The sequence below is a fragment of the Schistocerca nitens genome, chromosome 3 (genome assembly GCF_023898315.1).
Source record: "Schistocerca nitens isolate TAMUIC-IGC-003100 chromosome 3, iqSchNite1.1, whole genome shotgun sequence".
Taxonomy (NCBI): domain Eukaryota; kingdom Metazoa; phylum Arthropoda; class Insecta; order Orthoptera; family Acrididae; genus Schistocerca; species Schistocerca nitens.
The window spans coordinates 973,696,686-973,768,774 of NC_064616.1; the positions used below are offsets into that span (position 1 = coordinate 973,696,686).

A 72,089-nucleotide genomic window follows, 5' to 3' on the forward strand; every position below is an offset into this window, starting at 1 on the left:
ATCTTTTCCCTAGTCATGGGTGCTCCTTAAGTCTTGTATAGAATATTCTCTTGCCATTCCTGCTCAACCATTTTGCATTTTCTGTCAATCTCACTTTTCATACGTCTGTATTCCCTTACATGTCCATTTATTGTGGTTTTATATCACCTGCTTTCGTCAGTTGAATTGTATATCTTGTATGTTATACAGCAACTGTCTTTTTATGTAATTCATCCTCTTGTTTTCTTCGTTATTTTCTATCTAGGAGCTACCTACTCATCTGTTGTATTGCTTATCCCTGTTTCAAAAGTTGCCTGATGCTTCCTCAGAAACTCAACTACTGGTTCCTTCAATCTATCCGGGTCCCATCTCTAATTTCCTACCGTTTTCGCAATTTATTCAGTTTTAATATGCAGGTCATAAACGGTAAATTAAATGTGGGTAACTTCAATTGCATGTGACACAGCTCCAAATATTCATATTATTCAGTTACATCCAGTGAATTTATTTTGCAACGGATCGGCATGAGTCAACATTGTTACCGTGCAGCAGATAAGTGCTTACAGTTGATCTTTCAACTGTAGTCCAGAAATTATATTTCTTTTGGCTGTAGATTTTCTACTGTCAGAAAATTACGAATTTATGGCCTAGACAGTTCACTACAAGATGCGTCACTTCACTAGTTTAATTTTGTTATGCCCAAAGCCAGTCATCCAAATCTGCTACTATGTCCTGTGTACTGAACTTTTTGTGGAGGCGGGCAGTTACAAACGTATAAAATGTAATTTTTATGTGTGAGTTTACCTTCTTGGTAATACTGTTTGTAAATGGAACAGGAAAGGGAGGAAATGGACAGTGGTAGCAGAAGTAGCCTCCAACACACACACCATAATGTAGCTTGAGTAGTATAGATGTAGAAGATGCATCCTCTTCTTTTTGTCAAATTCTTAAGGCCCGTCCACACGCAACGATCTGTCTGCGCACATCACATCTGCGCAGACAGATCGTTGCGTGTGGACAGAAGATTTGCACCAACATGAGGTGTGTGCAAACCTGGTAGTTGGAGTTGGAGGTTTGAGCGAAAACTCTCAAATCTGTGGGTTCAAACCACATCTGCGCAGACAAGTTGGAGTGTGTGGACAGCAGATCGCCGCAAATCTGGCGCGAAACAGCTGTTTGCTCAGTCTAGTGCTTGTATTTGTGCGCACAGGGCATTAAAATGGCTGATACTCGTCAGTGTTCTCGAGAGTTTGCAAGTGAATTCATTGAAATATATAGAAACCACCCATGTTTGTGGAAGATTAAAAGTGAAGAATATAGTGACCGAGATAAAAAGACAGCAGCATACAAAGCTCTAATTGAAAAATTGCGGGCAGTTGACGCCTCGACAAACAGAGAAACGGTAATTAAAAAAAAAAATCGTTGCGAACTGGCGAAATTATTTGCGGATGGATGTCGAAACTTATAATTATCTCTTAAAGCTTGTAACCCTCATATTATGAGAAAAAAGTACTAGTATGAGAAGGGCAATTTCTCCTTCCACTGTCTACACCATTTTGACCACTTTCTCTGCTTCCTGCGGTTGGTCTGAATGTTTTTTGCAACACAAGTTGCGAACACAGACCACAACAGAACTTCCTCCATTTCTATATTTCAAAATAACTGAATTAAGTTTTTGACGTTCACGGGGAGCGTAGTCGCTTGCCACTGATATTTCTTTCCTACACCGACAGATGGCGGGCGAGTAGTAGATTGGGGTTTGTGTCGTGTGAACACTCCACATTTGCAGCGATCTTTTGCATGTACAGACATCTGCGCCGATGTCTGCGCAGACAGATCGTTGCGTGTGGACCGGGCTTAATCACCAAGTCATAAAACTCAGGTTCACCCAGCTGCCACAGGAGTTCTCTTTCAATTGATAACACGTCTAAGTCTGTAAGCAAGCCATTATTTCGTTTGTGGACTATGTACAGAGTTTTCATCCTTTTTTTGAGCTAATGCTGAAAAATAAGTTAACAGTTTTACAATTTCAGTGTCTATTTTAACTTCATAAACTTTCACAAATCACCAACACTTTATTTCGCATTTTCCCTGTTAAGTCATATTCTCTGAGGAGGCATATGGGTTAAAACACACTTGTCTTTAATGAGCGATCCGTGTGATTCATCACGTCCTGTGAATGCCCTCTCTTGCGCTAGCAAGAAGCGAACTAGATTGAGCATTTCATTATGTCCCTATTCCCTTTTACGACTTTATAATAAGTTTCGAACTGCATACCCAACATGCAATCAAATCTCTCGTCTTTCCCATCCTTTTCAATTGATTATGGAAAGCAAATGTCTCTGAAAATATCTGTGCTTTTTAATGACAGAACTCTAACCACGTCACAATATTCAATATTACCAATACGTCATTTACAAACGACAAGATCAACAAATAGCTTTTGCACATTACGGCATCGTGTCAATCACTCGTTGCTGTTGTAAAATGTTGCGTATTGAAGCATCTTACCCAAGATTTCATCTAAGCTTTGTGCGTAATGCAAATGTATGTCTATCCTGTTGTATTATATTCCTCTTCTCTTGGAAACGGCGGACGGGAAACCTTCGCAAAACACACTCCCATTGACGATACATCACTGAGCGTTTCGCCGCTCCGAGCTACGATACGAAACGAAATCAGCTTCCTGAGAACTCTGTATTATTATGTGATGTTTATTATGACCTGTTTAACTTGTTTATGGCTTCAAAATAACGCCAAACTGAGTACTACCTTCATGCCTTAACCAGTAGCATACTATCCCAAGCACCAGAAAAGAACACACACCTTTTACTTTTCTAACCTCACGCTGAAAGCCCGCAGTCTTACTGAGGGACCTTGTGGCCACTGGGAGCAGATAGCCACACTACCAGAAGTCCCAGGGGCCTCTAGCGCAGCCCTTTCAAAGCACATGATCCTCACAGTGAACACGAAGCTACAGAATTTGCAGAGAATCACGAGAAATCGGTAACTCTAACGCACAAATTCTGCATAATATCACATATCAACCCATGCAAAAAGAACGCTTTTAAACATTAATGTTCCCAGTAGTTTCCAGTTTATGTTTGGCAAGCAGTGTTTACCTTCGAATACACGCCAATGATACATTACAATTGACATGTGAATAATTTACTGGGCAATAAGCTTATTTATCTATTTGACCATAGCAACACTACCTACACTCAAGCAAGTCAGAGGAAATGACAATGTCAGCCAATTGCTGGTGTCGGTCTGCAAGTCCCTTTGTATATCTAAGCAGTGCAGTTGCACACTGCTTAAGACACTGGACTTGTATAATCAGGATAACTGGGGTTCAAATCCAAATGAAACTTCGTTATCTGTAGTTTCTCTAAAACTTACTTCAAATAAATGCTGGACTGTTTCCCACTCTGGATGGGTCACTGCCTTCCCAAATGACCTCAACGAGAGAAGTTCTAACCTTCATTCCCATTTCTGTCCACCTACCGACTACAAATAGTGATATCCTAGCTTTAAACACCATTAAAATAAAGTTGCTCCAATTTGTTCAGTCACATTCACCCAAGTTTCATGTGATACGGTACCCCAAATACGATTTGGCACATCCAAAGAATTTTTTACTGCCACCACCGTAGCTCAGCACTCAGAAAGGATCTCCATCTCTTGCATAAAGTTTGTGTGTGTTTTTTGATAGACACAGTCCAGAAAGTAAGCAATTTTCTGTCTTTCCTACAAACCCACCCAACGTTCAGCACCTTTTCTATTTGAGAAGCAGCATTCTATCACATATACATCTTCAATTTCCCAGCAATCTGCAGTTTTTATAATTTGTATTACACCATAATTTGTAAATGGTACTCCACAGAGTCTAATATGCACTGTTATGAAAGCCTCTCACAGACAGAAACTGTGTGCCAAACAGGTACTTGAATCCTTTCCCTCTGCCAGCAATGACCACCAAAACAGAGGGTCCAGGTACTACTTCCAGCCCTGCCCACAGTTTTGGTCTGCTGACAAGTTTCAAAACAACACACCACTGTAGAGTGAAATGTGCATTTTGGAAACAAACCCTAAGGTCTAGTTGAGTCTTTTCTTTACTACTCGTTATTCCCATGCACACTATTCAAGGATTTGAATGTAGTTTGGAACATGGTAGTGATTGTGACAGAACTGAAGACCTTAATTTGGGCCCGTACAGCTCACTCAGTAAGAACACTGCTTGGAGAAGATAAAGGAGTAACTGTAATTAAATGCAGGATACTGTTTGATGATTGTAATTTTTTTCTGGAGAAATAAAGTAATAGAGAACCAAATGCAAGAATGTCATTGGATACGGATAAAGTTGAAACTGATAATAATAATTGATGAGTGCATATAGAATACATACTGTATGCATATAGAATACATACTGTTACTCAGTTACCAAAATTATAAAAAAAAGGACAATCTAGAAACAGTCTTCTTCATTCATGACTCAATGGCACTATCTCTAAGAGATTTAGATTTCAGACTATAGATCACCTTATATGGGGTATCCCAGTGGAAACTGTCAATATTCAGGGATATGACAGAAACGGTCATTCATAGAAAAGGTGTCTAGTAACCATGGGCTCTAAAATGCCTACCTTAAGAGCTATGAGCACTTTTTCATCTTTGATACTGTGAAACAAATCTCTTCTGCTGCAAGCTCTTTGCCTTTCACATGTTGAAAGGTGTTGTTGTTGTTGTTGTGGTCTTCAGTCCTGAGACTGGTTTGATGCAGCTCTCCATGTTAATCATACAGTAAAGCTGCATGTCCTCGGGAAAAATTACGGCTGTAGTTTCCCCTTGCTTTCAGCCGTTTTGGTTAATGAAAGGTGTTAGTGTGTACAAAAAAAGAAAAAAATTCGAGTAAACATGAACTTTAAAGTGCATACCTTAAGAGCTACGAGACCCTGTTCATCTTCACTACTGCTACTTAAAAAGTGCTCGTAGCTTCTTTTTTCTAACACCCCACACAATCAGGCCCTGAAGACCATGAGAAAATCAACTGGCCCCCATTTCATCCTCAGTCATGTATCATTGGATGCAGGGATGTGATATGAGGGGGCATGGGGTCAGCAGCCGACACTCCTCACCGTTGCCGACATTCCAACATTGGAGCCACCTCCTCTCAATCAAGTAGCTCAATTGGCGTCACAAGCCTAAGTGTACCCCAGTTTAGTCTTCAACCAAGGAAAAAAATCCCTGGCAGTACCAGTAATTGAACCCAGGTCCCCCACATGAGATGTCTCATGTTGACCACTCTGCTATGGAGGCAGATGATAATAGCTCTTAAGGAATGCATTTTAGAATCCTATGTTTACTAGACTTTTTTGCTTCGAATGATCATACCTGTCATATCCCTGAATATTGATCATTCCTCCTGGGACACCCTTCATGTACTATAAGAAATGTTCAATGGATATACATTTCGAATGACTAGACAGCCAATGAAGGAAAGAATGATAAGCCTAAGACAGTAAAGGAGGTGTGCTCACTATCTGAAGAGAAAAGTTTTTAGCAATTGGACTTGATCTCATGACCTAAATCTACAAAGTATCTCTTCTTTGCAGTAGAAGACGATCCAGTTGCTGAAAGGAAAAATATGTCTAAAGCCTGACAGTTTTGTGTGTGTGTGTGTGTGTGTGTGTGTGTGAAGATTACTACATTTCACTACAATCTCAAGCAAACGAAAACTTGGCAGATGCTGAGTGATTTGAAACAGATTTTTATTGTTTATTAAATGTTTCATTATCTCTATGAGGTGGGTTGCTGTTGAAGGTGATTTCAGCTGATTGCTTGCAAGTGACAATAGGAACAAGGGCACTTTTAATTAGAAAAATAGTGTTGGAAGGGTTTTCCATACAGCTTGCCCTTTGTGAAGCCACTATTTATTTCCTCATGTACACATTTCATTGCTGCAACCGTGCCCCTGAGAATCACTTATTTTTGTACTGAATTGCCAGAAGAGGACTACTGATGTACCATTAATCAAAATGTATTATGGCCTTATTCCGCTCTCTTATAAGAAACTTCTAGATCCATATAAGAAACGATACAACTTTGCCTATTTGGATAGGCAAGTTACAAACATGATAATCAGATTTGCTGCTGAGATTGGGGTTTTGATGAGGGTACTGGAAACTGGTAAGCTGAAACAGCCTACATCTAGAATTAAATGTATTTCCAAATGTAGAGAACAAACAGCAAGGATTTTTGAAAAATAAAAAAATACAAATCTCTTCAATGGAAATATAAAATTCATTATGCCAAAAGAAAAATCTACCATTTGTTAAAATTATAATGCAAAACACAGGCAAAAACTAAAGAAAAATTTGTGTCTTGCATGTCCATTTCTGCTTGCCATCAGTAGCAATAACTCCACATCCAAAATAGCAGGGCATTTAAAGCACCATTTTACAGGATTTTCATCATACTTGATAATAAAAATTCTTCCATTGGAAATATAATATGGGTATCATGAATGTCAAAAGTATTCAAGCAAGGTAATCTCAAACAGAAAAAAATGCACATGAAATAGATCATTATATCTGTCTATCCTCATATAATATACAACAGCCATCTACAATGACCACCTTCTTCCTGCATACAACAGCCATCTACAGTGACCACCTTCTTCCTGCATACAACAGCTGTCTACATTGACCACTCTCTTCCTGCATACAACATCTGTCTACAGTGACTACCTTCTTCCTGTTGCATGCTGGCAGTATTCATTAAGGATCAAGAGACTAACAAAATGCATCCTTCAGTTGCCTGGGCTCAACAAAAAGGAGATTGCAAAAGTAGATAACAAGGTTAATTAGTGTATCATGTAAACAAATCTGACATGGAACTTATGACTAGTGTATGTGAAGTGAGATATCAAGATAAACTTGCATTTGCCCTATGTGAGTGTAGTACATTGACTGAAAACCATACACTGGGTACCACCTTATAAATGTCATGCTGAAACTGAGGCTATGCCAACAGCAGCACATTGTCACCATTACATGTAATAACAATGATTAAGGCATTCACCACATATCTGTTGTACAATCAATGAGGACTTGCTTTTGTGTCAATTTTGGTGTAAATGTTCATTGAGGACACATTTCGGAATTTTATTCATGAGTATAACAAACTTTTATACTCATAAAATGCAAATATGATTCACTAATTTCATTTATCTCTCAGCAAATCAAATTCACAGTTTTGTTTTGTTAAAAAAAATGTGTCTTAATAGGCACCAATAAATACGCAAGTATCTTAGTGGTATGGGAAAAACACTGTTACAAGTAAATTTAATTAATTCTGAGGTTGCACCAGTGTGACTGACAATATCAAGCTGACATCAAAATATATCCTGAAATACTTCTATGTGTCACACAATTTCTTTGATCCCCCCCCCCCCCCCCGAAACTTTTTTCTCCCCAGAATCACCAGACTGCAAATAAAGTGCAGCTGTCACTAGCATTAGAACTGTTTAACCGTATTGGTTATGTTACAAACATTTCTTGCATAGGAACCTTTAGATTATTTAAGTGCTTAATCACTTAATCCTAGCAACTGCCATATGACCCTACAATCAGTTTTAATTAATTAATACCAACTGTCATGTAACCCAATAATTGCTCTACACTTCAAACTATAGTCTCATCCCGTGAGAAAATTAATAATAAAATACCTTTCACACAACAAGACTTTCTCGTTCGATCTTGAATATAATTAATTCAAACTCAACAAAACCCTCTCAAAGTCTACCTAAAACTGAAATGTTCACACTGTATAATCAGTCACAGAACTACACTACAGTACTATTTTCTTTCTTTATAATCTACAGCTTATCACTGTCTGCAATTTTCTAAAGTGATATTCAATAGCATCTTCTCATCTGTTGCTTAAACAGCTCATTCATAATTTCATCATTTGCTACAAGTATCACAATATGAATTTCAAAACTATTTTGTTCCTCTAGATCTCTTAAATATAAGTAGAAATACTGCAAAATTAAAAGTTGTTCACCCCCGAGAGGGTAGCAATGAGTTTGGTACAATTTTCAAAACTGCTTTCTCTCTTCACTGGTGTATATTATTCATTTGGCACATACAGTATACCAGAAACACTATCTTCCAAATTCTGTGCCACATAGCTATGGATAAACAGATAAGATAGCACGTCAATGAAAGGCACTGGAAAATCCTGTAAACGAGGGAATGGACACTAACTATATGTTGAGAAGTGTTGGTGCATCTCTGATAATAACCCAAGAATATAGTCTGACCACTTTAAGTTCAAGATCACTGGTAAGAATAATACTAAAGCCGCATGAGCCATTAGCATTCTCATGGTAATAAACACAATCATTGTAACACAAATTAAGACTTTCACTGCCACCACCGGGTCAAAAAGAAAATCTGATTGAAGTTAATGATAGCAATATATATATATATATATATATATATATATATATATATATATATATATATATATATATATATATATATATATATATAACAGAGGGAAACATTCCACGTGGAAAAATATATCTAAAAAGAAATCGTCCTGCCAGCGCTTTTGTTTGGTAAGTCTCATCATCTTTCTTTTTAGATATATATATATATATATATATATATATATATACAAAGATGATGTGACTTACCAAATGAAAGTGCTGGCAGGTCGACATACACACAAAATTCAAGCTTTCGCAACAAACTGTTGCCTCATCAGGAAAGAGGGAAGGAGAGGGAAAGACGAAAGGATGTGGGTTTTAAGGGAGAGGGTAAGGAGTCATTCCAATCCCGGGAGCGGAAAGACTTATACCCGTCCTTTTTTCCCCCTAAGGTAAGTCTTTCCGCTCCCGGGATTGGAATGACTCCTTACCCTCTCCCTTAAAACCCACATCCTTTCGTCTTTCCCTCTCCTTCCCTCTTTCCTGATGAGGCAACAGTTTGTTGCGAAAGCTTGAATTTTGTGTGTATGTCGACCTGCCAGCACTTTCATTTGGTAAGTCACATCATCTTTGTTTTTAGATATATTTTTCCTACGTGGAATGTTTCCCTCTATATATATATATATATATATATATATATATATATATAATAGGGCTGTAAGCAATTGTACAAGCAAAATGCTAGAAAAATCATCACACTTATACCATCAACTACTTGAATCTGGCAGTAGATTACCGTCAACTTATTGCAAAATGAAGCACACAAGGGTCAAAGTGGTAAATCAAATGCAACACCACAACCATCTATTTATTCTTTCAATGAATAATTTGACTGTGTATCCTGCAGACACAGATTATTATGCATTCATACCATTTTGCCAGGAGAAAGGAGTCTCCTTTCATTTACCTTTTTTATACCATGTGAAAATGACCTGACTGGTAACAAGTTTAATGGCTGAACGAATCCTCCTCTCAGCAACATAGTTTACACTGTGTGGAACTTCCTGATACTTGACACTTGATTCCAGACCCTCGCTTTTCTTGGGCAATGCTCTTAGCAACTGATTGAGCCAGGCTTCAACTCCTACTCGGAAGATTTCCGATGTGTTTTGCTGGACTGACACCTCAGAGAAATGGTGAAGCCACAGCTATCTTACAACTCTTCTTACATTCAAATTTTAGTACGGTATTGTAATTTTAAATATTTACTCTGATGCTGGGAGAAATATGACCTAAGATAGAAACCTTACTGAAAAACTGCAATGTTTATAAGACAATTTGGTTGTTCTTAATTCTAAATGTTGGAATTTAGAAAAAAAAAAAAACCTAAATTAGAATAGCCAAAGTACAGCTCACATCCTGATCTACAAGAAAATGAAGCTACTGAGCACAGCAGATCGGTATCAGGCCTATTTCCTAGTGGAAGTGTACAAAAAAAAAAATGGTTCAAATGGTTCTGAGCACTATGGGACTCAACTGCTGTGGTCATAAGTCCCCTAGAACATAGAACTACTTAAACCTAACTAACCTAAGGACATCACACATCCACGCCCGAGGCAGGATTCGAACCTGCGACCGTAGCGGTCGTGCGGTTCCAGACTGTAGCGCCTTTAACCGCTCGGCCACTCCGGCCGGCCAGTGGAAGTGTACAGAAAATTAACAAATTATCAACTGAGTCACACATGGAGTAAAACCATAACTGCTTCAGTTCATTCTTTTTGCGTCAAATTATCCCTGAAGAACAGAAATAAAATACTATTTTACAATTGTCAATTAAAATGAAAAAGACTACAGATTAACTCAAAACAACTAAATTTAATGTGAAAGAAATGTAAATTTAGAATCTGAATAATACTGCCATGTATAATATTACAAATGAGAAACTAAACCTCTAAATACTGCTGTTAGGGTGATTTATATGTACCAGAGCAGACAAGCTTCACTTCATTTATTGATGAACAATCCACAAATATCCTGTATTGTTCAATAACAATAGCAAAACACTTAGAAAAAACTTCCAAAATCACTTTCTAGATCTTAAAAATTAACATATCTGAAGGAACACAAATCATCTGGGTGCAGAAATTACTAATACCTACAAATATGGAATGAAGAAAATATTCTGATATGATTAAAAATAAAATTTTAACCAACACAGAGTGGAGGTAAGGGAGGAGGAAACATTAGCTGAACTGTATAGCAACACTCAGTGTCTGGAGTTTGAATTCCAGAGCATTTTCACCTTGCTATGAATATCTAACAAATGCCTCTGCTGTTGCAAAAATTCTGGCAGTCTATTTTAAGGAATTACATTCTGACTTTGTACTTAAGTGGTAATGTTTGTTTTTACTTTCCCTATATCAATATTCAACCCAGCTTCTGAATATATGCTTAATACATTCATTATTATGAAAATCAAACAGTGCAGACAAGAAACTGCTAGCAAATAGAATGTACACTGTTTTTTTACAGTACAACTGTATACAACTCACAATCTAGCATTTTAACCTACATACAGCAGTGTGGCATATGAAGAAAAATGTTTTAACATAGGAAGTGCCTGAATTGTGGCAGCAGTTCTAAAGTCAAGCATACAGCAATAAGACAGACGTTATCACAGTTAAATACAAATATTCTAAAACTGATGTCATCATTTACAACCAGTTTTAAGGCACAATCTAAAAAGTGAGATGTCTCTCAGAATTTTCTGTAATATAAACATACAATGTCAGTCTTTTGTATCAGTACCTTGGAACTATTTATCACAAGATGTAGAAGTGATTTTACAAACTTATGTTCCATGAAGCAGTGACCTGCCAAACTGAATTAAGAAAGCTGCCCAGGATGAGAGAGAGAGAGAGAGAGAGAGAGAGAGGTGGGGGGGACTACTACGTGGAGGCACATGGGAAAAGTGGGGTAAAAATTAGATAGTGGCATGAGAAAAGTGGACAGAGAAGTTGTATTCTAAGGAGGGCAGATGGCGAACAGTGATGCAGAGTGGTGGGGTGAAGCAGGGGCAAAAGGTGAAGTGGTGGAGTGAAGCGGGGGCAAAAGTTGAGAAGTGGTGGAGTGAAGGGGGCAGGGGGGGGGGAGGAGGAGGAGGGCAGATGGTGAGAAGTGGTGGAGTGGAGCAGGGAAAGAAGATGGGAAATGGTGGAGTGAAGGGGGACACAGATGGTGAGAAATGGTGGAGTGAAGGGGGACAGATGGTGAGAAATGGTGGAATGACAGGGGGCAGATGGTGAGAAGTGGTGGAATGAAGAGGGGCAGATGATGAGAAGTGGTGGAATGAAGGGGGGCAGATGGTGAGAAGTGGTGGAGTGAAGGAGGGAAAGAAGATGGGAAGTGGTGGAGTGAAGGGGGACGGATTACAAGTGATAGAGTGCAGGGGGACAGATGAGAAGTGGTGGAGTGAAGCAGGGGCAAAAAGTGAGAAGTGGTGGAGTAAAAGAGTGACAGAAGGGATAAAATGGTGGAGTGAAAGGGTGGAGTAGAGGGGTGAAGTGCTGAAGTGAACAGGTATAGCTGGGGAGAAGTGGAGGGAGGTGGTAAGTAGGGGGGAGGGAGGCCACACATCTGCTGTGTTATGTAGGTCTTACATTACTAGTCACTGAGAAATTTTAAATTATTTCTTATGTAATAACTAAAATGCCGAGTCTACAGTGACACCTCAGTTGAACTGAAAGAAATTAAGCTACAATTTAAACTGATTTACTGTAAAGGAAAACATCTACCTTGCCATTAGAAAAATATTTAATCAATTCCATAACATAAACTGATAAGTTTCTATTTACTATGTACAGTTTAAATACAAATAATCTTTATCACAGTATCATGAGAACAGTAATGCTAGCTCAACAAGTACATAATTTTCAGCACAACGTTAACCGCAGGAGCTGCTTTATATTGCCCATTTTGATTATCATGGTTGAATATTAAAGCTTTGGCTAACTCACGAATGCAACAACATAATGGGCTTAAAATTATTGGCCTGCTAGAAATATTCCAACAACAAAACGTAAGCAACATATTTATACTCTTTTGTAACTGTTGGACTGTCTGCATTACAGAGTTGGAACAAGTTTTCTGAATCCCTCCTCCTAGAATTCTGTTCCATATATTGAGACTGTAAAACTGAGATTTTTTTCTTTCATACATCAAAATTTAGCACAAATTAACAGTTTATGACATTAATTTAAAACATAGACTTTTCTGCACAAAATGGAAGTATACAGCATCAATTGAAAGTTTATTTGCTAAAATGAGTCGGGGATGATGGCACTTTAACACAATGGTCACATTTAACCTAACAAGAAAGAAGAAGAAGGAAAAGAAAAAGTAACAGAAACATGCTGTAGCTATTATGGGCAGCTGATATTTAAATTATCTTTTTAAATCAATGTAGCAGAATTCATTATATGACAATGAATACACTGATAACTTGTGATACAAAATTCTGGGAAGTATCTCAGGAACTTTATATTATGAATCATTATCACCAATGATGTGGCATGACATACTAACAGTCTTCCAACAGAAAATTGCCACATAACAGAACAAAGAGTTCCAAATACTCAAGCTTGTCAGCCCACATGCGTTTATGCAAGGAAAACACTTTTCTTTCAGTTTAGAATTGAATGGCAGGCACCTTTTGACATGCAAATTACAAAAACTTGGTTTGTTGGTGTTGCTTATTGATTGGAACAGGTTTTTTATTTCTCCACAACGGAGGACTGAATAAACGTTAAAAACTACATAATTAAGTATCTTTAACATCACTGGCTGGTGTTAATGGTAATAATGAAAGGTGACAAATGTAAGCATTCTTCATCTCGTTGTATGCAGTTTAAGTAGCTATATGAATTCTGGCTTGATACGTTTCAAATACTGTTACCAAAAACTTGATTCTTGCAAGTAATTCACTTGGAAGAACTGAAGCATATCATTAAATAAAAAATGAAGTATAAATATATCTAAGTACTAAATCATTCCTCCAGTGAATGACAGGCAACTAGTAAAAGGCACAGGCAACTGTACAAAACTCTGAGTTACAATCGGACTCACTAGTAAATATGTATTAAGTTGATGCTTACAACAAATCAACATTGGGCAGTGTAGCCTATACAATATTAACAGTAACCCTACATTTGGCAACGATATCCAATTAAATATAGGGTACTTGACTTCCCAGCGTACGGAAAATGTGAGGTTGCAAATACAGGACGGGGATGCCCTTTATGTCAATTATCACAAGCCATGTGCACACGGCACATACTGTACCATAACTAGGCAAATGCACAAATCCCTGATATCGCTGTTTTATTTCTATCCTTCAGACCCCAGACAGCACCATAATTACACAAGTCATGGCTGCAGTTTCACAAAATTACGGTCCATTTGCCAGTCTGCGTGACGACTAGCATACCACAGCCAATGGCGCAGTCACGGTTATCAGTCACAGGTGCGCATATTTCATATTCCGTACACGTCACTACTCAGTATCCGTGACATGCAACAATATAACAGCCAAATCAACCAAATCATCTTAGTCTATAATTGTATACGGTAGTATATGAAGCAACTCTCCAGCTGCAGTCGTCCGCGATACACACTCGTGCCATTCTCTAAACTTGCCATCGTGAGACACATTTCCAGTCACACCGTCTATCTCGCCATCCAGAAGATCTTCTGCTCGGTAATCGCAATGGACAGACGGTGAGGTCTCCTCTCGACACACTGCAGAGGCATCAATTGGAGGAAGCCTAGACATTATTTCTGCAATCTGAGCACAGATATCACCCGATCTGGTGGAATCACTGACAGCGTTCAGCAGTGACGACACTGAGCGAGTTGGTGACAGTGAAAGTGAGGGAGTGGGCGACGGTGCAGGAGGGGGAGGTTTTACAGTTTGGGCTGCGGGAACAGAGCTCGCATCGATTCGAGACTGGCGTACCCGCTTCACCGAGGACAAATGTGTACTAGCAGTTTTCACAGATGGCATACTGATGACAGCAGTACCGACATCGTCTCTGAGTGGTGGTGTCGGGGAGGGAGTTGGTACAGATGGGGCAGGTGACGTACACAGGGTACGAGATACAGGTTCATGGGGTGGAACACCTGCGGTGTTAGAATGTACTTGTAGCTGATGAGGTCGCACTACAGGTGACAGCGGTTTCCGCACTACAGGAGATACCGGCTTCCGCACTACCAGAGACACTGGGGTCACAACTGCAGGAGACAGAGGTTGCCTCAGTGCTGGAGAGACGGGCTGCCTCACTGCCGGTGACACGGGCTGCCTCACCGCCGGTGACACGGGCTGCCTCACCGCCGGTGACACGGGCTGCCTCACCGCCGGTGACACGGGCTGCCTCCCTGCTGGAGACACGGGCTGCCTCACCGCCGGAGAAACGGGCTGCCTCACCGCCGGAGAAACGGGCTGCTTCACCGCCGGAGAAACGGGCTGCCTCACCGCCGGAGAAACGGGCTGCCTCACCGCCGGAGAAACGGGCTGCCTCACCGCCGGAGAAACGGGCTGCCTCACCGCCGGAGACACGGGCTGCCTCACCGCCGGAGACACGGGCTGCCTCACCGCAGGAGACACGGGCTGCCTCACTGCAGGAGACACGGGCTGCCTCACCGCAGGAGACACGGGCTGCCTCACCGCAGGAGACAGGGGCTGCCTCAAAGCCGGAGACGAGGGCTGCCGTATTGCCGGAGACGCCCGTGCGTGCAATGCGGGAGATACCGGTTTTGGCTCCGGAATCGTACTCGAAGGCGTGTACGATCCACTGCTGGTGCAAGAACTCAGACCGGCCAGCAGTTCCTGAGTAGTCTTCACACGCAGTGCTCGAGCTGCCGAAGCCAATTTCTTTTTGACTATGTCGTCATTATGACAGTTAGTTGAACGATGAGCACGGCGACGCCTACCAGTCGTCGCCGAGCCTTTAACGGCAGGGACACTTTCTATAGGATTGTCTGTTTCGAGCCCGCCATTCACTTGTCGTGCGACTTTCGCTGGAGGCTGACCTTCTTCCGAGTCATCTTTTCGGAGCCGCTTGTTGGCGGCAATGGTCCTCGGTACAGAGTCTGCATGGTGTGGAGGTCGACCGGGAGAGCCTGCTGGTGAATGGGGTCCCGGGCTAGCTCCGTGTCCAGGTGTGGGTGCACTTTGTACTGGACTTGCTCCTGCACTGGCACACGCACTTGCACCAACACTCGCACCGTTCACTCTATGTGCAGGACTTTGTCGCTCCGGCATGATCATGTGACGCCACTGACGAACCAGACCTTTGGCACGTTTTGCAAGCATTTCGTCGGTTGTCTTCTTTCGTAGTTCATTGATGTATCGTCCCAGCCGTGTAGTCTAAAAAAAAGGAAAGAACATTCTGGAGGTGATAACAGTAGAAACTGTAAATTTCATTGATTCAGCTCATATACTGCAAGTAGACTGAAATCAGTGAATGACAGATCATTAAAGCTATGATGGTTTACACATTACTAATTCATAATCAAATAGTCTATATCCTGAAAGTACCATTAAATACAAAGTTGCTGATTGTAGAAAAGAGTAACATACGAGTGCATGATTTATCAGACTAATACCTGTTGTTGCATTATGTACAGCCAACACATGGCCAAGATTATAGAAGTAGGAGTCTCCATTGACATGTAAATGTAAGGTTCCTCTGCTGAGGCTTTATGGTAATGAAATAAATCAAAAAAAATTGTAGAAATTCGAGAAGTTAAAAAAAATTACATCTAGGGTAATGGGTTTCTCAGTACTTTGTGAAGGACATGTAAATCATTGTCGCATAATGCATAGCTCAAGTTCAACATAGTCATACAAGGAGCTCAAAATCATCCATCATCTCTCTACAAAAAACATTTTTTTTTACAATACTACATCAACATTTACACAAAATCAAAGTGCAGAGGACGCCATGCTTTTACAAAAGTTTTCTAGATATTTAACAAAAGAAATGTATCTTAGAAATTTTGTCACAAATGAAAAAGAAAACTTACTTTATTGCAAGATATCATTTTTGTACATGAGAGGTACTGCATAGTCATGTAATAATGATGTAGCTCTCAAACAAATGACAGGTAGATGAAATGACTACAAGGAAACCGTATGTCCCTTGCTGTACCAGGAATAGTCATTCTATTAGTAACTACAGATGGGGCTTCAGAATCCATTCTTGCAAATATGTCAAGAGTTACTACCTCTTCAAGTTATATGTAGCTATTTAAAAATACTTCTCACAGGTATCTGAACTTGCAGTAAAAGAAACACAGGGGACGCCAACTCCAAACTCTTTTTCATATTATTTTACTAGGGGTTGGTCATGTTTCAGAAATAAGTACATAGAAGCTTGTCTTATAGAACTCATAATGTATATAATTAATAGAATATCAAGTACTGAAATTGCAAATCTAAAAGAAGCCAAGACATATTATAAAAAAAAGTTTAATGAAGGCGAAAACAGCCTTTTTTTTATTAGTTTTTCAGTGGTCTTGTGGGTAAGGAAGTTCTGTCAGCATGAAATATTAAAACATGTATGCACCCCCTAGAACATAATCCAACATACAACTCCAAATTACATCCTATACTAATATTTGTTACATATGTTATACACAGGCTAATCCTATCTTTCGAAATAGCAAACACAAATGTCCTCCAGTAAAAGCGAGAAAAATGTGATGCACTCAAAGTAGTATGACACAAGAACTAGACAGTGTGGAGTCCTCTTCCTGGAAGAATCAGCATATATTCACCGATCAGCCAGAACATTACGACCACTGACCCACTGTCGATATAAATCTGTCTAGGTGTTAGCAGCTACACCTGGTGAGGAATGACTGCTAGTCAGCCACATGCATGGTGCATGTAGTATCAGTGAGCTTGCTGTCTGTGTGTAGAATGGGGAAGGTTCATGATCTATCTGAGGGCAGATTGTGATGGCTCAGAGGCTCAGCACAAGCTCTTCTGAAACTGCACAACTTGTTGGGTGTACGAGGAGTGCTGTGATAAGTGTTTTCAACACATGGTAAAACCAAAGTGAAACCATATCCAGACGTCATGGAGTTTGCGGCCACCTCTCATTACAGATGTCGGACGTTGTAGTCTGGGCAGACTGGTAAAACAGGACAGGTGACAAACTGTCGCGGAACTTACATCAGACTTTAATGCCGGGTAAAGTACAAGTGTGCCCGAACACAAAGTGCATCGAACATTCCTAATGGTGGGCCTCTGCAGCCGAAGACACATTCGTGTGCCAATGTTAACACCACGACATCAGCAACTGTGAACGAAATGGGTGCGCGACCATTGGCGCTGGACACTGGCGCAGTGGCAGAGTGTTGCAGGGTCTGACGAATTCCAATAACTTATTCATCATCGTGCTGATTGGAGGGTGCAAATAAGTCATCTTCCTGGGAAACAGCTCCTCGACACCTGTACTGCGGAACGGAGACAAGGTGGCAGCGGCTCCAGTATGCTCTGGGAAACATTCACACAGGCATCCGTGGGTCCAGTGCAGCTGGTGCAAAGCCAAGTAGCATCGTACACTGGTTGCAGACCACGTACACCACTTCATCTCATGTTTTCCATTGGCAGTGGCATTTTTCAACAAGATAATGCGCCACATCACAAGGCCAGGAGTGTGACAGGGTGTTTTGAGGAACACAGTGGCCTGTTCCAATTGATGTGCTGGTCTCCCCCCCCCCCCCCCCCAACTCACCAGATCTGAACCTGATTGATCACAACATCTGAGATGTCATTGAGCTTAGTGTCAGAGCTCACTGCCAATCCCCCCCCCCCTTCCCCGGCACTTATGGAATTAAATTACTTGTGTATACAGATGTGGTGCCAACTCCCTCCAGTGACCTATCAAGATCTCACGGCCATGATGCAACACAGCTGTCATCTGTGCCAAAGATGGACATATCAGCTATTTGGTAGGTTTTCATATTATTCTGGATGATCAATGTATAAATAAAACCACAGTGACAGAACATATGTACCACACCCATAGTATTGGTTACACCCACCGAAACTTCCTTCTTTTGCTATTCCAGCTACTTATTCACATATACAGGGCGATTTTTTTCCACCGTGTGCAGACTCTAGGGATTGATCGATGAGAGGATACCGAACAAAAAAGGTCTAATGATTATGGCCTAATACACACTGCACCATGCAGCCACATTTCAGTGTGCATGGTTTCCTCTTAGAGGGTGGTACTGTTCCTTATACGGCATGCCCTAGTGCCCTGTTCTGCCATAGTAATTTATAATGTTGTGTCCTATTCACTTCTCTTGGTGACTCACCTTCTGTGGATGTGAGAAAGTGTTGTACCCAATGGTTCAGTGTTCAAATCAAGACTTTGCCGACATGGTGTTTATTTACAGAAAGGCAAATGGCAATGGGTGGTGGGCAGCAAGGTTGTATCAGGAGACTTATCTCCCCCCCCCCCCCCCCCCCCCCCCAGAGACAACCACAATATTGAATGTTGGCAGCAGCACTTCAGGAAACAAGATCATGAGGGATGTACCTGAAATGTTTAGACACTAGACATGGAGGAAAATGTGATTAACACTGTGGAAGGTGACTGCCATGTCAGTATCAGGCAGTTGGCTCTCCAGTGCAGGGCAAGCCAGATGACTCTGTGGGACATTCTCCATGACAATTGTTACTACTCTTATCACTTACAGCATGTGCAGGGCTTACTAGTGACAGACTTTCCACATCGGGAGCAGTTTTGTCACTGGTTTCTTCACCAGGCAACCACGATTCTGGGATTTGTCTCATGCATCCTATTCACAAGCCACCTTTACGCAGTGTGGTAGCTTCAAATTTCATAACAGTCATATGTGGGAAGGTATGCAGAACCCCCATGGTATGGTGAGACAGAATCGTCAGCATTGGTGCAAGTGGACTGTAAGGGGCCAGGATAATTGGCGACTGTATTTTGGGACCAGTCTTCCTTCCACGTTGCCTAGCAGGCTAGGTCCAGTTGCACGGTCTGCTCATTCACTAGATCACAATCGATCAATTTCTGGTTATGGGGCCATCTCCAAAGTATCGTGTATGCTGAGCCCATTACAGATGTGGAGACACTGGAGCGGTGTATTCATGCTGCCTTTGACACTGTCCTGATGCAGCCTGGCTGATGTGAACACAGGCATGTACACACATGTGTGGAGGCACATGGAAACCATTTTCAACACATACTGTAACTATGGCTGCATGGTGCAGCACATACTAGACTGCATACTCTGCAACAATGTACGACTGAATAAATGGTCTCTAGCATAGAAACCCTGCATATACAGACATAAGATCATTAGACCTTTTTTGTTCCGTATCCTCTCATTGATCAATCCCTAGAGTTTGTTAATGGTAGAAAAAATCATCCTGTATATACAAATTGGGTGACAGCACAACATGGAGAAGGATTCCCCACACAGGCCTTACTGGCATGTGGATTGGTTAACAAGTTATGGAGTTCGGCGTAACCACATCAGTTAGCTGCTGAGAGTGGCTTTTGACCTAGAGTTTTGCAGTATATCGAGCACTGTAGCCATCTATCTGCCAAACAAAGCCAATTTATTTGCAAAATGACAACAGCTATGTACACTCATTGCTTACAACCATTCTTACACAACATACTAAAAGTAGTGAAACATAATTAAAGCACAACATAGCAATTGAAATACATTTACTCTGTGGTAAATATAGTTCCCTATTTTCCATCACACGTGAAACTAAATAATACACTTTACTAGCAATTCTCAGTTTCAGGGTCATTTGCCACCACACTCAATGAGAATTTTAATTTCCTACTTAGCTAATAACTCTAAGCTGTGTTGTCCATAAACAGTGAAAGGCCTTGCTTCTGATGAACAGTTGTAGTATAGTCATTCGAATGATTCAGCAACACTTACGAAAGCAACTGTGTAGGGACAATGCCACCGTATGTTACCACGGATGCTTGAAAGTCACTGTCCACAGAAAAGTGTCAAATTGCCAACTTTTGCACAGTGATGGACTTCGGGTTCAATTTGAAGTTGAAAACCTAAAATGGCAAATGGCTCCAAGACATTCATTTATTATCACTGCGCTAAGCTGTCCAGTATGAATTTTTAGTGGTATCAGGGTGATACAATGTGTTAGAAAATTGGAGTGAGTATGTTCTGTTCTTCATGTCTGTTAGCTATGTTACTTCAAATTAATTTAACATGTTCTGAAACTGTAGTCCTGTGTAATTATTAACAGTCAAGAATGTAGATTTCTAAACCATTTGGTCCTATGTAATTAATGACAGTCAAGAATGTAGATTTCTAACAGCATGTTAAATACCCAAAGCATTGTAGAATGTTTATGAGAAAGATATTCTACAGTTATAATAAACTTACAATTTGATCATTAAGGATCACTTACAATAAGTACAATATGATTAGAATTATCCGTTACTTGACACTTCACACCTTGGGACACAGTTCCTCCACAGCTCTCAACATGACAAGTGTACTGTCTGTCATTACCAAAGTGGCACAACAAACTGCCATTTCACTTGCAGTCTTTGAGTAATGCGATGTATAAACATAAAAATTTATCTGGCACTGCCCAGCACCCCATTCAGCTGTATACAGCCGTAGCAGGCAAAACTGCATTCAGTCCATGCTGGGCAACCTTCTCCCTACAGTTCACGATTAACTGATGTGCAGCTGATTGCCAATGTGGCAATACTGTTATAGCACATAACATATGCCAAAAAACAAGAAGTTTAAATCTCAGTGTAAGCAATTTGCTGCAGTAGTTAACACAGTACAAGTCTGTGGTCAATTTGACCATTTTACATTGGGTGCATTATCTCACTGATTTACCATCATACTTAGTCACTATGGCTGCAGCAATCAGCAGCAACATTTTGTGGTTGAGACAGTAGTTCCACTTCCTAGCAAATAGCAATGGTATGTTATTATTTGGATTAAAAATCAATCAAAAGTCATTTCCAGTAATGCCTGATGCATTGAGTGCCTTTTTTTATTTATGGGCACATATACTGTATATGTCACATAAATGTTGTCTATTCTTTTCATTTCATGAAGCTTTCTCATCAGGAATGTGTAAGTGGTGTTTCGAAATCCCAAATTGATGGATATGAAACAAATGTGCAGTCCTACAGTCAGCTCCAATTCAATAAAAAAATGTGCATGGTGGTAGTTCTACACAGAGATTCAGCTCCAATGACATCACATCATTGGTGACTACGGTGAAAATTCTGTTGCTGACAACATGCCTGCATATTCTTTGTACAGTTTTCATACACAGCATTTTTTGACATAGCAACGTATAAGGGCCATTTCAATAAATGTTGAGGAGAACCAAAATAACTCTGCACATTTATTTCTAACATACCAGTGGACCAGATGTTTAAGAAAATCTCTTCTATTTCTTTTGTTATCATTCTTAATAATGAAACTGTTCCACCTTTGTCAATGGGTCACTATTTATTTATATGTGAGTCCACAGATTTCACAAAATGCTCAGATGGCATACAAAGAGATTAATAAAAATTAATTTTTTGTTTATTGATGTAAAAAGACATGTTTTCCTGTTTCCATGCTAGAGTAAAACAAACAAACCATAATGTATGTCTTTTCGCTTTCAACAAAATAACTGCTATGCTCTATGTAGGATTCAGGTACTGGAAACTTATTCATGAGGAACATGGATTCAAATTACCTTAAAAACCATGACTTATTGAACTGACTGTCTTTTAATGTTCATATCCGTCAGCAATTGACATCTTTGGAAAGTACATCTACAAACATACTCCTTAAGCCACCGTATGGTGTATGGCAGAGGATAAAATGTATCACTACTAGTCATTTCCTTTCCTGTACCAGTCGCAAATACGGAGGGGGGGGGGTGTCCTGGTGGGGATGCCAAACACATGACCATTACTCAAGAATTGGTCGTACTAACGTTCTATACACTATCTCCTTTATGGATGAGCTACACTTTCGCAAAATGCGCCCAATAAAACTAAGTCAAGTATACACTTTCCCTACCACCAATCTGATGTGCTCATTCCATTTCATAGCACTTTGCAACATTACACATAAATATTTAATCGATGTGACTGTCAAGCAACGCCTACTAATGCTGTACACCAACTGCACATGAACTTACATTTTTGTACATTTTTGCCATTCATCACACCAACTTGAAATTTTGTCTATGTCATCTTGTAACTCCTATAGTCACTCAACAACGAAACCTTCCCTTACACGACAACAAACAGCAGTACACTGCTGCTCACCCTGCCCATCAGATCACTTACGTATATAGAGAATAAGAGCAGTTCTATCACACTTCTCTGGGACACTACTGATACCCTGGTCTCTGATGAACAAGTACTGTCAAGGATAACATATTAGGTTCTATTACTTAAAAACCCTTCGAACCACCCGCTCATTTGGAAACCTTTTTTGTTTTGTTTTTGTTGTTGTTGTCATGGTTTTAGGGCGCAAAACTGCTACGGTCATCAGCACCTGGTCTGTGGCTTACGTGGGGGGGGGGGGGGGGAAAATGTAAATCAACAGCAATGGGAGCGAAACTCAAAAAGTGGGGAAACTAAAAAGCAGAAGGAAAGCTGAGAAAACCACTATAGAAGGGGGGGTTGTTTTCCCCAAATAGAGCTTCAAATGACCGACGTCATCTCACTGACACTGATAAACTCGAGGACGCGAAGATATATCAGGTGACAGGTGTAGACGGGCGCATAGCAGAGTAAAATAGGGGCACTGAAGTATAAGATGTCTCACCGTCCACAGTTGAGAGCAGTGGGGATAAAGCGGGGGAGGATCGCACCTCAAAAGATGTCGATGGCTAAAAAGACAGTGCCCTATCTGGAGTCTAGTTAAAATTAACTCCTCCTGACGACAAGTTCGGGAGGAAGAGGTCCAAGCACAGGGAAGAACTTTCACGTCCCGCAATTTATTATTGGGAAGTGTACACCAATGTGTGTGCCATAAAAGAGCAACATGACGACATAAAACACTCTACAGATTGGCGAATGGAACCATGCAAACAGCAGGCTGAAGGAGAGAGTTTGCAGCCTATATCGGCTGCCTCGTTTCCACGGATACCAATGTGTCCTGTGATCCAGAGGAATGGCACAGAGACGCCCCCCAAGTAGAGGCAGTGCCGAATCCGGTGGACCAGAGGGTGGACAGGGTAAAGATCTTGGAGACTGAGGAGAGAGCTGAGCGAATCTGAGCATATGATATACTGCATGTGCTGATGGCGACTGATGTATTGGACAGCCTGGAGAAAAGTGTAAAGTTCCGCAGTAAAAACCAAACACTGGTCGGGAAGCCAAAATCAATTAGGGGTGTCGCCAACAATATAGCCAATCCCAACACCAAATGATGTTTTCGAGCAGTCAGTGTAAATAAATGTGGCATCCCTCATTTGTGCGCATAGAGCAGCAAATGCCCGACAATAAACGAGAGAAGGAGGTACCATCCTTGGGAAGCTGACAAAGTCACAGAGCAGGCAGGTCTGGGGCAGAGCCAAGGTGGCGCCGCACCCACAGTTGTCAAGAAAGTTTTAGGAAAGTCGAAGGAAAGAGAACATAGCAGTTCACGGAAGCGGACTCCCAGTGGTATTATAGAGGAAGGGCGGTCTTGCATACCCTAAATCCAAGGAGGCGTTGAAAAAAAAAAAAAGAGGTCACGGGCCGGATTAGCAGGCATGGAAGACGGCTATAGCATAACAACTCAGAAGGACAGCTCGCCAATTGGACAGTGGAGGTTCACCAGTCTCAGGATAATGGCTTTCCACAGGGCTGGTGTAAAAAGCTCCAGACTCTAAACGCAATCCACGGTAGTGGACAGAGTCGAGACACTGAAGAATAGATGGCTGAGCAGAGGAGTAAACTATGCTTCTATAGTCCAATTTCGAGTGCACTAAGGTGCGACAGAGGCGGAGAAGGACCACTTGGTCTGGTCCCCAGGAGGTACCATTCAGAACACAGAGGGTGTTGATGGATCGCAGACAGCGAGCCGAAAGATAGGAAATGTGGGAGGACCAGTACAGTTTTCTGTCAAAAATAAGACCTAAGAATTTAACGATGTCCGTGAACCGAAGGTCAACAGGATGTAGATGTAGGGAAGGCGGAAGAAACTCCATACGATGCCAAAAATTGACACAAACGGTCTTACTGGGAGAAAAGCGGAAGTCGGTTTCGATGCTCCAAGAGTGGAGGCGATCGAGACATCCTTGAAGATGATGTTCAAGAAGGCTGGTCCGTTGAGAGCTGTAGTAGATCACAAAATCGTCCACAAAGAGGGAGCCCAAGACATTGGGAAGGAGACAATCCATAATTGGATTTATGGCGATGGCAAACAGTACAACACTTAGCACGGAGCCCTGGGGTACCCTGTTTTCTTGGGAGAAAGTACGCAAGAGAGTAGTGTTCACCTGGACTTTAAATGTGCGCTCTGCCACAAATTCACAAATAAAAAGGGGTAGCCGACCTCGAAAGCCCCAAAAGAACAGTGTGCGGAGGATGCCAGTCCTCCAGTAGGTATCGTATGCTCTCTCCAAATCAAAAAATATTGCTACCATTTGGCGTTTCCTGAGAAAATTGTTCATGATATATGTGGAGAGAGCAACAAGATGGTCAACTGCAGAATGATGCTTTCGGAAACCGCATTGGGCAGGTGTTAAAAGGCTTCAGGACTCCAGCTACCAGGCTAAACGGCAATTCACCAGACGCTCCAAAACCTTACATACACTACACATGAGAGAAATTGGGCGATAGCTAGAGGGGAGGTGTTTGTCCTTTCCAGGTTTTGGAACAGGAATGACGATAGCTTCCCACCATCTTCTGGGAAAAGTACTGTCATTCCAAATTCGATTATAATGGTGAAGGAGATAACGGGAGACTATGGTACCATCTGGTCCTGGGGCGGAAGAGCGAGAAGAAGAGAGTGCGTGTTGGAGTTCCCGCATGTCGAAAACAGTATTATAGCTTTCGCTATTTTGAGAGGAGAAAGCAAGAGGTCGCACTTCCACTGCACGTTTCTTCGAGATAAAGGCTAGCGGGTAATTTGAAGAGCTCAAAATCTCAGCAAAGTGTTGACCCAATGAGTTAGAAATTGTGACGGGGTCCACTAAGGTATCATGTGCGACAGTGAGCCCAGAGATCAGGGAGAAACTAGGCGTGTCAGATAACCATTGAATTCGACTCCAAACTTCTGAGGAGGGAGTGAAGGTGTTAGAAGAGCTAGTAAAGTAGTCCCAGCTTGCCTTCTTGCTATCACGGATGACGTGACGGCATAGCGCACGTAACTGCTTATAGTGGATACAGTTGGCCAAAGTAGGATGGTGGCGGAAAACGCAAAGAGCATGAGGAGGAGGAGGAGGAGGAGGAGGAGGAGGAGGAGAAGAAGAATATGGTCACAAGCACTTTCTTAAATTTTCATTTATGTTATCAAGTGTTTAAAATGCCTACTGTCTACAGCAACACACATTTTCAGTACCTAATGCAAGGACTTTTCGACAGACTCAAGAGATTTCTTCTATATCATTGCACATGTTGCAACAAAGTGATACTTTAAATTGTCTTTGGTCATCAGAACTTGTGCAAGGATTTCATTTTGTTGTTGTTGTCGTCGTTGTTTTTGTTTGGTTTGTAAGGTGCTGAACTGCACGGTCATCAGTGCCTGTACACATTCCCCATCCATTCACAGTCCAATCTAGCCAATTTCATGAATGATGATGAAATGATGGGGACAACACAAACACCCAGTTGCAGAGCAGAGAAAATCCCCCAGGGTACCATGCACGCCAACTGATAATGAGTTCATGTGCCATCAAGCAACCACAGTTTGGATTTCTGAAGGGTTCCGATATCGAGAAGGCTATTTACACCTACAGTGAAAATGTACTTAATTCATTAAATAACAAGTTACAAGCAGCAGGTATTTTCTGTGATTTGTCAAAGGCATTTGATTGTGTGAACCGCTACATCCCTTTAAATAAATTTGAAATCTATGGTGTCAGATGGCTCAGATGGAAACCCAGTTCTAAGCAAAGACGGGAAAGCAGAAAGGTGGAAGGAGTATATAGAGGGTCTATACAAGGGCGATGTACTTGAGGACAATATTATGGAAATGGAAGAGGATGTAGATGAAGATGAAATGGGAGATACGATACTGCGTGAATAGTCTGACAGAGCACTGAAAGACCTGAGTCGAAACAAGGCCCCCGGAGTAGACAACATTCCATTGGAACTACTGACGGCCTTGGGAGAGCCAGTCCTGACAAAACTCTACCATCTGGTGAGCAAGACGTATTAAACAGGTGAAATACCCTCAGACTTCAAGAAGAATATAATAATTCCAATCCCAAAGAAAGCAGGTGTTGACAGATGTGAAAATTACCGGACAATCAGTTTAATAAGCCACAGCTGCAAAATACTAACACGCATTCTTTACAGACGAATGGAAAAACTAGTAGACGCCGGCCTCGGGGAAGATCAGTTTGGATTCCGTAGAAATACTGGAACACGTGAGGCAATACTGACCTTACGACTTATCTTAGAAGAAAGATTAAGGAAAGGCAAAGCTACGTTTCTAGCATTTGTAGACTTAGAGGAAGCTTTTGACAATGTTGACTGGAATACTCTCTTTCAAATTCTAAAGGTGGCAGGGGTAAAATACAGGGAGCGAAAGGCTATTTACAATTTGTACAGAAACCAGATGGCAGTTATAAGAGTCGAGGGACATGAAAGGGAAGCAGCGGTTGGTAAGGGAGTGAGGCAGGGTTGTAGCCTCTCCCCGATGTTATTCAATCTGTATATTGAGCAAGCAGTAAAGGAAACAAAAGAAAAATTCGGAGTAGGTATTAAAATCCATGGAGAAGAAATAAAAACTTTGAGGTTCGCCGACGACATTGTAATTCTGTCAGAGACAGCAAAGGACTTGGAAGAGCAGTTGAACGGAATGGATGGTGTCTTTAAGGGAGGATATAAGATGAACATCAACAAAAGCAAAACGAGGATAATGGAATGTAGTCGAATTAAGTCGGGTGATGTTGAGGATATTAGATTAGGAAATGAGACACTTAAAGTAGTAAAGGAGTTTTGCTATTTGGGGAGCAAAATAACTGATGATGGTCGAAGTAGAGGGGATATAAAATGTAGACTGGCAATGGCAAGGAAAGCGTTTCTGAAGAAGAGAAATTTGTTAACATCGAGTCTAGATTTAAGTGTCAGGAAGTCATTTCTGAAAGTATTTGTATGGAGTGTAGCCATGTATGGAAGTGAAACATGGACGGTAAATAGTTTGGACAAGAAGAGAATAGAAGCTTTCGAAATGTGGTGCTACAGGAGAATGCTGAAGATTAGATGGGTAGATCACATAACTAATGAGGAAGTATTGAATAGGATTGGGGAGAAGAGAAGTTTGTGGCACAACTTGACCAGAAGAAGGGATCGGTTGGTAGGACATGTTCTGAGGCATCAAGGGATCACCAATTTAGTATTGAAGGGCATCGTGGAGGGTAAAAATCGTAGGGGGAGACCAAGAGATGAATACACTAAGCAGATTCAGAAGGATGTAGGTTGCAGTAGGTACCGGGAGATGAAGAAGCTTGCACAGGATAGAGTAGCATGGAGAGCTGCATCAAACCAGTCTCAGGACTGAAGACCACAACAACAACAACAACAACAACAACATGGTGTCACGGGCAGTGCTGCAAAATGGTTCAAGTCATACCTTGCTAACAGAAAACAAAGAGTGTCAGTGCAAGGGACTAGCAAATTAAGTCATCATCAGAATGGGAAGAAATTACATGTGGTGTCCCACAAGGATCCATCTTAGGGCCATTGCTTTTTCTTGTGTACATTAATGATCTCTCATCAGTTACACTGCCAGAAGCAGAGTTTGTTTTGTTTGCAGATGACACAAGTATTGCAATAAATAGTACGTCGAGTGTAGTTCTAGAAAGATCTGCGAATGATATTTTCATGGATATTAATAAATGGTTTAAAGCCAACTCACTGACATTAAACTTCAAAAAGACTCACTATATGCAATTCAGAACATGTAAGAGGTTTCCACCCAGCATATGCATAAAGTATGAAGAAGAACAGATAGAAGAGGTTGACAGTCTTAAATTCCTGGGATTACAACTTGATAATAAATTCAGTTGGGAGGAGCACACCACAGAACTGCAGAAACGCCTTAACAAATCTGTATTTGCAATTCGACTGTTAGCAGACATAGGCAACATAAAAATGAAAAAGCTTGCATACTTTGCCTACTTTCATTCCATAATGTCATATGGTATAATATTTTGGGGTAACTCTTCAAGTCAAACAAAAGTTTTCGGAGTCCAAAAGCGTGTAATACGTATTATTTGTGGAGTAAATTCACGGACGTCCTGTAGAAACCTCTTCAAAGAACTGGGTATACTAACTACTGCCTCTCGGTATATTTACTCCTTAATGAAATTTGTCCTAAATAATATATCTCTTGTTCCAACAAACAGCTCAGTTCATACATACAATACCAGGAACAAAAATGATCTGCACAAGGACTTAAAAGCACTTACTTTAGTTCAAAAAGGGGTCCACTACCCAGGAACACTCATCTTCAATAATTTGCCAGCAAACATGAGAAATTTATGTTACAAATAAAGATCAGTTTAAAAGGAGCCTGAAAGACTTACTAATGGCCAACTCCTACTCAACTGACGAATTTTTTAATAGAAACAAATGATGTATTGTATATATTTATACTATTAGTATTGTTACTTCAGCTTTAAAAAAATAAAAAAAAATAAATAAATTGACATGTTCCACATCCACCAGGATCTCCTCAGCATGGATCTATGGAACGAAAAATTAACCTAATCTAAGCTGATGAAGCAAGACAGTAATTGGTTTCAGGTTCAAAATAGTTAAATCCCAAGTTCTAAGTACTGCAGTTACTTCAAAACTAGTAGTCAGATTTTGAAGAGTGAAATTGCATTGACTTCATCTGTTTTACAAGTATGATACCAGAGCATAAATTATTATAGTTCAATCTGAAAAAGTGTAGTTGAAATTGATATCTCTGTAATTAATATAGCTATGAAAACAGACTGTATGTTGTTTAGTGAGGACTTTCTCACAATTAATCTGGGTGAAAACAGAATGTGGAAATATTTGAGGTGAACAGCTTAGCAGGATCACCCTGCACATTTCTTCGTTTTCAGCCTCTCCTTCTTTGCTTAGTGGTGGCTTCCAGCCAGAGCTCTTAATATTCAAACAACTGTTTCTCTTTTACACAAAGGTCTCTTTAATTTACTTATAGGAGGTATCTATCATTTCCATACTGTGACTCTATAGCTTTGCACTTCTCCTCTAGCCATTTATACTTTGCCATTTCACACTTTCTGTGAATCTTATTTTCTAGACATGTTCCCTTTTTTGCATCTTCATTTACTGTGTTTTTGCATTTTCTCCTTTTATTGATTAAATTCATTATCTTGTGTGTTACACAATGATTTTTACTGGGCCTTGTCTCCTTGCCTTCTTGTTCCACTGCTGCCTTCATTATTTAATCTTTCAAGGCTGCTCCTGCATCTTACATTGTATCCCATTCCCTAGTTTCAGAAAACAGTTGCCTAATGCCCCCTTTGAACTCTAAACATCTGATTCTATCACCTCTTAGGGGCATAACAAAAATTTCTTACCTTTCTGCAATTTATTCCATTTTAATCTGCAGTTCACAAGCAATAAATTTTAGTCAGAGTGCATGTCTGCCACTGGAAATGTTTTGCAGTTAAAAATCTTTGTTACATGACCTGTCTGAAACCTTCTGGTATTAGAGGTGACCTGGATGAGATAAAAGCAGCAACAGCACACACTTGGGCAGTATTTCTGGAGGTTTAGCAGTGATCATGGCCAAAACCTGAATAGGTGGGGGAAGGACAGATTAGCTGAGCATCTTGCAGTATGTGTACTTACTGGGGTGGGGGGAGGTGATACAAGATTGCAAGGTAAAATTCCTGTTATTAATGGAGTCAGAAGGACACTTTTTATGTTAAAGTTACATTATAGACTATATCTAAAAAGAAAGATGATGAGACTTACCAAACAAAAGCGCTTGCAGGTCGATAGACACACAAACAAACACAAATATACACACAAAATTCAAGCTTTCGCAACAAACTGTTGCCTCATCAGGAAAGAGGGAAGGAGAGGGAAAGACGAAAGGATGTGGGTTTTAAGGGAGAGGGTAAGGGACTCCTTACCCTCTCCCTTAAAACCCACATCCTTTCGTCTTTCCCTCTCCTTCCCTCTTTTGTTTGTGTTTGTTTGTGTGTCTATCGACCTGCCAGCGCTTTTGTTTGGTAAGTCTCATCATCTTTCTTTTTAGATATATTTTTTCCACGTAGAATGTTTCCCTCTGTTATATTCATATCATTACATTATAGACTGTCAGTCTTGGCAAAAAAAAAAAAAAAAAAAAAAAAAAAAAAAATTAGAAACATAACATGAGCATAATATATGTAACATTTCCCAGATAAGTAAAATTAGTCTCGTTCATCAGAAATTAGAGGGTTGGAAAGCTTCTTGTATGTCTAGATGATGTGGAAAATTGTGAATTGATACATGCTCTGTGCCTCTCTGGATGTCATGTAACCACAGGGGTGGAGTCAGTCATTCAGTTAGTTTCATGTTTCATTCCATGGATCATTTACACGATAAGTTATAATGATGTGGATCGAGTCATTATACATTCACATAGAAAATTAATTTGTAAATAAGGCTACATACTGAACATTTATAAGTTATTTATTTTTATTTAAAATATACAGATGTGAGTTCATAATTCCTACCCACCATATTTAACACATTATAATAACAGAAATTTTTCTGTGGAATAGAAGGTGGTGTCAAGGAGAAACTTTTACAGTTTGTTTTCAAATTTTACTTAGCTTTTGTCAGAGATTTTATATCACTGTGTAGATTATCAAAAATTTTAGTTGCAGCATTGTGCACCCTTTTTTGTGCTAAAGAAAGCCTTAATGTGGAGTAATGAAGGTCCTTTTTCTTTATGGTACTGTAATTAGGTGAAGCACTGTTCCTTTTGAATTGCAGTGGATTATTTACAACGAAGTTAAATATCAGCAGTTATAGACTAGCATTATTTTAGTGCTGAGTTAACATGGAAAAAAAATAGCTGCAACATATGTAAAAGTTGGATAAAAAATATTGACACGAGCAGTTCTTGTGTATAGCAGGGTCTAGAAGCATATGGATAACTGAAAGGATTAAAGAATCATGTAAAAGGAAAAGGTAATTTTATAAAGGCCAGAACAAGTAAAGATCTGACATTACTTGCATTCTACAAAAAATATGGTACCATTTTAAAAAAAGTCATTAAAATGACCAGATATATGCATACCATTATGTACATTAATAATGCAGATAATAAGATTAAAACTATGTGGGATACTGTGAAACAGGAGAGAGGACAACCAATCTGTGCACAAGATATTATCAAAATTAAACTGAATGAAAATGTTGTGTTTAATAATGTACAAGTTGCAGGTACTCTTAACAATCATTTTCTATCTGTAGCAGCAAAAATAGGATTAAATGGTTCACTTGATGAAGCAAGAGAATATACTACAAATGTCAGTGCACAAAAATTTTAGCAACTAGAATTAGTAACAACCCCCTTTAAAGAAGTTAATAGAATTGTGAAAGTTCTAAAAAAATATAATTATTGGCCAATTTCCTTACTGATGTCCATTTTCAATGATTTGAAAAAGTTATGTTCTCACAAGTAGCTTCTCATTTAAGTAGAGACAAATTACTTAGCACTTTACTGTCTGGATTCCAGAAGGGCTGCATGAAACTTAAATGATAAAAATCACCATTTGATATGTTTTGTGACCTTTCCAAGGTGGTCAATTGCATGGGTCATATTACTCACTTTAAAAACTTAAATTTTGTGGAATTTATGGTTTTACACGCAACTGGTTTGAATCATACCTAACAAACAGAATACAAAATGTTGTGCTGAACAATTCAAACAATGTTGGAAGGAGAGAAAATTTCAGTGACTGGGGAGACATCACACAAGGAATCCCACAAGAGTTCAATTTTCATTTTCTTATATATGTTAACATTCATCACACAGAATTTGTACTTTTTGCAGATGATACTAGTGTTATAATAAATCCAATTGAGAGAAAGCATTTACGTCTGTCAACAACCATTCACAGTTTGAAAGCACGAGTAACATTCATACATAAAATAACAGAAGAAGCATGACAGACTAACAGACGCGATCAGAAAACGCAGATTAACTTTCTATGGGCACATACAGAGAATGGACAACAACCGACTTACAAAGAAAATTTTTGATGTAGTAAACAGCTCAAGCAAGGAAACAAATTGGTATCATGAAATAGACGAAGACTTAAGGCAGATAGGGATCAACAGGCAAATGATAGGAGACAGGAAATACTTCAGAAACAAAGTTAGGAGTGCAAAATTTATTGTAAAGGAGAGAAAAAAGACAGGAACATTATGGACAGAGCAAAGGAAACAGGAGCACAGCCAAAGGATGAAGAGATTTTGGGAAGAGAAGAGGAAGAGAGGAAAGAAGTGAAAATTGTGTCATCATGTGATTTTCGAGTTCAAACACTGTCCATAAGGGCAACAATGAAATGAATGAATGAATGAAACAGAAGAAGCAGCCTTAGTATGGCACAGAATGGAGTGAGGTTTTCAACCACAAAAACCTTTGAACACCTACTCAGTGATGTAAAGAAGTCAACAGATGATAAAATTAACTTCAAACACAAATTGAAATTGTATCTGCTTGACAAGGTTTTCTACACAATATAAGATTTTCTGAATGTTTAATATTAATCTCTCTCTCTCTCTCTCTCTCTCTCTCTCTCTCTCTCTGTGTGTGTGTGTGTGTGTGTGTGTGTGTGTGTAATGCTTTCACCAGTTTTCAATGGTGCAGCATTGTTGCCTATGATTAGCTGTTTTATGCCTGAACATTCCTTCAAGTTGTGCAAGAAAATTAGTTGCAGAAAAATATCAGTATCAGAATATTACATGTAGCAGGCTTCGAGTTAGATCCCTGAAATTGTTAATTAACATGTAAGAGAGCTTTAATTTAAAATGTCCCATAATTTTAATTACAACTTTAAATATTACCTGCACATATTTCTTTGGCACAAGCTGGAAGATTACACTTCCAACTTGGCAGACATCCTGAAACACCATGTTGCTTGTACGTTGTGTACAATATAACACCTATAAATGTAGAATTGTAATAATTTATTGTCTTATGTGACCTTGGCCAACTGCTACACATTTCTTCCATATTCCTACAGCCTATCATGGGGTCAACATGTGAGAAGAAACTGACCAGATGCTCTTTATAATCACCAATTTTAAGAATTGACTAAAATTATATTTAAATAAACACTGGTATTCTTCCATCAGACTAAGTGGGTCAAAACTTAACCATGAAGTACTACATTGTAATCCTGTGATTTATCACCTTCTGTACACTGTCACATTTTTCATTTCACATTTAGATCTTCCATAAGACTAAAAAAAAAAAAAAAAAACATCACTCGTTTAAAGAAAATTAATGATACCTGAATCAAATCATTCAGATCTATGTGCCAACATGTCCAAATTATGATTAGGGAGTGGAAGATTTCTGTGAACAGTTACAGAAACTCAAAGCACAGCAAGCATCACTACAAAATTTTAATTCTGGAATTCAATGATAAAGTAAGTCACAAACAGAAGAGTAATTCTTTAGTCAGAAATTTCAAGTGCAGTAGCAGAAATGAAATAGGTCATACATTAAAAGAATTTTGTGAGAACAATGTGTATGTTCTTAACATAGAGCAAAACAAACAGAAAAAGGACTTCACAAGGAACAAATAGAAACAAATCAAATTCAGTATACTAAGAAAAGAAATGAAAATACAAAGTTGAAAGAAACAGACTTGTCAAGCAGGAAGTACAAAAATTAAATTATTATTACTCATTTAACCATAGAGAGATATACATGATTAAATCAAGCAAGAACATCTGTATGTCAGAAAAAGAAGGTTATACTCACACAGGGGGGAAAAAAACAATTATTTAACCAAGAGAGTTGAAAAAGAATAATTTCAACTGAGATGAGGCACCTATTAAAGGACTAAGAGTTTTATGAAAATAGTAATAAGAGTATGATAGACTATCCAGAAATGAAACAAAAACATTCTTTAATGTCCTTGAGAGGCTGTGGGGAGATGAAATGAAATTATATGATAAGAGGAACAACTGAAAACAAAAGGGTTTGAAGAATACAAAAACAAAAACATTTGTTCAGTGAACACCATTACAGCTAGCATCATTATGTCTCTGGAGGAACTGTGCTGTGATTATTTTACTTCATGAAAAGAAACATAAAAATTATACATTTGTCAGCCTCCTCTTGATAACATGACATATTCACTCAACTTATAACCAAAAACAGAGAAAGCAGATTAAGGGGATACGGAATCGGATTTTGGGTTAAAAAATCGAATTTTTTTTTATTGGCGTATTATATTCTGCCATGTTTCCTCTTTAAAATGACGTATCATACATAGCTCTACTACAATTATAACTATTTTATTTTTATATATTTGTGAGATCGGGTATTGCGCTCTTCACAGTGGTATAATGTTCGCTATGTCAAATATCTGGGAGATGGTGACTCTAAAGCATTCAAAGAAGTTTTGGAAAGCAAACCATATGGGAACAGTGTAAATATAAGCAAACTTGAATGTATAGGACATGTGCAGAAGAGAATGGGTGCCAGGCTGAGAAGGTTAAAATCAGTTATGAAAGGGAAAAAACTAGATGATGGGAAAACCTTGGATGGCAGAGGAAGATTGACTGATTCCATAATAGACCACATTCAGAACTGCTATGGCCTTGCAATCAGGCAAAATACAGGCAATCTTGAAGAAATGAGGAGAGCTATATGGGCTTTATATTTCCACACCGCATCCACGGATGAGCATCCACAACATGGTTTGTGCCCCAAAGGTGAAAACAGCTGGTGTAAATACAATAGGGGACTAACAACAGGAGAGAAATACATTCACCACCACAGTCTACCATCAGCCATCATGGCAGAAATAAAGCCCATTTTCAGAGATCTGGCTGACAGAAGTCTTCTGATGAAATGTCTTCACGGAAAAACGCAGAACCCCAACGAGTGCTTGAATAGTGTGATATGGCATCGTCTCCCAAAAACAGTGTTTGTCGGAATTAATACACTACATTTTGGTGTGTATGATGCTGTGGCAACCTTCAATCTTGGAAATATAACTAAATGCCAGGTCCTTCAAAAGTTGGGTATGTGTGTTGGTTCCCGTACGGTACGTGCTATGTTCTTTTTAGATCAGCACAGACTAAGGCATGCTGATAATATAATCAAGACATTAGTGAAAAAAGCAAGACAGGTGCAGAGGGGTGCCAAAAGAAGACTTGAAGATGATTATGAAGACTGTGAAGGGGGTATTAGCTACGGATCAGGAATGTTTTAATCTTCTTTCTCCGTTTCCCGTAAGTTTACTTTTTACTTCATCTAGGAACATTATCTCAGGTACTGGTCAACCTAGAAGTCTGAAATTTTTATGACGTAGTGACATAGGTCCCTATTACATACTGAAACAACGATTTTTTAATTACTTGATTTACAAAAGACTTAGGGGTGATAGTCTAGTAAAAAGCGATGGAAAAAATTTACTTAAAAATAAATGTACAATATCTCTGTAAGAAAATACTTTGACAATAAACTGTTGTTTCAGTATTGTTGTAACATATGAATGCACATACAGTAAAATTTTTACCTCTCTGTCTCCAGTAGTTTGTGAGAAAATGTTCCCTATAGTAGGCATATATTAACATTGCGGGGATAGGTGATTCCGTATCCCCTTAAGGAAAAAATTGCTCTCACAAGCGGATATAGCACACCAGACCATTTACAAGTTGAGAACACAATTACAGAACAGCACAATGCATATATTAACAGATCTCGAGGAAAGATACACTTATTCAAGTACACTCAAGAACATATAAATCCATGTTACTTCTCCTGTTAGATTTAATCAGAACAGACAAATTCAGAACTGAAAGAGGAGTCAGCAACGAGACTCCATAGCACTAAAACTATTCTCAGTTCTCAGCTGTGCTACAAGAAGAAGGAATATATGTAAATGGAACGTATCAGAACCATCTTCATTTTAATGATTACATTTGAAGTAAATATGACAATCAATTATGAAATAACTAAAGTAATTTATAACCAACATACCAGTAACAAAACATAATAAATTGAAAATGAAGTAATGGAACTACTTGGCAAGTTTTCGTATTTCGGGCATTTGCAGACAACTGAGTGGACATCAAATGAAATTAACAGAAAATTAAACATGCATGGAGTATTTCTGGTAAACTAAAGAGTGTTTTTAAAACGAAGCTTCTGATATGTCTGAAACAGAAAATTTACATTCATTGTGTATTACCAATTTTTACTTATCGTAATGAGACATAAACTTCATTGGCAATAATCATTCAAAATTGTGGGTTGTTCGGAGAGCAATGATGTTGAGATTTTCTAGGAGAGACCACAAAACAAACAAGTGGATCATGAAACAGACTGGATGACTAAGACATAATTATGACTGTAATGGTAATGGATGAGCTGCATGGTTTGATTCCCTGTCAGTCCTAGGATATTTTCTGTCATATAGTGCTTCTTTCACCCCTAGCAATCATTTATTCATGCAAAAATGCCAAGTCGCACCACACTTCATAGTCTGTGTTTAGCTGAAGGTCACTTTTTAACTACCTAAGTAAGTCAATTAATAGGTAAGAGGAAGTCAAGAGCATACCACTTTCAATACGATCATGCTTAGTAATGTGGAGATCAAATAAACTTTCAGGATGGAATCAGTTTTGCTTTACCTACAATATTCATTTAATTAGTTCAGGTAGCTTATACTGATATGAACTTTATTCATGCTTAATCCATGGGATCTCTGTCTTTGACATGTGAGCACAAAATATACCATTACTAAACCAGAACTTCATTAAAGTGAACTCATAAATATAAGAATATTTAACTACAAAATTTCAAAGTGAGAACTGCAGTGAAAATAAAATAATAATTAAAATAAGTTACTTCATTTTACAAAGCTTAATAATTGGGAAGGTGTTGACAATGTCTTAACAGAAAGAACCATTGTATCACATACTCTCGGAATTATTAGGGAAGATGTAAATAAGGAATGCTTTATCAGGTAATTTCCTACTTCACAGTTATTTCAGTGGGACACAAATACCATAATACAATTATGTGGACCTAAGGTGGCTCTACAGGAAATATCATTTTGAGAAAAGCCTTCAATCTGAGGTGAAAATCTGTAGTTTCTTTACTAAACGACTGCAGCTTTTTCTTTTATTAACTACGAATCTCATAAACAAGTACATGGTGAACTCCAATGTCACTGTAAGAATACCAGCTTGTTAAATATTGGCCTATATGAGTGTTAAATGCACCAGCATTAAGTTTCTGTACAAGATTTTGAATATGGGACCGTCCAAGAATGACGACATAAAATTTAAGTCTCATTTTCCTTGGAGTTTAGACAGATTTCTGCTACTCCATTTTTCCAATGTACAGATGAAAGGAAAGAAGATTACAGTTTAATGTCTCATTGACATTCAGGTCATTAGCAACAAATCACAAGCTCACAATGTTATCAAGGAGGGGGAAGGAAATTGGCTGTGCCCTTTGAAATTAACTATCCTGTAATTTGCCTGGAGCAATATAGGAAAATCACAGGAAAGCTAAATTTGGATGACTGGATACAAATTTGAATAGTCAAGTTCAATGTACTGACTATAGTGCCCCTCTCACAGTTGTGTATATGGAGTCTGTCCAAGTAGATCCTGCTTACCAGGAATTTCATGCAATGGTCAATGTCAATGGAAAATGTTGCTTTGTCACTAACCACAAAATGTTTATTAAAGTGGAGACTTAAGTGCTAATTTGGTAAAGCAGAAAAAATACGTCTAGTGTGATATTTACTTTACTTTAACAGTGTGCTGTCGTAATGAACAATTTTTCACCCCATCTTCCTTGCCTAACTTGCCCATTTCCATCTCACACGCCAAACTGCACTGTGCTGCCTGCCTGTGTACTACCACCAGATGCTGTTGCAGTTGAAGTTATGATTATTCTTCATGTTTTTTTCTGGCCCAGTTAACACAGATTTTTGCACTGACTGCCACTCCACACTAATTTGGGACTGTATTATTGAACAGCCGCATAAAAAGTCCACATTAAAAAATATTTTCTTTGTTATGAGAAACAAACTGACATTTTCTGTTGGCACGATGTGTCATGTGACACATGAAAAGCAATATTTGTCTGGGTTGACTGCATCTACACACTACAAAAACAGATGTGAAATATCTGTCAAAATGCTAGATACAATGCACTTGACTTTATGACTCTTCGGATGCATATGGTTTTATGTAAGAGAGAGAGAGAGAGAGAGAGAGAGAGAGAGTGTGTGTGTGTGTGTGTGTGTGTGTGTGTGTGTGTGTGTGTGTACCTAAATTCCCTAACAAACAGCACACCAATTTTCACAAGACACTTCCAGTGACAATTCCCAAAGTGAGCAAGCTACATTGTAATGCAGACACACTGAGACCACTTGAGTACTGCAATTTGGTGTCAGTGAGATTTAAAAGGCACACACTGTCGCATGTGTCATGTCCTAATATATGACTGCATATTAAATACCTAAAAATACCTCAAAATTTAAGGTCTCTCTGCTTATCATACCTTTTGGCCAACGGATATTAAAACACTTTCAGGCTAAACACACACACACACACACACACACACACACACACACACACACACAATTTGATTCAATCACTATAACAACTTCTTATTCCCTCTCCAGTAACTAGTTTCAGTTGTTTCCACTCCCCACAATTGCTCAGATTCACAACAGAGATTTCCAAACAAATTACAAAAAGCAGTTTTCATTATTTTTTGACATTTTACTCAAATTTTGCACTATTTACATTGTCACCCATTGAATTAAAGTATTTCATTTTGAACCTGTCTTAGAGTAAAAGATACTTATATCCAACCTCTTTTGATGTGCACAAATAATATACTGCTTGCTTCAGCTGCATTATTTTATTGTTATATTATTCTGCCCAGTGAAAGAATTTGATTATGTGTAACAAAATTTCATCTTGAATTTGCAATATTTCTCAAGTTTCATACTCGGACGGGCAATAACACTTGTGAGCAATGTTTAAGTTATCTGACCCAGTGCTATTCTGTTCTCTCTGGTGCAAAAATTCTGAATTCTGTGCAGTTTTGGCAGACACTGTGCTAGTTTATGTGAGCATCAGTTAACAGTTTCTTTCGATTTTGTGACACTGTTTTATCTTCTGCAACAAAAACTGCTTATAAATGGAAAGTAACATTCTAGAGGATGAGTTATTACACAGCTGTGCCAGCAGATTCTTACTTGGGACATTGTAAATAACAGGGTGTGCTGAACAGTAATGCCTCCAAATTTTTTATGAGAAAACTCTTAATTTTTTAAAAAATAAAACAAACTTTATTAGCATTCTACATCTTTATTCTTACTGTCTAAATATTTGCAACCCTGTGTTACTAGAGGGCACTGAATTGTACCACGTAACATGGCGATGTATAACATAGCTATGCTAGAGCATGAGAAACAGTGTGCTTTGTGTTCACTGTCATCAATCATCCTCCATGGAGTCTGACATGGCCCCATCCAATTTTCATCTGTTTCCAAAATGTACGGAATACCTTCAAGGAATTCACTTGGATAGTGATGAAGGTGTACAAGCAGAGTTGAGATTGCGGCTCTGTCAACAGAGTCAAACATCCTACAGTGATAGTATCAACAAGTTAGTGTCTCTGTGCATTTTCAACTTCTCGCAGCGTAATGAATAGTCCATTAAATTTCGGGCATGCAGCCACATGAATAAAATTTCCTCCATCGATATTTCAGCTGCGTATCGTCCGGCCATCCTCAGAGTGAGTCACAAGACTAACAACAAGATGTCAAGAGCGGCCTTATATGCTCCACTGCAGCAGTACTGCGCATGCGGGTCACAGATGCTGGTCGGCATCAAAGAAATACGCTTACACAAGCATCACCTGTGGAGAAGGCTTACAGACATTCGATTCGCTTATCAATGTATGTTCAGCAGCGGTGATACCACGATGACTTCTCTGCAGTTTAATTACCCCAAGAGCCAGATTCCATGCTTTGTCCAAATTAAAACCATTATCTCTATTTATTAAATTATTAGCTAATCTAATCTCTATAGCTTCCTTGAAGACACATTCCCAAAAGGAAGAGGTGGATGTTAAAATCTTCACATTGCTGTAATTCATGGAATGCCCTGTATCAATATAATGTTCGGCTACAGTTCACTTGTCTGGCTGTGATAGGTGTGTATATCTTTGATGCTTCACACCTCTCTCACGAACAGTGCGTGTTGTTTGACCTATATATGACTTCTAACAATTTCCTCAAGGAATCTGATACATACTCACTTTATGAAGCAGTAAATCATCCTTTACAGATCTGAGTAAAGCTGCAATCTTCGTGGGGGGCCGGAAGATCACCTTAACAGTGTTTCTCAAGAATATGGCCTATTTTCGAGGAAAGAGCACCCACATAGGACAAAAATGCACTTGATCTGAAGGAATTACTATCTTCTTCCCCATCACATACCTGAATTCTAGGTTTTGCATTGAATGCTCTACGAATTTGTAGTGGAGAAAATCCATTCACTTTAAAAATGCTCTTGAGGTATGTGAGCTCTTCTTGCAAATTATCTTTATTGGATATACACTGCACCCTGTGCACTAAGGTCTTAAGGACACCTATGGTCTGTGACGGGTGATGGCAGCTACTGGCATGAAGATATAGATTTGTGAGAGTCTGTTTCCGATATACAGCATGTCCTAATGTGCAGTCAACTTTATGGTGAACAACAACATCCAAAAAGGGGAGGCAGCTGTCTTTTTCTATTTCCATAGTAAATTTGATACTAGCATGGATAGAATTCAAATGCTCAAGAAAATGTAATTCATTCATCCCATGTGGTCATACCACAAATGTGTCCACATACCTCCGAAGACCGTTGGTTTAAAACATGCAGAGTCCAGTGCCTTGTCCTCTAAGTCTTCCATGAGTAAATTAGCTACCAGAGGGCGAGGGTGCTTCCCAGAAAGTGCGAGGTGCAGTACCACAGAGATTTTATGGGCTTCCTAAAGTTCACAAGATGGACAAGGATGTGCATCTAGAGCAGTTGTCTATGAGACCTATAATGAGCACTATTGGTTCACAAATGTATTTTTCTGCCAAATATCTAGCTTCCTTATTAAAACCATCGGTATGAAAATGTAGTCACCACATTCTTAATTCTATGATTTTATTCAGAGACTTGGCAATGTCAGGCTAAATAGTATGAATGTGCTTGTTAGTTTTGATGTGGTATCATTATATACCAAGGTACCTTTAAAGGACTCTCTCTCTCATCAGTTAACATTTTGATAAGAACATTACGGCCTTATCTGAACATGTGCATTTTTCGTCGTCTTTTCAGTTTAATGGTGAATTTTATGAACAGATTGATGGCGTTGCTATGGGAAGCGCCCTCCTTCCCCCTCATCTCTGGGAGCTAATTTATGACCAGTCAATAGCTGTTTCTTGTTGTTAGTCTTGTGATGCACTCCGAGGATGGCCGGATGATACGCAGCCGAAATATCAGTGGAGGAAATTTTATTTGCACCCAAAATTTAATGGACTAAGCTAGTCTCTCATTCGGACAAATGTGTTCGTCAGCAGGATGACTGTCAAAAAATAAATATGTAGACATGAAGAATAAAGATGTAGAATGTTGATAATAGTTGTTTTATTTAAAAAGACTGAACAGTTTCCACATAAAATTTTGAAGACATTGCCTTTCAGTACACCCTCGCAGACGTGTTTTCTGGGAAGAGGTAACCTGTCAGGCCATCACTTGATTGACAACCAGTCTAGAAAAGGAAGAAAACCTCAGTTCCTGTGCCAGTGAATGATGCACAATATGACAGTTTTGATCACTGGCCAGAGTATGGGCCAAAGGAAAGCTGTAGGCTTTGCCCTCAGGAGTGGAAAACATGGAATTGTTTTGTGCTTAGCACAAAAAAGGAATTGTTTTAAGACATGTGACAAGAAATAGTGTAAAATGCAACCAGTTTTTCAGTATAGTATTTCATATTGTAACACCTCTTCTTATTATATGCACTAGGATGCTTACAGACAACATACTGTACTTTTTAAAAAAATACATGTAAAATTGTTCACATGACCATACACATCCTATTTCAGTAACTTAATATATTTTTCTTCATAATATTTCTGTGGGTGTCCAATTAAGGATTAATACAATTGTCAAGTGCTAATGTTTTCTTATGAAATTTCACAAAGGCTTACCAGAAGCTATCATTCACATGCTACTTTTAAACTGATACATGAAAATAGGTGAATTTGCAATTTTCTTGTTACTTTTTATTTAAGTAACTTTTCAAAAAGTAGAATAACGTGTTGTTCTAGTTACATGGAGCAATATTTTACCTATAATGTAGAATATGAATAATCACTCAATGGATAACATAGCCTTATTCACACAGTTTAAGTGTCTTTAGTGAGAAGTGTATTTATAATATGTGTTACCTGTAATTTTTCTTTGGAATGTTATTGATATGTCACTTAAAAACTTTGAACAAGGAAGTGGAATTAAATACATAATCAGTTTATGTAATTTATTTATTTCCGGATTGATTGTTAGCAAGAATGATGATACCGATGAAAATATCCAACTGCACATTATTTATGCAGAAATTTGTACACATTTTTGCCTCTAGTGTGCTTTAACTGTAAAAAATAGCAATCACATACAAAGAAAGCAAACACCTTGTATTTAGTGTTTTGTAGGTGCGAAATTACCAGCACTGCAGTGCTATCCAACAATAGTCTAAAAAGGTATAACAACTTCATCTCTTATCTTTGGACCTATCTTAAACTACATATTAGCCTCCCTGTAATGCTGGTAAATATATTCTTCCATAAGTTTAATATTTGGTCTGTTGAATTAATAAAATGTTATGTATTAAAATATGTCCCTTCTGATAAATTTAAAACACTTGGGGAGCTATTTCACGACTTGGTGGAAATGAATATATGAAGCACACGATCAGCATTATTCTCTGGTAGGCAAATTTTATTTTATCTCTCTCAGAATTGTAAACGTATAAGGTGGTAAGTCATTTACTAATGAAACCTGCAGAATACACTGATGTGTCCACCCAACTGATAGAAGTATGTTTCAATAACGCTATCACCACAAATTTGTTTAGTTAGTACAATCCGACAGCTTTCACTAAACCTAAAATTAATTTATTTGTAATGAACAGAACATCACAACCGCAGCTGAATCTCATTTTTTTCCTGTAACTTAACTTTCGACTCAGACAGCTCATTTGCTATTACTGTGAATATGTTTGTGCACCTCAAGACTCTTGTCCGGAGTTTGCTTAGATGCCTACACACAGGACATGAAAAAGTATGGTCCCTTTTTTTGAGACGTGAATCAATTACTTTTGTTAACTGTTTATGAAGTGAAACTTCCTGGCAGATTAAAACTGTGTGCCCGACCGAGACTCGAACTCGGGACCTTTGCCTTTCGCGGGCAAGTGCTCTGCCATCTGAGCTACCGAAGCACGACTCACGCCCGGTCCTCACAGCTTTACTTCTGCCAGTATCTCGTCTCCTACCTTCCAAACTTTACAGAAGCTCTCCTGCGAACCATGCAGAACTAGCACTCCTGAAAGAAAGGATATTGCGGAGACATGGCTTAGCCACAGCCTGGGGGATGTTTCCAGAATGAGAAGGTAGGAGACGAGATACTGGCAGAAGTAAAGCTGTGAGGACCGGGCGTGAGTCGTGCTTCGGTAGCTCAGATGGCAGAGCACTTTCCCGCGAAAGGCAAAGGTCCCGAGTTCGAGTCTCGGTCGGGCACACAGTTTTAATCTGCCAGGAAGTTTCATATCAGCGCACACTCCGCTGCAGAGTGAAAATCTCATTCCGGAAACATCCCCCAGGCTGTGGCTAAGCCATGTCTCCGCAATATCCTTTCTTTCAGGAGTGCTAGTTCTGCATGGTTCGCAGGAGAGTTTCTGTAAAGTTTGGAAGGTAGGAGACGAGATACTGGCAGAAGTAACGCTGTGAGGACCGGGCGTGAGTCGTGCTTCGGTAGCTCAGATGGCAGAGCACTTGCCCGCGAAAGGCAAAGGTCCCGAGTTCGAGTCTTGGTCGGGCACACAGTTTTAATCTGCCAGGAAGTTTCATATCAGCGCACACTCCGCTGCAGAGTGAAAATCTCATTCTGTTTATGAAGTGTTTTCATCACTCACATATCTCTTTGGGTTACAATATCCTGTTAGGAAGCTGTTGCAGAAACCGAGATGACGACTGTAAAGTATCCACAGAAAGAGATTTTTGCCATCTGTTGCTTTCTCTTAGCCTCAGCTACAATTAAGTAGATAACAAATTATCTTTACATATCCACTGATGAGCCAAACTGTTGTTGACAGTGGGTCATCAACCTGTTTTGCATCTGCACATGACCCTAAAGTATATACTGCACATTCAGCAGCTGCGCCTCAATATTGATGCCTCCCTCTCTCCAATGCCAATTCCATCCATCAATAAATATGAAAGAGCACCGACATGTTTCAGTATAAGCCAAAATTGTAATTTTACCGTAATGACATCTCTGTGTCATGTACCAGCAGATAATGATTTGTTTCTTGACTCCTTTCAGAGAAACAATGCCTTTCTTCTATGTTGTTCTCTTGAAATTTGTAAAGCACTTTTATGACTCCTTTAGTCATCATCTCATTGCCTACAGAATATTGTTTTCTCTTACAGTCTTCCATTTTAGCACTTGGGTAATATCACAGTTCTAAAGAGACTGGCCATTTCTAAGACATGCATGAATAAAATTTTGCTGTAACATCTACATTGATTTCATGTGATGTGTATTTGTGACATCAGATTTTGAAACTGTATGGCCTATTCCTGACTAGCTGCGAACTATTGTAAGCCAAGAACTTGAAATTTTGGTGAGTCACCTTTTTTGGAACATATACATACAAAATGGTGAAAATCGAAACTTTGTGGTATTGAAGTTCAGTTAACTGTGAACCTTTTATTTTTCCCGATTTCTCTTTGCAACAAGCAATATTGGATCCAAATATTATTGGTTTATGGTCAATTTGTTCATATTAAATGTACCTAGCTGTTCTCCATTACCCTAAAACAGTGTTTTCAAATTTAGTTAGCACAGCAATTTATTCTTTAGGACAATTTGTATCTCTCTCCTTACTCTGCATTGTCGAAGTACAGAAGCCTTAGTTTTAGTTTTAAACAATAAAACTGTGTTCAAAATTTGAGTGTTTTATGAAATCTTCCATATCAATTTAACTGCTTAGTCTAAAGCCACTATGATAAACTACAGCAGGTGTGGAACTTCATGATAATTATGGGCAGTCTGAAAAGACACACCAAGGTAAATTAGGCCTAAGATTTATGAACTAAGAGAAAATTTCTAGTCACTGACCTGAAAATAATTTTTCAGCTATTTACCAGCAATTTGTTTTTATATGATGAACTGTAAGATATTTGAAAACCATTTATCGTTAAGTATTTGCAAAATGTGATGTACCTTGCAGTTAGTATTCAGTCTGTTACCAAAAGAAAACTTATTATACTAATTCACAAACTATTTTAAAATGTAGCAGTTATAAAGTAAATTACTTCATTAGTTTCTTATATTATTTACTTATGTGTTCTCGGAATCATTTAACTACATTGCTTTTCCGACATCATGTTTACCACATGTTTTTTCTAGCCATTATAGCTCTAGTTTCCAAAAATTTCATGCACATTAAACAAGAAGTACACACACAACATTTTCAATGGTGAACTCACTAATGCTTTAAAATATGGAGAGATACTGAAAAGGAATGCCTCAACACTTTGAACGTGAAAACTCTTTAAAGCTTTTTATGTAAAATACACATTTATTCGTCATGGCTACCTATTTACTTCTCAACATAGTCACTTGACCAACAAACACATTTCTCCCAATAACAGACTAGTCTGTTGATATTGTCACGGTAGAATGTTTGACTTGGTTGACTGACCCACAACCTCAACTCTGCTTGCACCACTCCACAACTACCTATGTGAGGTCCTTGAAGGTGTTGTTTAAATTTTGGAAACATATGAAGATCAGATGTGGTCCAGTCGGTACAACATGGAAGATGACTGATGACACTGAACCGAAGGCAATGGACTGTCGCAAATGTCTCAGCACTCGTGTGTGTTCTGGTATTGTGTTGAAGGAGAGGGTGTTCCATGTGTGGATGAACTGTTCGAATTTGTGCTTTCAGTTTTCTGAGTGACTCATGATACCTTGCAGAATTGATGGTGATCCCTATAGGCACGAATTCCGAGTACACTACACCTTGAAAATCCCAAACCACTGTGAGCATGACATTGCCTACCAATGGCATGGTCTTGAACTTATTTGGTGTCGGTGATCCTGTCCGGTCATCCACTTCGTGCTCTGTCACACACATTGAGATTAGCACCACCGTTGTCTTCATTATGAGCACAAACAACTCAACATCACTCATTACTTATGTCAATACAATGATCACTATACACAGCTTTCTTTCTTCTACGGATTTCAATTGGAGCCAACTTTTCTGTGTTTGGAAACTAAATTACAGCAAGCCGTTTTTTGTGCACTGGCATAGTTATGTTACACACCGTCATGTTACATCCTACAATTTGAAGTCCTCTAGCAGCAGAGGGTTGCACCTTCCATCAGTGAAGCTGAAAAGTCAACCAAGTAATATGCATGATGTGTTATACCTCAACTGATATTGAGAAGAGAATAAAAAATTATAGGAGGCATTATTTTTCAGCATGCACTGTTACATCTACAAATAATTTGGTATCAGAAAACAACATGCCCACAATGATAATTTCATTTTTGTCCTTTGATCAGCCATTTTGTTCTCTCAATACTTTTTAAATAACAAATTTCTCAGGAAGGTCTTACTAGAAACTGTCAATTTTACGAACTTATCTGAATTAATTCTGTGTTGTGTAAAAGGTAAATTTGCTTGAGAAAACAATAAAATTATGACATAGAATTACTGGCCAATACTTACCTTCAAGAGATGAAATTTAAGTGCTGCCGACCGACATACATACATACACACACTATCATAGCTTTTGGCATTAACAGTTTCTTCCTATGTGAGAAGTGTGGGGTAGGTTGTGTGGTCTCCTCTTGACCTCACAACAAGTAGGCATCTCTCATTCTGGGATCTAAATGTCATCCTGATCCTTTTCAACCTTCCCCAACTTACCCCTCTTTCCTCCCAGAACAAGAAATAATTAGTTCTACAAGCTAGGATTGTATGAACTTTTCTATGTGTATCAGCAGTACTGCAATTTCACCTCCTGTAGCTAAGCAATGGCCTGAAATAACTTCTATGGTAGACAAAGAACACAATAAAACACTACTACAGCTAGAAATGTGCTTTACCCAATTCGCACAATGCCTTTTATCTCTTGTGAAACTAATGGGCTCTTCTACATTGTGTGATACAAATAAAGAAACAGGAAAAGCAAACTAACAGAAAATATATGCACATTGGCCATTGCAGTTCTTGAACACGTATTAAATTACTTCTGTTGTGCACATATATTCAAAATGGACTACCAAGTTACTTCTTTCCTATGAATTGGTACAAAGCTGAAAGACTGGAAGTACGGCAAAGACATTATAATGCAACATGTCTCAAAGTTCAGCCTGTTGTGATCTGCAGGCTGTGGAAGAAGCTGCAGTCAACAGAAATGTCTCAACTTACACTGTATGCTAACCAGATAAGAGTATTGTTAATCAGAATCGATACATTTGTGCAAGTTCTCAAAGGGGGAAAAAAAGGCCATGTCCAACCGTGTGCACACTGGGTGTCATGGGTTATTTTGTACCCCGAAGTGTGTTAAGATGATTTTATAAAGATTGTTTATTTGCTAGGAGACTAATCATCATCATCATCATCATCATCATCATAAGAAACTGCTGGCATAGCAGCTTCCTTGCTTAGAGTAGTTTCTTTCTTGCAACACACAAAAAGATCTGTACAATCCCATGTTGGACCTTGACTGCTCATGAAAAATTCCTGATACCTGTAATATCTACCCACAAACAGTGTATTTAGTCAATCAGTAATTCAAAGCAGAATGTTTGTTGCCAGTTTTGCATGTTATATCTGAACACATTGTCATTTTTCTTTTAACAAAGAGGAAGGAAGATGTAGCATAATCTCCTGTTGACAATATGCTCGTTACAGACAGAGGTCAAAATCAGATTGGAGCAAGACAGGAAAGAAAACCAGCCACATGCTTTCTGATGGTACCATCCAGTCATCTGGCATGAGTTATTTAGAGAAACCACGAATCTTAAATCTGGATAGTCAGACAGGGATTTTAACAGTCATCCCTCAAACATGAGTCCTATTCCACATCGCTGGACCACCTCACTTTGTTTTTCGATAAATAAGTTATGTGTAGAACATCATTTTCTATGATCAGGTATCATTCACAAACATCCAGTGGCATAAAATAAAGCAAATAAAATAACAATTAAACTAAAGAATAGTGTCCAGCAAGGAGAAGTCATCCTAATTCTATCAAGTTCATGGGGGTAAGCTCTTTGTATACAACTGGCTGGTCTTCCTCTTGATGAATCTTACAAGGGTTACAATATGCTCTCCAAAGATGATCTAATAAAATATCAATAAAGTTAAGGTACGTTCTCAATAACCTCTTTCAGCATGACTTTGCATCTTGTTCTGTTCCTGCAGAGAGCACCGAGGAGGGCACATATGCAAGAACGTAACTTTCTCAGATGAATATGGTAGTGAAACTGCTATCTGCAAGCACTTACATGTTACACACCAGCTTGATCTTTCTAATCCCCTGCTGTCCTATTTCTCCCTCTAACCAGCCCACATTCCATCTATTTCTCCATAACCCACCGTTGTCAATATTACTTGGTTTTTTTTTGTGTGTGTGTGTGTGTTTTCTTAACATACAAATTACATTCTACATAAGCAAGTACTTCAATGGCAACCTTCATTGGGTAAAATGTACAACTTCTGTTTGATGATACATTCTGTAATTACCCATACGAAATAACAGGTTCAAAACAAACCACGGAATATGAACAAGTAATTGCTATTAAAAATGGCATTCTACTTATCCAATGGTAGACTTTGCTCTATTTTTTTAACAGATAATTCATACACACTTATGTAATTTTTGAAACTATGATTACTTAGATACCCTACACACTGAAGTGTTGAAATATCCCAAATACAGCACAATTCTCATAAATAGAGACCTGTAGTAGAATTATTCAATTAGCTATGAAATATTTGCATTCACAAAGGAATGGAAAAAGGGTAAACTCTCCACAGCAGTCTCCTATAATTATTACAATGACACTGTGTTATAGATAATGATTGCACTAAAAGATAAATGTGTACATTCCACTGAACACTAACTGATATTAAATATTTAATGAAATAACCATGAACTACTACTAGATCTTACCTCAAGCACCTCCTTTGTAACTGGAGTGTTTTCCAGCAGTCCAATAACTTCTTCCACAGCGCCATAATTAATAACCTGTAATTTCAAACATCTTTAAGAATGTACTATGCACAAGTTAGTACCTAAGTATAATATGAGTCAATGTGGCAATCAGGAAACTACAGTTCCATTTACATAACTAATTAAGCAAAAGATGGATGTTGTATGAGAAAATTTCGTACAGCAGAAGAGTAAATTAAGCAAATATTGTGTAAAACCTTTTCCTTATCTTTACTTTTGGGCAGTTCACCATTGTGGAATGTAGTGAATATCTACAAATAAAATAATATGCAACACAATTATCGGCAATATGTTACCAGAGCTATCACAAAATACAGAAAAGAAAGGGAAAACAACCAGATGCATTTCACCCACAATAATACAGTTATTGCATGATTTTTATATATCCTGATCTCCAACTCCAAGAAGCTATTTTCAGTTTGAGATACAGAGGCTACGTGAAATGGCATGTGCTGCCTCTCCAGTACATGAGTAGAAGACAGACACTAACAACACAAAAATGAAAGTAAAGAATGGATATTATAGTGTAGATATAAATAACAGTTAATTGAGAGAATGCTAAATGCCCTTCAGCAAAACCTCAAAAGCTTATCTTTACTGCACACTCAAAATTACTTGTTTGACACTAGAATAATGTGTGTGAAGGCATACGATAGGAAAAACACTGTGGTCCATATGGAAGTCTCAAAATCTCAACCAGCTGTTGGGTACAGAAAGAATACTATTTTGCCAAACAGCAACAGCTGGACATATACAATTCATTGTTATTTATAAATTAGTACTTATCAATTCTCACACACAAGCATATACTATTGATTAATTTATGACTTTTACAGTCACAAATACACACACAAAATTGTTGAGTGTATTATTATTTCAATTTCCACATACTGAAAATTAATGAAAGACTGGTTGTAGCCTTCTTTTTATGCAGCATAGGTATGAAAATGTTAAATTATATGTAATTTAACTTTAACACATTTTCTCACTATTTGTTCTGTGGTAAGATTTTCTAATATGATCCTCTGAACAATTATATTACACTGTCATTTCCAGGACAGCCACTCCACCTAAAACGTGGATGCGAGTCTCTTCAAAATGATGTTCAGTGTGTGTGTGGTCTCATCCTCTACCTTTTTAAAAATGCAATAATTTATTTAGCCTGAAACTCAAGTATTTTAAAAATGAGTTCACTTTATTCATTCAGTGTAAGTTACATTTACACTTCATTACTACTTAAGAAGTTTGATAGGGGATAAAATACTGCATGGTATCAATCTCGAAGGACTTTATAGGCAGGGAACAATGTGTGTGAATTTAATATTACATAGCATGTACATGGTCTGAGGAGTGCCTTCTGAATCATAAAAGGTAACAGTCTGCAACATTTCCTGGCAATGAGAAATATCCCATAAAAATGTTAATATCCAATTGATTCCAGAATTATCACGTGGTCATGTTACTGTAGCAGGCAAATAGTAAGCCTTCCGAAAATGGTTTGCTCAAACGTGAAACTGCAGCCTTTACTGATGTAGTATTACTACATTGTTTGATGCAGCTTCTGTCTCATGAACTTCCAAAACAGCTTTCAGTGCATTGCAGTGTGATATGATGATTCTGGCTACCAAAATAATGCATGTGAAAACATACTGCACCTAACATACACTAAGAGAGCAAAACCTGTGATGTCAGACATCTCATCTACAAGCCAGTGACAGTAGAGCTTCATTTCAAGTACTGGGTCAATGCTAGCTACAGTTCCTGTTGCCACCTATATTCACAATTCATGTTTCAGCTGTCATAAAAGATGGGTAGAATACATGCAAATCCAACCCCTAGCTATAATTAATAAGAACCAACTTAACACTAATCTATAACAATATTCCTCATCAAGTATTGCTTTCTATTATTGATCAGAGAGATGGCCAAGTACAGGTAAGACACTACAGAGGTTAATATATCAAGTGTCAGATCCAATCAATGTCCAGCATGAAAGTTTGGACACCATCTGGAGCAGTATTTCGATGGAACACCACTCCTCTACATGTTGTAATGAATGTTTAATACTCAATAAACTTGTAAATACCAGAATTTTCCCCCAGTCTAGTCATTCACACAGAATACAGATTCATTCTCTGTCTCTTTCACACCAGTGATTAGTTCAAGTGTTGAGTCCACAGCATATTTTTAAAAAATGTGAAGCTGTTATGTTGTTCTGTGCAGTTTATTTTTTCACTACAGCCCACAAATTTAATGATTTTAATTCTTGAAGATTCCTTCATGGTGGTACAATTTGTGCAAACAGTGCCATATGTTTTCACAATACACTTCAATAATGTTATTTATGACAATGAGCAAGTAAACCATTATAATTTCTCTTCATGAACCTATTCTGTCATTTCTTCAGGTTCCTCTTTATTAACTGACATGCAGAAGCAACAGTTTACACTTTTCAGGCCTCTATACAAAACAGAATTAAATAGAGGTTTATATTAAAAATTCTTTTAAACTTCACAATGAGTTACATTCATTTTTCAGTGAGGACGAACAAACACCTACAAATGGTAAGAGCAAAGGGCCTAGTACTTTGTCGAAATTCTGTTGCATAGAAGACCATCATCGTCTTTTCACTGTGTACCACACTCAGGTGGCATCATTGTAGAGGCCATAGTAAACCAAATTAGGATGGCAAAAGAGGGATTTTGGATCAAGGGTTTTGCAATTTTAAAAATCTAACACTTTATTGCAGCACCACACGATTCATTGCAATATAGCTGCACCACGTTCAGTGCAATTGACGAACACAAAGAAAACTTAAAGCCAATTTATAAACAGTTCTGCACACAGGAAAAGTATCAATATCTAATTTAACGGAAGAGCAGCTTTATCTCATAATTTTATTTTATTCAATCATTTAACACATGAATCTTTCAGAAAATCTATAAGCTACACTGACTGTTGGAGATTAGCCTGTTGCAGATGGGAATAGAAACTAACTTTCTTTTACTCAAATTAACCATTACACTGACTGCAACTTAACCAGCACACATCTGCCTTCTCCTTTCAGTATCACAGAGAAATATGCATTTAAATACATTTACACAGTGGATTAACATACCTGCAGGATGTTTTACATGAACAGAAACATTAATAGCTTTCTCTGTCTTTACAGTGCCAACAATAACAGCAAATATCTTTAATAGCATTGTCTTAAGTATCAGCCCCCATTACTAATAAAATTTAATGGCAACATGGTACACACTTTGAACTTCCCGTGGCTGACCTTTCTGTACCTGCTACCTCACCCTCTCCCTGTGAAGTTTTACTCATACTGACTCAGTTATGAAAGTAATATTTTAAGACATCAATAGCTACCATCTGTGAACATGTAAAAGACAAAACGGGTTTATAAATGTTATATGTGAAAAGAAGGAATAATGTGAAAAAAAAAAAAATGTTTCAAAGTGAAGTGTTATCACAACAGAATAGAGTTGTGGAGTAAGTATAAGCACTTACTGTGGAATACATACAGAAAACCATTAAAGTGACATCAATATGTACATGCAAGAACCAATGGTAATGAAGTTACCTAACTAAATAAAACATCCACAAGGTATGAATTATCACATCGAATATTTCCTTTATTATTCTGTGAGAGGTCCATGAAAAATGTTAACCTTTGATAAATGAAACAGACCAGTTACATAACTCAAGAACCCCTTGAAATTTATTCCATTAAACTGTGACTACTACTTCAACTAAGGAATACAAACATTATTTGTGAACAAAATCACCTGTTCAGTCTTTGAACACTGTATGTAAATACACAAACATCTAGCACATGTAGAAGTAACAAGTGCTGATTTCAAAAGAGGTTCTGAAAGTTTAGCACTGTCACATTGTGTTCTGGGTCAGTTGTGATGACTGCAAATCTAAACGAGAAAAATTGCTTTTCATCAAATTGTACTTTTGCAGTTACTTGAAGATAGTTTTTGCTGAAATCTAATTTTTCTATGTGCTTTTTTATGTTCTGCTGCAGCAAAGTACCCAGTACACCTTCCCAGCCTACAACCTGGAACCTTCATCCCATTGGGATAGTAAAAAATATTCTGCTTGGCTCCATTTTTGCTCAGGCTTCCTGGTGTATGGAAATAGATCTTTTGGTGAAATCCCGTTGGCCTCCTTATGCATTTCTTTACTTTGCTCAACATGTAACAAGGAGTTCGATTTACTTTTGAATACTGTACACTGTATGCATATAGGCCACGGCTTCCATCGGATAACTAGATCATACGAATAAAATTACACATATGGTTCAGTTAGCCACAACAGAACGTACCTGAAGTAATCTGCAATATTCAAATGCATCAGTACAAAAGTAGTTTCGAACTTTTTTTTTTTTTTTTCCTTTTAAGCAATTCACTCTGGCATCGGCGCAAATCAATTACACAGCTTTTCGCACACTTGTGTTCACAATTACCTGAGATTAGAGAAACACACAGAAATATGATTTTGAAGTCATGAGTTTGAGAACATCCCTTAAACGTTGAAACGGAAGAAGGATACAAGGCACGTCACAGTAAATCTGGATGATGCATGAAAGGAATCTTCTGTGGGAGCATCTACTTTGTACAAAATCACTTTATTTACGTAATTAACACAGTTTTTATCCACAAACGGAGAACACACAATACTTCACTTGCACGTTTCACTTATCATAATGCCAAAACACCGCACATTACAATGAATATAGCAACTGTTAGGTTCATTATCCTTTGCACGTTACTTTTAACGGCTCCATAACACTTTATGGGGATTAAACGTAGTTTAATACGCTGTCAGTATGAAATATGAGTCAACGTGAATGCCTTGAGTTTACATGTTACGGGCCATGCTCCACTGGCCAGTGCGCACGCGCCGTGCCGCGTAAGGAGGAGGTCTAGGCTAGACACTGTCCTCTTACAGCTCCGTGTACCCAATTTCCACACACGAAATTTGACGTCTCTTCCACTATGTTAAGCAAAATCACGCTTCTGAATGAAGCTGTATATATTTATGGTACTGCCGTTAAGGAATTCTTGTCTGATATGGGTGTATTTCTACCTTAGCTAGTGGAAAACTAACACAAGTTGGAGTCAGACACGCCACTTTCACAGCGCATTTAGCTAAGTTTCTTCGTAATTTTTATTAATTTCGGTGTTTCATGTGTTTCGACAGTATTTAAAACCTTACATTGTATTCCTTATCCAGTGCCCTCAGTAACTTCTCCTTGATCTCCGAAGGAGAATGCTGCATGAGGCCGTACTGGGACTCCTACTGACACGATCCTTTCCTACATACAGTACCAAGCACTTATGGCGGACATCTGCTACTACGGAATTCTGGGAGTATAATCCCAGTTCCCGATGGGTGCCGAAAACTGACGAACGTGACGTCATTGTGTGTTTCACGAGAGTTCGCAATAACCTATACGATTTTAAAACTTGAAAACAACATTCTATGTTTATTGCGTGGTGTGTGTAGTTACGTTTTCTGTAACACTCAGTTAGCTGCTGCACGGAGAATGCAATTACAAATACTTTTTATTTCCGAAACCCTTCCGACAACCAATATTTTTTTCAATAAGCGACAGGTCATTATGAGTGCGTAGAGACAACTGTTTTATTGTAGGATACAGACCAACCACATGTCATGATGTTAGTATCTGTCATTTTCGTTACAACAACAAAAAATGCATTGCAGATCTGAATGTAACTGCAGTATTTTTTAAATATTGGTATTAGTAGTTTACTAACTGTTGACACCTGTTGTGATGTGGATCAACGAAGAAATGATGCTTCGCTGCTGTTGCAAAAATTTTGCAATAAATGAAATTATATTAATGTTTGGATGTCGGGTGCAGTGTAGAGAACGGTATCCAACTGTGACAACTGACAAGAATGCAGATTATTTTTACAGTTTCTGGAAAAGATGGCTGCCGAGATGAACATATGAATGAAATTTCGTTTGTTGTTGAAGACATAACCTAAATATACAGGATTGATGAACAAAATGAAATTTGAATTGCGGAGAGAAGTAAAGTTGTAACTGAATTTAGCGTTTTATTCAGGTAGGAGACCCATTATGAGTTAATTTGTGTGTCGATGGTTATTTAGGAGAACTAGTGTAATTAAGACAGCTGTTGGTAAATTATTGCGTTTGTTGTGTTCGTATTGTCGTTTCGTTTCAAAGGGGAATATTTTCTGTTGTCTATTGAAGCCACCACGTTGGATAATCACGGAAATGGGAAACTACGAAAGCTACGATTGTGGGACTTGGTTGAGAGTTCAAATTATTTATTATACCGACAAAAACTCGTTGACAGTAGAAGTTTTTTCCCCTCCTTAAATCGTTGAGTATTTCGGAAGCCTGGTATTTTATTTTGAGTGTCGTCTTCAATACATACCTCACTATGTAGACAATCAGGCAAATATTTCACTTACACCGACATGGTTAAAATACGGTACATCGGGATCTTCAAAACGTAGGCACATGTCTCATATGTATTCAATCTAGCTAGGGCCACCATCTGCCGGTTCTCCCAATTAGCCTTTTTAAATGGTCATATTCTTATCAGAAATGCAGTATCATTTGTGTTATTTCTGGAATAATATAATGAAGCCATCGAGATAACACACGTTAAGTGTGCATATTTTTACTGTATCCCGTGACACAAAGATTTGACTGAGAAGACGGTGTGGCAAATACCCCTGCTCAACTCTGTTGACACGTTAAAAATAATTTGAAACTTAAATTAGTCTCACTTTGGAAAATAACAAAAACTGTGTAGGGCTAGGTACAATTTGAAAGCATTAAAATACAATTATACATTACTCATGCCAAACAAAATACAGTTACGCTGGATATAAGAACAAAATTAGCAGTTTCAACCTTTCAGCGATGTTAACGTTCATTTAAGTCATAAGCAATCTGTATTAAAGGATGCCATGAATGTATTAAGCTACTTTTATGATAAATCATTTTGTCCATTGTTGTCACTTATGAGATCCATGCATTCAGGAAATTGTTTGGGTCATCCATTAAGGATGTGATGCATTGTTTGTCTAGGATTACTTACTCTGGATGCACAAAACATAACAACTGGAGGGCATATCTTGGCATCTTCGACAACTAATTCTAGATTATATTTTCTTGGCAGTCAGTTTAACCACATTATAATTTTTGAAGCATGTTTTTATCTTGTGGAAACAGTAAACAATGTCATTGCAGATGTGTATCCAGGAAAATCGTCTCACTTCATATGAGATGGGTATTAGAAACTGTGGAATTTTGGTTGTTGGATGTGTACTGTTGCTCGATTGGCCTTATGGGCTGCTTTTATCATTTAGTTAACCACAATTCTCTTCAGCACAGTTGATGTAATGTTGGAAAGAACAAGGTATGTTGGTACAGAAGATCTCACCAATGATTCACGAAGCTAAATCTCCTGTGTTTCTTCAAGACATATCATAATTTGCCACTCACTGCATACAATGTAAAATGATTAATTTATCACAGATATCAGACTCTGGTCCTCACATGGTTTTGGCTATTTTATTATTCAACTTTTTCCTGGGCTTACTTTCTGTGAATATTAACAGAGATGTTCATTGCAACTAAACTGTGTGCTTTGTTCAAGATTATACTGAAGTGGTTGTGTCTGTATAACATTTAATTCTTTATCTTCAAAAACACGTCTCCTGCCATTCATTACTGGTTTGTTTGTTGGTTGGTTAGTTAGCTAGTTAGTTACTTTCATGTTCCGTGTATCATTTTGCACGATAAATCGTCTTGATGTGGAAAGAGTCATTGTACATTCATATTGCAAATTGATTTGTGCATCTTTTCGTACCCTTAAACATCACCATATTATTGCTATTATTATTATTATTATTATTATTACAAATAAGTATAGTAGTCAGTCAATCTGACAGCTAAGAAAGTACCTTAATTTCCTGGGAATCTCAGGTGGCAAAGTCAGATATGTTATTAATGTCACTGTTATCATGCACATTTTTGTGTGGGTCAGGTAGAGCCAAATCATCAAAAATAAGTTTGATGTATGGGGTATCTCAGTGAAGTGGAGTAAACCCGTTGTTCTTTATAGTCTGTGCACACTTGTTTATTTCCCCACGTGGGTAACGAAAAGTATTTTATAAAACGGAGATTAACTTTATTTTGTGCAATAATTACAGAACATTGTAATAAGATACGTAAGAATAAGACAATGTAGAATCTTGACAAACATTGTTTCTTATTGTCATTTAGTCAGTCCCTTGCCATTAATTCATTACTCACAAACTCGTTTTCACAAGTCTAGTCAAATTTACTGATCCATCGTCAAGAGGAAGTTCAAGAGAAACTGCCTGTATGTTAATATGAAACAGCATGCATTAAAATAATCAAGTTTCTTTTTACCTGATAAGGCACAGACAGTTCTGGTTGAGACTAATGAATTATTTAGGAATAGAGAGACAACTCACCAAAAGGCAGAAGCACTGTGCTGTCGACAGATACAACAACAAAAGATACATGGATTTGCTTTGCTAACTTTCAGGATGAAATTCCTTTCTCAAGTACCCACAACTCTCTCTCTCTCTCTCTCTCTCTCTCCCTCCCTCTCTCCCTCCCTCTCTCCCTCCCTCCCTCCCAGAACACAGTAATATAATCAGAAGAAAATCACACTATACTCACCATATTATTTACAGTGTTTGTCCCATGTTTCTGATGTCACTGATCAAAGCTGACAATTCGTATCAAACAGTCCTCTTTATCTCTATATTATTATTATGTACAGAACTTGTCATTTAAGTTACACTTGACAAATTTCATCTTAAAGGCTATCACACTTTCTGTAGAGAATTAATTTCCCATTATTGGACTAGAGAAATGTTTTTCTCTTAAGGCAAGGGAGAAAAACGAAAACACTGTAACAATTTAATGTAGAATAAAATCTCTGCCCCATCTACACTGTCCAGTCACATGAATCTGACTACCTTCAAAACCCTGAATAACCACCTTGTACAGTGCGTGACGTTAAGGAAGAGTGTCAGTGAGGTTCTGGAAGGTACCGACAGGGATGTGGAGCCATGCCAACTGCTCAAAATTTGTCAGTTGAGGACCCATGGCGCGAATAGTTTGATAGAGGGATTTAAATCTGGGAAGCTTGGTGGCCAGGAGAGTACAGTTAACTTGTCCTGGTGCTCTTGAAACCATGCACGAACACAGCAAGCTGTGTGACACATTGTGTTGTCCTGCTGGGAGATGTCATCATGGGGGAGGGGAGGGGGTGATAAGGCTGCATTAGGGATGGGCATGGTTCCCAAGGATAGATGTGTACTGGTGTTGATCCATTGTGCATTCCAGAATGACAAGATCACCCAGGGAATCCTATGAAAACATCCTCTAAAGCATAACACCCCCTCCTGGCTGCAGGGTGTTTGCTTTCAAACGTTTCATGTCGTGCACGCCAATGGCCATGTAACCTGTGCAGCATAAAGCATGATTCATCTTGAAAGACCACCTGTCACCACTCAGTAGATGTCCAGTTGCATTGTTGGGGCATGCAAATTGCAGCCTTTGTCACCAATGAATAGCAGTCAGGATGGGTGAGTGAACCATGTGTCTGCTGCTGAGGCCCATATACAGCAACATTTGCTGAATGGTCATTGGGGAGTCACCGTTGGTAGCCCCCTGATTCATCTGGGTGGTCAGTTGCTCGACAGTTGTAGGTCTATTCGCCCATACACACCTCCACAGCCATTGTTCCCACCTGTCATCTATGGACCATGGTGCACCAGAGTTGCCTTGGCATGCCAGTTTTGGATAGCACCATTTTGCCATGCATGTATACTTTAACCATTGTGGAAAACAGTTTACAAACGTAGCCATTTTGGAAATGCTTCCACCCTTGGCCCCAAAGCCAACGATCATCACCTTTTGGACATCAGATAAATCACTCTGTTCCCACATTATGATAATAACTACACTGTTTCCCACATCCCCCAACATGCTTTATATACCCTCGACTGCTAGTGCTGCTACCTCCCAAATGTGACTGGTTATCGCATCTTGACATCAAACATAGGTGGCGGTCACACTAATGTGACTGGATCGTATAACAGAAAGCCTACATATTGACCATTCAGCTATGACAACCAGAAAAAATTCCTCCATTATGGGTCTGTGTATTGTATCTATAGCTCAAGCATATTTTATTTGCAGAAAAACTTTTGTGTCTTTTTGGAATAGGTCTAGAATACAGGGAGGGTGGTTTTTACATGATGCTTCAAGTAATAATTCCTGTTTTGCTTGTTCTCAACATAATCTGGAAAAATATCTTGTTGCATTTCATTCGTGTCAGTACTGTACCGAACTTTCGCTCTGGCTGTGATTTTCCACCACCACTTTTTGTGTTGTCAAGTATACACTTGATGACCAAAAGCCTCTTGATTACCTATAGTTGTCTGTCCTAAAAGTGTTACATGTTGGAACTCTTTTATACTACTATTGCTGTATTTATCTCTAAGGAAGGCATTATGCTAAGTCCCAATACTCTGAATGTAGAATCTGTACCCATCCTATAAATGTGTCTATTATTTTTTTGCCAGTTTCTAGATAGATTGGTCTGACATGCAACTAGTACTGGGAACTACAATACTGACACAGAAGACTAGGCCCAATTCCATATTGTTACCAGAGTGTGGAAAAAATGCTTTTGTCAAAAATATTTTCATAAGCACTTGTATTCATTTTACATTTACTAAGACTTCTCACTTAATCTGAAAACAGTAAAAACTTATCCAGACAGTCACACCATCTACATGGAATTCAACTGTTTTCACAACACACCCTAATCAATGTGGCTCATTCAGAACAATCAAGCCATCATAACCAGTCTGAGTGCAACATCATTTATCATCACTCACCATTGCATAAAACCTTTCCTGTAGTTATCAAATGACTACAATGCTTTCACCAGTCTAAGCAATGCCACATGTTTATTCGTGAGGTCAGTGGCTTGACTTCACAAAAACATCATTAACAGTTGACACAGACAACTGTAACTCTCATGATATTTCTCCGATGGAAGTGGGCATAGGGTGAGCACATTATTTGTCTCTGTGGCCTCGTGAATCCCTCAAAGATCCAATGGTCCCCTGTCCTCTCAGTTCTTTCCGTTAAAAAGTAGTTTCTGTGTACTAGAATCTTTATTGTCATGTGACATGTCGTATAATATCATTTAGTTGAAACATTGGTGACTAGTCAATGAATACTGTAGTCTGAGCAAATGCTGTTCGCAGACAGAGAATTCTGATACTAATTTTTTCTACATCTAATATCAAATAGTAAAAGTAATACATAACTTTGTGTGCTATAGTTACAGCATCAGTTGCTAACAGTAGATTTGGATGTTGAAATATATTCAGTCTTCAATATAATGACTATTCTGTAGATGAGGAGACCTGATCCCTATGAAAGTTTGTGAACCCCTCTGCCGGAGCTCCGGAGAGGGGGTGCTGGCATATGATTGGTAGCGGCATAAGTGTTCATAGCAGCACAGTGGCGACTGTAGGAAATACGGTGCCGTGCCCCCCCCCCACCCCCTACACACACACACACACACACACACACACACACACACACAGGGAGTGCCCTGTCCCTGGGTATGAAATTACATTATTATTTACAGATCATACACTTTATCTTGACCCTTTCTGATACGGGAAAGTCAGCTGACTTCGTACCCCCTTGCAATATTTATGCTCATTGCCAGCCTTGGCTACGAATAGTATTGTGTGCTGTAGTTATAAGTAGCCATTGTGAATGTAGTGTTGATTTGTGTGCAGTGTTGTGTGTAGGCGCATTCTTAATATTAAGTGAAGAGCTGTACCTAGTCCTCAGAGTGACCTGCCATTAACCTTCATGTCAACTGCTTCAACCCATGAATCCATTACATGTTCGTTTCTCTTACAAGCTATAGGCTGGTTGCTCTGTGAGGATGAGGTGGGGTTTGTCTCAACAGCCAGTGTGCTATGACCCAGTTGTGAGCTTCCGCTCCCAGCACCCTCCACTCAGGCACCAAGTTAAAGTGTGTGATCGGTATGTCAATTTGTGTTTACATGAAAGTTTCTGCTGATGTTTACAGGTTCTTAATGACCAATTACAATCCAGCCTAGTTAGCTGACATGCGTCTCATTTATAGGAAGGCACAACGCAACAGTTGAGCAGCTAGGTGCCTGTATGCAGAATGATTTCAGGGTAGAGGTTACCAAATCATGTCACATGTCAAAGACTACATAGCCATCTTTATGAAACAGGATCACTTAGACAAGATTCACAGGAAACATAGACCTTGTAGTGTGCAAACAGTTCAGTTACAGGAAGTTGTGTTAAAGCCAGTGGAGAATAACTGCAGCACCATCACACAACCCATAGCCAAGGAACTAAATACCTTCAGCATCAGTGAATTTCCCCAGTGTGTGAAATTCTGCCAATTGGTATCTACTCCAGATTTGTAGATGCCCCCGACTTCCAAAATAAGGCTGTCTTTACAAGGGAAGGAATACGGAACAATCACAATAGCCATGCCTGGGAGTTGGAAAATCCTTAGGCAACTCATTTGTTCTGTCATATGATTGGGTCATATCTTCTATCAAGAATCCTCTTTGGGAAAATTGCTGTATCTTTCTCCATGAACATTGAAAATGTCCTGCTAGCAGTTGGGCAACAGTTATGATGTGGCACCACCACACTTGCACATTTTCCCAAATTGTTGGATTGGGACCGGTGGACCAGTACCGTGGCCATCACTTTCTCCCGACCTCACTCCTACAGATTTCTTCTTCTGGGGAGCATTTAGTGTATGAGGCATTACTGCATAGTTGGTTGCCCATTTGGCTAGAGTTGAAACCCTTGTTTGTGAAACACCCAATTGTTTTTAGTATGTTAGAAAATTTTTAGAATGCTGATGCCAGTTGTAAACTGATCACATTTTCAGTAACATCTCTAAAACAATATTCATTACACACAGTTTGAATGACATTTCTGATCGTCACTGGCAGGGAAGTCCCCGAGACATTTTTATCACACATAACAGTTTTTCTTTTAATGTTCTCTAAATCATCTTTTTTTACATACTGTATATTAATAGGGGTCTAAATACATGTAGATTACAGTGAAAAAATTTAAATAGGTGCTACATATCTTCCTTTTTCTTAAAATCTTCCTCACTGTAGCGACATTTGCATTTTAAGAATTGCTTGTGTGTCTATAATTTATTTGTAGGTATATATTAAAAGAACACATACGTCTATTATAAGAGAATGGTTTTCCAGAGCTGCTACTTATCGTCCTTATTTATAAAATCTTCCACACTATTATAACCATTGCTCTTTAAGTATTTTTCAGTGTTCACTTCTGTAATTTTTAGCTTGTAGTCCTCTAAGCCCTCATGAAGCATGAACTTTACTGAGGGGGGGGGGGGGGTGGCTCGCATGCTTCAAAGGTACAGGAAGCCACATTGTAGGTGCAGACACTATGGAGGGATGTATGTGGAGAGTCCAGACTAAGCTGGTTTGTGAAGAGGGCAGCAGCATTTTCAGTAGCTGCAGGGGCAACAGCCAGGATTATTGACTGATCGAATTTGTAATACTACTCAATGTGACCTTGATATGTTGGTACTGCAAGCAGCTGAAACCAAGAGAAAACTACAGCCATTATATTTCCTGAGGGCATGCAGCTCTACTGTATGTCAGCTTGGATAAATTATTCTGGAGATAAAGTAGCCCCCAACTGGATTCTCAGGCAGGAGGTGGAGGTGTCGTCGTTAGGAAAAACATGACTGGCCGTGTACAGTTTGGTGTGTGAAAAGTTAGGATCTTTAACCAATGGATGGTCGACACAATTTAAAACTTGTAATGAGTAGGTTGGAATGTAACAATACTATGAAAAGGAAAGTTGCTACTCACCATATAGTGGAGATGCTGAGTTGCAGATAGGCACAACAAAAAGACTGTCACAAATAAAGCTTTCGGCCATTAAGGTCTTCATCAACAATAGGTGTAGACACATGCACGTGCATACACGACTGCAGTCTCAGGCAACTGAAACCACGCTGCAGTCTGGTTTCAGTTGTCTGAGACTGCAGTCGTGTGCGGTTATCAACACAAAATCGAGTACGGGTAATGCAGAAGAAGGTTTGATAATGAATAAGAAAATAGAACTGTAGGTATGTTAATATGGACAGCATACTGAATGCATTACTTTAGCTAACAAGTGCAACTCCCCATTTCACCCCCTCAGATTTAGTTGCAAGATGGCGCAGTGGATAGCCTATCAAAAAATGAACACAGATCAAGCATGAAAACAGGAAGAAAGTGTACTGAACTGTGAACATAGAAGCAAAATAGAAATAGTGAACAGTCCAAGCTCAAGATATGCAGCATCGAGAATGATTGAGTGTGACAGGGTTGTGTTTGTGGTGATGGACGGCAAAGAGGGAGATCTGGGTTCAAATCTCGCTCATGCTTCAGTTTTTTTTTCTCACTAAATTATGAGCTGTCTGTCCGGTTATTGACCTGTCTATTCGCTGTATTCACATTCTTGTCTGTGTCGTGGTGTAATGTCCATTTTTAACAGTGAGATGTGAGAAAGGAACTTCCAGACTTATGTACCTCCTATTTGTTCTACACAAGTGCCACACATTATGACTTTTGTGTCCTGTTACGGAAGTTTTGACTTTTGAATTCCTTTGATGGAACATAATTCATACACACTTATTTGTTGTTTTCATTTCTGTGAGAGGTTGATGTGGCATCTTGCCTGCTCACGCTATTCATCACATTTACTTTTGGCAATAATATATTATGACTGGACGGATAGTTCATAGTTTTGTGGGGAGGAAAAAAAAATATTGGGGCATGAGCAGGATTTGAACACAGGTCTCCCCCTTCGAAGTCCAACACCATGACCACATAACGACACCGTAGCTGTAGAATCCTGCTCGGTTCTACACTTCTTGAGCTTGGACTGTTCACTATTTCTATTTTGTTTCTTTTTTCACACTTCAGTACACTTCCTTCCTGTTTTCATGCTTGATCTGTGTTCAGTTTTTGATGGCTATCCATTGCTCCATCTTAAGACTAAATCTGAGGGAGCTGCAATGGGGAGTTTCCCTTGTAAGATAAATACAAAGCCAACACCCACAACAGTTGTGCACATTTACTAGCTTTTCAAATAGAGTGATTGAAGGAGTGTATGATGAGATAAAGGAAATTATCCAGATATTTAAAGGAGCGAAAATTTAATGGTGATGTGAGACTGGGATTCCATAATACAAAAAGGAAGAGAAGGACATACAGTTGGAGAACAGAGACTGGGGAAAAGGAATAAAAGATGAAGCCACCGGGTATAATTTTGCACAGAGCATAATTTAACCATTGTTATTACTTTAAAAATTATGAAAGAAAGTTGAATATTTGGAAGAAACCTTGAGAGACAGGAAGGTTTCAAATAGATTACATAATGATAAAACAAATATCCCGAAGCCAAATTTTTTTAATCTGCAAAATATTATCATGGTCACATGTGGATTCTGACCATAATTTATTGGTTATGGAGTGCAGATTAAAATTGCAAAAAGGAAGGGAATTATGATGAGTTGAAAGAACCAGAGGTGGTTGAGAGTTTCATAGGGGGCATAAGGCAACAATAGATTCAAACAGTGGTGACAAACTCAATACAAAGGCAGTGGAGGATTAAACATGGAAAAAGACAAGGCAAGTAGAAAGCCTTGGATAAAACATGAATATGTAATCTAATTGAGGCAAAGAGAAAATATAGAAAGTGAACCTGCAAAAGGGAATACAGACAACTAAAATTGAGTTTGACAGTAAGTGCAAGTTAGCAAAGCAGCAATGGATGCATGAGAAATGCAAGAATATAGAAGCATACATAACTAGGGGAAAATTATAACAACATTTGGGGAAAAGAGAAGCAGCTATATGAATATCGAAAGCTCTAATGGCAAACCATTACCAAGCAAAGGGAATGTTGGAAGGTGGAAAGAAAATGTAGTTGATGGCTATTCAAGGGAAATGAACTTAAAGATTAATATTATAGAAATATTTATAATTTGATAGAAGAAAGGTGCTGACAGTTGTGAGACAAATTATTTACAGTAGAATGGGAAAACTGGTAGAATCTGACTTCGGGGAAGATGTTTCAGTTGTGTAGAGATGTAGGAATGCGTGAGGTAGTACTGATTCTGTGACTCATCTTAGAAGAAAGACAATCTTACGTTTATAGGTTTTTTAGATATAGAGAAAGCTATTGGTGATGTGTACTAGAATACACTCTTTGAAATTTTGAAGGTGTCAGAGAGAAAATACGTGGGGTGAATGTTTGTTTCCAACATGTGCAGAAATAAGGGTCGAGAAAGATAAGGAGGAACAGTGGTTCAGAAGGTAGTGAGACAAGGTAGCCTATCCTTGATGTTATTCGATTTGAACATTGAGTAAGCAGGAGACTGAATTAGGGCTCAGGAGGACGCAGTAAAAGTTTTGCAGTTTGCTGATTACATTGAAATTCTGTCAGAGACAAAGAAGATCTTGGAAGAGCAGTTAAATGGAATGGATGGCATCCTGAAAAGAGGTTACAAGATGAAAATCAGCCAAAGTAAAACAAGGGTACTGGGATGGCTGAAGTAGACAGGATTTAAAATACTCACTGGCTATAGCCCAAGAAGTATTTTTGGAGGGAAAAAAGAGTAATTTGTTACCATATAACATAAGTTTTGTGAAGTCTCTTATGAAAGTATTTTTTTGGAATATAGCTTTGTGCTGAAGCAAAATGTGGACAGTAAGCAATTCAGATAAGAAGAGAGTATAAGCTTTTTAAATATGGTGCTACAGAAGAATGCAGTAGATTTGATGCATAGATTAACTAATAAGGGGGTAGTGAGTCGAATAGGGGAAAAAAAATCTTTATGGCACAACTGGACCAAAAGAAGCAACTGCTGGATTGGACATAGTGAGGCATGAAGAAATTGTCAGTTTGGCAATGGATTCAGAAAGGGAGGGGGGGCTAAAATTGCAGAGAGAAACCAAGGGGGTGAATACAGTAGGTAGGTTCAGCTGGATGTTCACTGATGAACCAAAACATTATGACACCTGGTTAATAGCTTTTTGGTCCATCTTTGGAACTCAATACAACACCAGTTCAACGACCATCTATTCTACAATTTGTTGTTAGATTTGTGGAGGTTGTGGCATGATATGTGTACACACAGGTCATGTGATTCCTGTAAACGGGTGGCAGGGACAAAGAATCCAGTGAAATTTTTTTAAGTGCGTTATCTGAAAACTACCTTGAGCAGTTAAACAGAGAACCGACTCGTGGCGATAACATATTAGACCTTCTGGTGACAAACAGACCCGAACTATTTGAAACAGTTAACGCAGAACAGGGAATCAGGGATCATAAAGCGGTTACTGCATCGATGATTTCAGCCGTAAATAGAAATATTAAAAAAGGTAGGAAGATTTTTCTATTTAGCAAAAGTGACAAAAAGCAGATTACAGAGTACCTGACGGCTCAACTCAATAGTTTTGTCTCAAGTACAGACAGTGTTAAGGATCAGTGGACAAAGTTCAAAACCATCGTACAATATGCATTACATGAGTATGTGCAAAGCAAGATCGTAGGAGATGGAAAAGAGCCACCGTGGTACAGCAACCGAGCTAGAAAACTGCTGCGGAAGCAAAGGAAAGTTCATAGCAAACATAAACATAGCCAAAGCCTTGCAGACAAACAAAAATTACGCGAAGCTAAATGTAGTGTGGGGAGGGCTATGCGAGAGGCGTTCAATGAATTCGAAAGTAAAGTTCTATGTACTGACTTCGCAGAAAATCATAAGAAATTTTGGTCTTATGTCAAAGCGGTAGGTGGATCAAAACAAAATGTCCAGACACTCTGTGACCAAAATGGTACTGAAACAGAGGATGACAGACTAAAGGCCGAAATACTAAATATCTTTTTTAAAAGCTGTTTCACAGAGGAAGAATGCACTGTAGTTCTTTCTCTAGATTGTCGTAAGATGACAAAATGGTAGATATCGAAATAGACGACAAAGGGATAGAGAAACAATTAAAATCGCTCAAAAGAGGAAAGGCCGCAGGACCTGATGGGATACCAGTTCGATTTTACACAGAGTACGCGAAGAAACTTGCCCCCCTTCTTGCAGCGGTGTACCGTAGGTAGCGAAGCGTTCCAAAGGATTGGAAAAGGGCACAGATCATCCCCGTTTTCAAGAAGGGACGTCGAACGGATGTGCAAAACTATAGACCTATATCTCTAACGTCGATCAGTTGTAGAAATTTGGAACACGTATTATGTTCGAGTATAATGACTTCCCTGGAGACTAGAAATCTACTCTGTAGGAATCAGCATGGGTTTCGAAAAAGACGGTCGTGTGAAACCCAGCTCGCGCTATTCGTCCACGAGACTCAGAGGGCCATAGACATGGGTTCCCAGGTAGATGCCGTGTGTCTCAACTTCCGCAAGGCATTTGATACAGTTCCCCACAGTCGTTTAATGAACAAAGTAAGAGCATATGGACTATCAGACCAATTGTGTGATTAGATTGAAGAGTTCCTAGATAACAGAACGCAGCATCTCATTCTCAATGGAGAGAAGTCTTCCGAAGTAAGAGTGATTTCAGGTGTGCCGCAGGGGAGTGTCATAGGACCGTTGCTATTCACAATATACATAAATGATCTTGTGGATGACATCGGAAGTTCACTAAGGCTTTTTGCAGATGATGCTGTGGTGTATCGACAGGTTGTAACAACGGAAAATTGTACTGAAATGCAGGAGGATCTGCAGCGAATTGACGCATGGTGCAGGGAATGGCAATTGAATCTCAATGTAGACAAGTGTAATGTGCTGCGAATACATAGAAAGATAGATCCCTTATCATTTAGCTGCAAAATAGCAGGTCTGCAACTGGAAGCAGTTAATTCCATAAATCTAGGAGTACGCATTAGGAGTGATTTAAAATGGAATGATCATATAAAGTTGATCGTCGGTAAGGCAGATGCCAGACTGAGATTCATTGGAACAATCCTAAGGAAATGCAATCCGAAAACAAAGGAAGTAGGTTACAGTACGCTTGTTCGCCCACTGCTTGAATACTGCTCAGCAGTGTGGGATCTGTACCAGATAGGGTTGATAGAAGAGATAGAGAAGATCCAACGGAGAGCAGCGCGCTTCGTTACAGGATCATTTCGTAATCGCGAAAGCGTTACGGAGATGATGGATAAACTCCAGTGGAAGACACTGCAGGAGAGACACTCAGTAGCTCAGTACAGGCTTTTGTTGAAGTTTCGAGAACATACCTTCACCGAAGTGTCAAGCAGTATATTGCTCCCTCCTACGTATATCTCGCGAAGAGACCATGAGGATAAAATCGGAGAGATTAGAGCCCACACAGAAGCGTACCGACAATCCTTCTTTCCATGAACAATACGAGACTGGAATAGAAGGGAGAACCGATAGAGGTACTCAAAGTACCCTCCGCCACACACCGTCAGGTGGCTTGAGGAGTATGGATGTAGATGTAGATGTAAATAAGAGGCCACTGATTTGTGTATGTGGTGATAGCGCCTGATAGTGTCCCAGAAAGGTTCCATCGGATTCATGTCAGGTGAATTTGGTGGACAAGACATCAACATGATTTAGTTATCATGCTCTTCAAACCACTAAAGCACGATTCTGGCTCTGAGATACTGACAGTTACATTGCTCAAAGATGACATCGCCATCAGGGAAGACACGAAGTATGAAGGGATGCAGGTGGTCCAGAGCTGAAATGCTATCTTTGATTACTACCACAGGTCCTAAGCAAGCACAGGCGAATGTTTTTCATAGCATAGTACTGCTCCCACCAGCCTGAACCCGTGGTGCAGTGCATGTTTGGAGTCACTGTTCACCCCACTGATGGTGTTTTTGGAGACGACCATTGACTTGGTGTAGTAATAAGCGTGATTCATCCAAATAACTGAGATGTTTCCAATGATACGTGGTCAAATCCTGATGGTCCCACGCCCTCTGCAGTCATAACTGTCGTTCTCGTTGGGGTGACATGGGAACACACAGAAGTCGTCTGCTGTAGAGGTCCATGTTCAACAGTGTACCATGAACAGTATGCTCCAAAACACTTGTACGTGCACTGGCATTGTGCTCTTTCAGCAGACACATTACAGATCACCATCTATCCTACTTTACAGAGCAGAAACACCCCCCCCCCTCCCAGACTCCCTGTTCTGTGGAGAGTTCTGGACGTCTAACCATTTAGCGTCTAGTGGTAGTGTCACTGTTCTTCTACCACTATCTATAAATGCTCACGCAGTAGCACGTGAACTTTCAATCGGGTTCACTGTTTTGAAGATATTCATTTACAGGGTCTAATAATCTGCCCTTTGTCATACTCACTTATCTCAATGGATTTCCCCCATTTGTAGCCCATATCTCCTCTAGAGTAATTCCCAACTGTCTCTGCTCCACTTACATACTTTCCATACCATTTCATGTGCCTGTAATGCCACCAGTCAGCATTCAACGTTGCGGTGAGTAGTTGTCATGTTTTGGCTGTTCAGCTTGGGTTCTAATAGTTTCTCAGAGATGATGAAGCTTGCATGGGATATAGTAGTGTGGAGAGGCACATCAAACCAGACTTTGACCTGAAGACCAAAAACAACTACAGTCCTTGCACTTCCAGTGTATTTTACTGCTAAGCTTCATAGCCAAATAGAAAGGGATATTATGCCATATTTAAAGGCAGATAATACGTGGATGGTAATTTTTTAACAGCTAGGTCAGTTGCATTATTTAGAATTCCCATTGTATAAATAAAACTGTTTCATCACTTCACTAAACAGTCCATATCAGTCCAAGACAAGATTTTGCTTATAGTAAATCGAAGAAATGTGTCTGCAGTGATCAGCTCTTTGAACTCATAATTTAACGCACTGCTGCACGCTTAATGTTGGATGTTCCACCACTAGCTCAGTGTACGGTATGCACATAGTTTCGGGTCAAAGCAAGGCTCTGCTGTGGCTGCCAGCAGGCACAGAGCATCATGTGTGAAGCTCTGCTATGGCCAGCGGTCAGCATGTTAACTGTGATATACATTGAGGTGACCAAAGTCATGGGATAGCAGTATGCACGTGTACAGATGGCAGTAGTACTGCGTACATGAAGTATGGAAGACAGCTGCATTGGCAGAGCTGACATTTATACTGGGTGATTCACGTGAACAGGTTTCCAATATGATTATGGCTGCACAATGGGAACTAGCAGACTTTGAACACGTAATGATAGTAGGAGCTAGGTGCATGGGACATTCCATTTCGGAAATTGTTAGAGAATTCAATATTCCGAGATCCGGTGTCAAGAGTGTTCGGAGAATAGCAAATTACCTGTCACCAAAGAGAACGCAGTGCCAATGGCCTTCATTTAGCGACCGAGAGCAGCGGCGTTAGTATAGCGCTGTTAGTGCTAACGGACAAACAACACTGCGTGAAATAACCACAGAAAT

At 39.0% G+C, this 72,089-nt stretch overlaps 1 protein-coding gene across 2 annotated transcripts; it reads right to left on the reverse strand.

The window, feature by feature from the left end:
• Nucleotides 1-10,406: 10,406 nt before the first annotated feature.
• Nucleotides 10,407-55,946, reverse strand: LOC126249034 (uncharacterized). 2 transcript variants are annotated; one of them, XM_049950650.1, is made up of 3 exons: nucleotides 54,793-55,946; nucleotides 50,394-50,468; nucleotides 10,407-15,836 (listed from the first exon to the last, which is right to left on the reverse strand). In XM_049950650.1, the coding sequence occupies exon 3, from the start codon at nucleotides 15,780-15,782 to the stop codon at nucleotides 14,019-14,021; it is 1,764 nt and encodes a 587-aa protein (XP_049806607.1). In that variant the 5' UTR covers nucleotides 15,783-15,836; nucleotides 50,394-50,468; nucleotides 54,793-55,946; the 3' UTR covers nucleotides 10,407-14,018. The 2 variants fall into 2 exon arrangements, with proteins under 2 accessions (XP_049806607.1, XP_049806606.1); XM_049950649.1 differs by having other exon boundaries at nucleotides 55,686-55,945.
• Nucleotides 55,947-72,089: the final 16,143 nt, after the last annotated feature.

Coding starts and splice junctions, on each gene's coding strand:
- LOC126249034 (XM_049950649.1), bottom strand. CDS start 55,748: ATGCAGCATTCTCCTTCGGAGATCAAGGAGAAGTTACTGAGGGCACTG. Junction 50,469..55,685: donor CACTGGATAAGGAATACAAT/GTAAGGTTTTAA, acceptor TTGAAATTACAG/GTTATTAATTATGGCGCTGT. Junction 15,837..50,393: donor TTACAAAGGAGGTGCTTGAG/GTAAGATCTAGT, acceptor CCTTTTTTTTAG/ACTACACGGCTGGGACGATA.